Below are 67928 nucleotides of genomic sequence, written 5' to 3'. Positions count from 1 at the left end.
ATCCTTTTCTCTAGGAACCTCGTCCCCACTTTAGTCTCCAGCAGTGCTTCTTCAGTGCTCTGGAGAGGGGTCGGTGAAGGTCATGCCTCCCTCAACGTCATTGTCTCCAGATCTCCAGATCTACCACCCTCCAGCAAGCATTCAGTGTTTGAGCAAATAAATGAATTCCTTCTAGCCTCACCTCTGCCACTAACTAGCTGTGGGGCCGAAACATCTCAAATCCCCCCTTTCAGCAGCAGCAAGATAATATGATTGTTCTGCATTATATCAATCCGTGTCCCTTCCAGCTCCAGGATCCTTCACTGCGTTTACCGCAGTTTAGGCAATTTTCTAAGTTGTTCATTCAACAGATATTTATCAAGCAACGCTAACTGCCAGATTCCTTGAAGAGCAGACGCCAAACATGCAGATTGCCTCTATTGGAGGCGTGTACTACGGCGCTGAACCCAAGAGCTAGGCGACATCCTCCAAGGGACGGCAAGGGTGCCTACCAATCTTGGCTTTGCCAACTCCCTAGGTGTGTCCTGGGCAATCACCAAATCTCCCCGAGTCTCGGAGTCCTCTTCTGTTAAACGGACTCAGTAAGGCCTACTTTTTCACATTCTGAAGATTAAATTTTACAAGTGCCTACAATGGTACAGTTTGGGAGAAATATGTTAGTTGCCTTTTTCCTCCAAGGCAACAGTTATAGAAGTTTTAGAACAGTGGATTTGAACTGAATTTTGAACATTCTGCCCGTGCAAAAATTCGAAGCTGCCTGGGGTGGAGGAAAAGACGTCATAAGGAATTTTTTTTTGTCTTGTTATGCTTTGTGGCAGAAGACAAATGTATGAAAGACCATTGTCTGTGGAAAAGCTATATAAATACTCTTATCAAACAGAAATAGGTCACAGGGTGGGACACAAAACTGGCAGAACTCCTGCTCGCAAGCTACTTGTAAATAGCAGCAAACCAAATGAGGAGCAAACCATGAAAAGGCGATGAAACCATACTGAAGAGAAGGGGCGACTGTGTGATTGTGATAGACATTGCAGTCTCCGAAGAGGCTAGATTGTAAAGGTTTCAAGGAGGCTGAACTTCAGCTGAACCTAGAAAGCTCAGAATGGTCTTTTCTGAGTACCTCATTTATTCCCATCATTACAACCTTATGAAGTAGGTGTTATTAATATTGTTCCAGTTAATCAAATGAGGATACTGAGGCAGAGAGGTAAGAGGCTGGCCCAAGGTCACCCAGTTGGAGCTGGGAAAGGAAGGTTGGTAGCTCTCCAGGCTGTATGTTCTACTGTCACCAATCCTGCCAATAATTTTAAGGCTTTTTAGAAAGGCTCCTGTGCCCCAAGATTATATGAATATTTTATTATGTATTTTATATAAATGTATAAGTGAACTATATAATTTCCTGTAGATTTTCTACTAAAATTGCATTGGAGTACTTTCTTGGGTTATTTTTCTTATTTTGGTAAAAAATAACATTTACCACTTTAACCACTTTTAAGCTTACAATTCAATGGCATTAGAAACATTCAAAATGTTGAACCCTCAGCACTGTGAGCTCCAGAACTTTTTCATCATCCAAGTAAACTCTGTGCTAATGAAACAATGATTGCCTTTACCCCTTAATAAACATATAACTTTATGTATTGTCATAAAACTCAGAAGTGCCCTTAGCCTGATACCATAAAAAGGCATTTGATGCTTACTCTAATACTCTTGAATAATCTGGGTTAATTTAATTCTGATTTGTATTTTCTGATATTATTATCGCATTTCATTGATTCTAAGATACCATTTTTCCCCCACAGCTTAACATTTCTGAAATTCAGTCCCATGTTACAATTAATGAAACCTTAAGATTCAATCAAATCCTGCCCTGGCTGGCATAGCTCAGTGGATTGAGCTTGGGCTGCGAACCGAAGCATCACAGGTTCGATTCCCAGTCAGGGCAAATGCCTGGATTGCAGGCCATGATCCCCAGCAACCGCTCATTGATGTTTCTCTCTTTCTCCCTCCCTTCCTTCTCTAAAAAAAGTAAATAAATAAAATCTTTTAAAAAATTATTTAAAAAAACATTCAATCAAATCCCATTAGAATGAGAGTTTATAAGCCAAAGTACTATCTTCAAGCTACTTAAAAGTTTTGGTCTCTCCCCACCCTTCAGTTTAGTGTGTGATGATGGTATTCCTTTAATAGTTAATTTTATTTCTGCCTGCATGTAGTTTAAGTAACTCCCACTCTTATTAATTTGTTCTTGATATGTGAAACATTACCCAAGCTTCCAAAAGTAAAATTTATCCAAAAATGTGAACTCAGAAAAATGTCAGTTTCCCTTATCCACTTCACATCAACTTCATTGTTTTGTTTTCCTGTGTTCTTTTATGCAAATGTATGCATATATATTTCCTCTTACTTCTCATGTAAAAGTAACATATGTACTTTTTTTTGCAGATTTTCAGGAAACTTCTTTTAGAAAGTAAGAAAGTAAGTCTTTAAGATTAAAGTAAGACATTTAGAAAGTAAGTCTTTAAGATAACTAACCCACATGATATTGGTTCAAACTGTTCAGCTAGTAAAAGTAATAATAGCCATGTATTTATTAAATATTTATTGAACATCTACTTTGTGTTACTTACTACACCAGGCTGAGTATATGGTAGTTTTTAAAAATGTTATTTTTTTAATATATCTTTTATTGATTACGCTATTGGAGTTGTCCCATTTTTTTATCCCTTTTATCCCCTTCCACACTGTACCCTCCCACCTGCATTCCCCCACCTTAGTTCATGTCTGTGGGTCGTACATATAAGTTCTTTCACTTCTCCATTTTCCATACTATTGTTAACTGCCCCCAATCTATTTTGTACCTACCATTTATGCTGCTTATTCCCTGCACCTTAACGCCCCCTGCTGATAACCCTCCATGTCATCTACATTTCTGTGACTCTGTTCCTATTCTAGTTGTTTGCTTAGTGCATTTTTGTTTTTGTTTTTTTTAGGTTTGATTGTTGATAGTTGTGACTTTGCTGTCATTTTGCTGTTCATATTTTTGGTCTTCTTCATTTTCTTAGATAAGTCCCTTTAACATTTCATATAATAAGGGTTTGGTGATGATGAAGTCCTTTAACATGAACTTATCTGGTAAGAATTTTACCTGCCCTTCTATTTGAAATGATTCCTTTGCTGGATAGAGTAATCTTGGATGTAGATTCTTGCCTTTCATGACTTCAAATACTTCTTTCCAGGCCCTCTTGCCTGCAAGGTTTCTTTTGAGAAATCAGCTGATAGTCTTATGGGAACTCCTTGTAGGTAACTGTTTCCTTTTCTCTTGCTGTTTTTAAGATTCTCTCCTTTTTAATCTTGGATAATGTGATTATGATGTGCCTTGGGTCCAACTTCTTTGGGACTCTCTGAACTTCCTGGACTTCCTGGAAGTCTATTTCCTTTGCCAGGTTGGGGAAGTTCTCCTTATGTTTTCAAATAAGTTTCCAATTTCTTACTCTTTCTCTTCTCCTTCTGACAACCCCATGATTCAGATGTTGGAATGTTTAAAGATGTCCCAGAGGTTCTTGTTTCTTCATTCTAGTTGAATGTTTACTTCTTCCTTCTGGTCAAAATCATTGATTCGAGTCCTGGTTTCCTTCCTGTCAGTGTTGGTTCTCTGTGCATTTTTATTTCACTTTTCATAGCTTTCACTTTTTCCTCTATTTTGCAACCATACTCAACCATTTCTGTGAGCATCCTGATTACCAATGTTTTGAACTCTGCATCTCATAGATTGGCTATCTCTTCATTGCTTAGTTCTATTTTTGGAGCTTTGATCTTTTCTTTCATTTGAGCCATATTTTCTTTGTCTCAGCTCACCTGTTAGTATTAAGGAAAGGAGCCTTAGGTATTCGCCAGAGCAGGGCAACCCAAGGGGCCGTGTCATGGTGCTGTATGGAAGGGAGGAGTCTGAGAGGGAACAATGCCACTTGCTCAGCTCTGGGCTGGATTCCAGTCACTTCCTCCCCTACCCACAAGCAAATTGGGCCCTTTGGGTGCTGATTCCCATGTGGGTGGGTTTGTGTACATTCTAGGACCTTATGGGTCTCTCCAACAAACTCTCCTGTGAGGCTGGGAGTTTCTCCCACCACCACAACCCCCACAGGTGTTTTCAGTCAGCGGTTTTGAGCCTTTATTTCCCCTCACTGGAACCCTGGTTTGTATGGCCTGTCTTGTTCCCCAGTTGTTCCTCCCAGTCTATCCACATGCAAATATGGGTCCACCTGCCCCGGTCTGCTCCACCTAGCTGCCAGTCTCTGCCCCTCCTCCAAGTCTGGATGAATGTTTGCTCTTTAACTCCCTGATCATCAGACTTCCACACAGTTCAATTTTCTGGCAGTTCTGGTTGTTTTTCGTTTTTAAATTTGTTGTTGCCCTTCTTTTGGTTGTGCGAGGAGGCAAAATGTATCTACCTATGCCTCCGTCTTGGCCAGAAGTCCTAGTATTTGACTTTAAACTAAGTAGTTTCTAACTATCCTCTGTTGAAAAACAAAATTCAACTAAGTAAATTTGAAGATCTAATTGCCTTTATTAAGCAATTCATAAATTGGGCAACATCCCATATGGAAACTAGAAGGACACTTCGAGGGGTTGCACAAAATGGAAGATTTTTATAGGAAGATAGAGCAAGGGAGCTGTTAACAAAGGGATTATTTTGGGTCCAGGACACCTTTTCTTTGAGGGAAGAGAGCGGGAAGTTTTTGTTTGTTTGTTTTAATAATGGAGATTGTCTCTTCTTTCTATAGGAGTGGGAGAGAATCCACAGCAATGAATTACCTCACTGGTTGATTCAGACTCCATTTCTGGGAGAGGTTGAATCTGCAAGTAGATCAGGTATTAAATCTAGTTTTGGTATCATGGGCTTCTGATGTTTTTTTCTATAATGCTCTAATGTATTTCACTGTATGAATTCACTATGTTTTATCCATTTTCCTAATGATATTACCTGATATTTTGTTGTTCTGAAGAGTGTAAAGTGGTATTTCATTATAATTTTCATTACCCCTTTCCTAGTTAGTTTGAACATTTCATTATACATTTGTTGACCATTTGGGCTTCCTTTTCTGTGATTTGCCTATTAAAATCACAGGATGCTCGATATTCTCTTTGTTAATTTCAGGGAGTATGTTCTATATATTAATCCCTAGGGGTTTTTTTGGTGAATAGAAATTTTTGTTGTCAAATCCATTTTATCTTCCTTTTTGTGCTTTTGGGGTCTTAAATCATTTCCTACCCCTGGGGTCTGCATTTTAGTTTTATTAGCTCTTGGCATACATCTGTTCACTGTATAAAGGGGCCCAGCCAAAGACACAATCATTAGGAAACCTCACACACCTGAAATAAGGAACACTGTATAAATTCACTTAACAATTTTCAAAAATGTCAAAGTATAAAAGTCAAGAAAAGATAGAATATTCCAGACTAAAGGGGTTTTGCAATGAAATATGACATGTAATTCTACCTTGGATCCTTTTGTTACAAGGACCATTGGGACAAATGGTGAAAATTATACGGGGTCCCAGGATTAGATGTTAATAATATATTGCTGTTAATTTCCTGATTTTGATGATTATATTGTTATGTAGAATTTCCTTCTTTGTAGGAAACACTAATGTTTTTAGGAGTAATGTCATCAACTCAGCAACTTACTCTGAAATGGTTCAGAGTAAAAATTTTTCCAGATTTTTTGTAAGTTTGTGACTATTTCAAAAATAAGTCTTCAGATCCAAATAGAAGTAAAAATCAGTAACCCTTTCCTGAAAACTAGTCATTCTGCAGGAACGGGAGTCCACTTCCCAATTATTTTTAAATAGGAAAAATTATAATGCACATGCCAACCCCAAATTTCCAACCAATTTCCTAAAATGTAACAAAAACGTAAGTTATCCATGTATAACAAGGTATCATGTTTGAATATAAAATGCTTAAATCATTGCTTTCAGACCACTAGACAATATGGTTTTAATAAATAGTACCTTCATGTATAGTATCATCCTCTTGCCTATCATAATCACTGTCTTGTTTTCTTTCTCCACGACCTTCTTCAAAGTGTTCTCATCTGGTATGGGACTCATAACATAGCAGGCAAAACCAGGGGCTACACGTGAAAGGCTGAATGTGGAAAAAAGCCTTTAGCACATGCAGTAGCTGAGAGAGTTCACACTGAGTATTTGCTGTGATATCAAACACCTGTTTTTGACACTCAGGACACTTTAAAAAATGTCTGTGATTGTAACGTTCTATGTATTTGGAAAGTAACAAGACCTCCTATACATCATGTTGTGAAAATGTTACATCAAGTTTGGGGGACATAAATATTTTTTTTGATACTGAAGTGACTTAAAATATATAAAGGGATATATATTATATGAACTTTGGGGTTTAAAAGTCAAGAATCATTAGAGAAATGAAAATCCAAACCACAGTGATATATCTCAGATGTCAGAATGCCTACTGTTTGCAAAAAGCAGTAACCAGTGTTGTTGAGGATGTGGAGCCAGTGGAACCCTTGAGCACTGTTTTTGGGAATGTAAAATAGTGGAACTGCTGTGGGAAATAGTATGGTAGTTCCTCAAAAAAATGGAATTATATAATTCAGCAATATCGCCTTTGGATGTATTTCTCACGCATCCAAAAGAATTGAAAACAAGGTCTTGAAAAGATACTTTTGCACCAGTATTCACAGCAGCATTATTCAAGAGGTGGAAGCAAGCCAAGTGTCCATCAAGGGACGACTGGATAAACAAAATGTGGTTGATATATACACACAACGTGGTATTAAGACTTATAAAGGAATGCTACAACATGGATGAAACTTGAGGCTATTATTCTAAATGAAATAAGCCAGATATATATAAAAAAATACTGTATTACTTCACTTATGTGGCATGTACAGTAGTCAAAATCATGGAGACAGAAAATAGAATGGTAGGTGCTAGGGACTGGGGGCAGTGGGAAAAGGAGGTTGTTTAGTGGATTCAGAGTTTCATTTTGCAAAATGTAGAAGTTGTGGGCAATGGTGGCACGATAGTGTGACCATGCTTAATGCACCTGAACTGTGCACTTAAAATAGTTAAGATGGTAGATTTTGTTACGTATATTTCACCAGAAAGAAATAAAAATGTTTCATCAGGAATATGTTCAGTGGAATGTGCCCATAGAATTGGCTCTCTGTAGATTCCACATCCGTGGATCCAACCAACAATTGAAACTATTTGGTCAAAAGCAGATCCATTTTTAATTTTTTGAGGTAACTCCACCCTGCTTTCCACAGTGGCTGCACCAGTCTGCATTCCCACCAACAGTGCAAAAGGGTTCTCTTTGCTCCACATCCTTGCCAGCACTTATAGATGTAGCCATTTTGACAGGTGTGAGATATCACATTGTGGTTTTAACTTGCATCTCTCTCATGGCTAGTGACGTTGAGCATCTTTTCATGTCTACTGGCCATCTGTATGCCCTCTTTAGAAAACAATCTATTCAAGTCCTTTGCCTATTTTTTTAGTTGGGTAGTGTTTTTGTTGAGTTTTGTAAATTCTTTATAAATTTTGGATATTAACCCCTTATCAGATGTATCAGTGAATATATCTCCCATTCCATGGGTTGGCTTTTTGTTGTTTTCCTTTGCTGTGCAAAAACTTTTTAGTTTGATGCGGCCCCATTTGTTTACTTTTTCTTTTGGTTCCCTTGTCTGGGGAGATATATCCAATAAGATATTGCTATGAGCAATGTCCAAGATTTTGCTGCCTATGTTTTCTTCTATGATTTTTATGGTTTTGCATCTAACATGTTTTTATCCATTGTGAATTTATTCTTGTGTGTGGTGTAAGAAGATGGTCATTTCATTTTTCTGCATCTGTTCAATTTTCCCAACACTATTTACTGAATAAACTATTTTTAGCCCAATGTATGTGCTTGCTTCCCGTTAAATATTGACTATGAAGGTGTGATTTTATTTCTGGGCTCTATTCTGTCCCATTGATCTGTTTCTGTTTCTATGCCAGTACCGTGCTGTTTTGATTACTATGGTCTTATAGTGTCATAATAGGTAGTGTGATCTCACTTCTGAGAATATATCCAAAGGAACCCAAAACACTAATTCAAAACAACATAAGCACTCCTGTGTTCATTACAATGTTATTTACAATCACCAAGATTTGGTAGCAGCCCAAATGTTCATCAGTAGGGGAGTGGATAAAACCACCAAAGGACATTTGCACAATGGACGACTACTTGGCCATAAAGAAGAAAATTTTACCCTTTGCGACAGTATGGACGGACCTGGAGAGCATTTTGCTAAGTGAAATAAGTCAGTCAAAGACAAATACTATATGATTTCACTTTGATGTGGAATCTAATGAACAAACTGAACTAACAAGCAAAATAGACACAGACTCACAGAGAGCAGGATGACAGCTAAGGTGGGGGAGGCTAGGGGGTGGAGGGGTTGAGCAAAAGGGAAAAGGACCCATGGACACAGACAATAGTGTGGTGATTGAGAGGGGGTAGGGGGTGTAAGCAGATTAAATGGTAATGGAAAAAAAATAAACTTTCAGAAACAAATCATTTACCAAATCAGTGTTAAAAGTACATTTGGGAAAAAAAAAAGTTTTTGCTAGCATGTACTTAGGCCTAGGATGTTTGTGTCTGTACTGAACATGTACAGACTTTTTTCTTGTCATCATTCGCTAAACAACTCATTGTTAACAGCTACTGACATAGCATTTACATTGCATTAGGCTATTTTTTTTTTCAAAAGACTTTATTTTTAGAGAAAGGGGAAGGGAGGGAGAAAGGTAGAAAACATTAATGTATGAGAGACACACTGATTAGTTGCCTCTCACATTCCCCCAACTGGAGACCTGGCCCAAAACCCAGGCATGTGCCCAGACTGGGAATCAAACAGGTGACCTTTTAGTTCTTGGGCCAGCACTCAATCCACGGAGCCACACCAGCCAGGGCACATTTTATTAGGTATTATAGTAAAATGATCCAGAGATGATTTAAAGTATGGGGAAGATGTGCATAGGTTACATGCAAAGTCAACATTTTATATAAAGGACTTGAGCATCTGTGGATGTTGGTATCCATGGGGGATCCTGGAACCAGTTCCCCGTGAATGCTGACAGATGACTGGACTTCTTTTCACTTCTGTGGCAAACCCAGAGTTGAGCCAAAAGAAAATCCAGTGCCAAGTACTAAGATTGATATCTTGTCAAGAATACGAAAGATATTTTTCTTTATCAACTTAAATCATTCCATGGAAGATGGAATTATACTTTCCCATAATACATTCACCCATACATAGTGTCAGTGGAATGTTTGAAGGTATAATATATTCATGTGTCTCTTCCACCTAAAGACCTTACTCTCACCTTTTGACCATGTGTAACTCAGATTGTTCAACACTTGACTTAGGGTTGTCTTACTCTTCTAAGTATTCCTAAATCCAGCAGGATTTAAGAGGAAAATGTATTTTTAAAATTTTATTTTAATCATTGTTCGAGTACAGTTTTCTGTCCTTTACTCCCATCCCAGCCCACCCACCCACCCCTCCCCACCTCCCTCCCATTTCCACGCCCCCCCGTTTTTGTCCATGTGTCCTTTATACTTGTTCCTGTATACCCTTCCCCTTTTCCCTTGAAATTCCCCTGAAGATTTTCTTCTTAAGACCTATAACATAACACCAAGCACAGAATCTATCACACTATTTACTTCACTTTAATGGTTGGTTTTTTGCATACTCTCTCACTCCACACAGAATATAAACTCCTTCGTAGCCAGAAATGCCTCATGGGTTTTTTCAGTCTCAAATGTCCATCATACTGCCGAGTACGGCAACAGAAGGTGCTCAAACACACTTGTGCATAACTGGGTAGTGTCTTTACATTGAATGGAATAGATCAATGGATTTTAATGGTCTCTATAAAAACAAACGGATGATGATCACTCCTAATTTCTAATCATTTTTGGATTTTTGTACTCTGTCAAAAAGAAACCCTCTTGAGGTCTTTATTCGCTCATAGGTTATTTCTACTTTACTCTTTGAATGAGAACCATCAAGATTACAGAGGAAAAACTTTGTTACTGCATGTTTCTGGTCAAGAACCTAGAAAGCAGGGTAAGAAAATTAGTTTCAGTCTGTTCTAATGTTTTGCCCTGAAAATTTATTGGAAGAACACAACGGTAACATAGCTGGCTCAGCAGGTTCTATGTGCTCATATGCAATACATGGCGTATTTTGAAATACTCTTTTACTTTGGTATAGTTGAGTGTAAGAAAGGTTAAGGGTGTGGTTGTAGGAAACTGTCACAGAAGTTAATGGTCTTGGGATAGTTCTCAAAATAATGAGGAGGAATGGAAGAGAGAGAGCATGCCTCTCATAGGTGATACAGAACAGAATAAGCTTCAGGATAGTCCTTGAAGAGACACCGTAGAGACAGAGTCCATTTTGAGGAAAGTGATGTTAATAGTCAGGCATGGTATCAAAAACACCTTGATTGGGAATCAGTGGATTAGGAGTCATGAGTGATTTAATTTAGCTAACTCCCAATATGAAAAACACATGCACTTCTTAACGTAACTAAAATAATCATAGCCAAGAGCAGGATGACAGCTAAGGGATGTGGGGAGGTTGGGGTGGAGGGATTGAGGAAATGCAAAAAAAGACTCATGGACATGGACAACAGTATAATGACTGTGTTGGATGGTGGGTATACCATATAGTATATGGTAATGGAAAAATATAATAAAAAAGTAAAATAAAATGAATGCAAAAAATAAACTTAGCCAAAGAACTAGAAAAATTTGTATGCACATGTGAGGGGGTACCCAAAAAACCCTAGAATTATCTTCAGGAGGGTAGGCCATTTGTAGTACAGGCTTCCCACAGTAGGTGAGCATTCTAGGAGCCCATCTTACCAGTGTACCGGCTGGTGGTGGTGTGAGAGGCTGCATTTGGCTTCAGTGAAATTTTTTTCAAAGACTCTTTCAATGCATTTGCCTATTTCATGATGGGTGATTTATGCGTGCACCCACCCACACTGTGCTGTCCAGCAGTTTTTCATAAAAATATAATCTTTGTTATATTTTTCCCATTACCACGTAGTCCCCTTTTACCCCCCTCCCCTAGCAATCACCACACAAAAATATGGAACACTTCACGATTTGCGTGGCATCCTTGCACAGGGTCCATGCTACTCTTCCCTGTATCTTTCCAATTTTAGTGTATGTGCTGCTAAAGTGAGCACTGCTCAACAGTTTCTGACCAAAAGCAGCATGACCCCTGTGCCCTACTGGTGTGACTTTTTTTTGCTTCCCCGAATGAAAAAAGTCCTCAAAGGGAAACGTTTTGCTCATGCGGAAAAGGTGAAATAAAAAAAATGGTCAGATGCACTAAAAGGCATCAGAGTCGACTGTTCAAAACTGTCTAGAGCAGTGGAAAAAATGTCTCGGTAAGTACGCATCAAATAGAGAGTACTTTAAAGGTGACTGAAGTCTAAACATGTAAGGATACACAATTTTTTATAAATAAATTCTGGGTTTTTTTTGGGTCCCACCTCATAGAGCAATTCAAATCAAATATGCAAACACGCATGTTTGTTAACCAAACATGCCAAAATCTCAAACTACTTTACTGCTCTTTGCACATTCTAATTTTAAAAGAAGGGATTATATATCAGGTACACAAGTTGTTTGGAATTAAAAAAGGTAACACATCAAAGGAGAGAGATTTAAGACGGATCTTATATTCTTTTCAAACAAACAATACTGGAAACTATTAACTGATCTTCACAAAAATGACTTATGCAAAAATATCTTAAAGAGCCTTCTGAATGAGTGCATTTATAAAGTAAGCAAATACTTCCCTTTACAGGCATGGTGTATCAAGATTAGTTGGTGCACACACATAAATAAATAAAATAGCATACTTTCAGCACAAGTCAGATGTTCAATAATTGCTGACTGAATGTAAATACAATCTTTAATCAAACGGTAACCAATTGACTAGACTGCCTTTCTCAAAACAAATTCTAACATTTTGTAGAGAGAAATGACTCTGTCATAGACCTAAATTATTCTTACCAAATAAAAAAACAGACTATAAAATAAAAGGAGTTACAAATCCTAAGATAAATGCAGTTTCCTGTGATGACAAATTGGAATGCAGTGTAATTTGAGACAAACTGTTCCACAGGGTAGTTCAAAGGAGACTTCTAACAAATACCAGAGGGATTCTGTAATGATTCAGTAAAGATTCAGAAATAAGATAACAACAAAGGGGACAGTAGAGCTTACATCCCAAGAAATAAAAAGGATTTATATCCTTACAAAATGTTCCTGTCTTAATCTCTATTGAATTCTTTTAAATCTTATTTCCACACTGCATTACTAATCAACCCCTTACCTTCTCAGTTTCTTTTCATTAGCAGCTGTATCTGCCGTCATTGCTCTTAGAATTGCACTTATTAGAACAAATTTAAAACTGTCTCATAAAAATATTTTTTCCTCCACAATCTGTTTTTCAAATTGCATGAATTGGGGGCTTATCATGTACTCAGAAAATATTAATATTATATGAATTAAAATCAAGCTAAGCCCATAAAAAAGATTTAATATGCCTGAATACAAATTTTTTCCCCCCCACTTAAAGTTACCCCCACTGAAAAGGACATGGAGTCTTATTCTCTTTGGAAGACTTAAAATCAAAAGTAATTCTGAATGTGTGTTCAGACTTTACAAGTATGTACCTCAAACAACTAAGAAGTTGATATGATATGCTTTGGTAAACTCTGTCAGAAGGCTCAGAAAGGACGTAATGATGACAAATGTTGGTGTCAAAGATGTATGAGAGGACACGGAAACTGTTCTACAACTTAAAATTTAAGAAGTATTTTAGTGTAACATACAATTGACATTTAAAACTTTCACATGTATCTCTAAAAGCTTATATATTTTTTACTAAAAACCTTTTATTTGGGGAATCGTCATTGGGAAAGTGAGGGCATAGCCTTATATTTTTGGCTAGATTCAGAACTCAAGTTTTAGAGACATTTTTATGTTATACATATGAATGGAAGGTAGAGTAATATAATCAAAATATAAGAATATGAAAATTAGGTTGATTACCTCCTCAAAGAGACCTTCCAGGAACACCTCAGCTTATGTATCACCCATTCTTTCTTTAAAGTGTATTTTATTGATTATGCTATTACAGTTGTCCCAATTTTTCCCCCTTAGGCCCCCTCTGCCTGATATCCCCTTCCTTACAGAAATGTACCCCCGTCCCCAGCAGTTCATGTCCAATGGGTTGTGCATCAAACTTCTTTGGCTTTTCCATTTCCTGTACTACTATTAACATCCCTCTGTCTATTTTGTACCTACCAATTTTTATGCTTTTTTAATCCCTGTACCTTTTCCCCCATTCGCCCTCCCCCCCCTCAGCTGATAACACTTCAAATGATCTCCATACCTATGATTCTGTTCCTGTTCTAGTTTGCTTAGATTGTTTTTTTAGACTCAGTTGTTCACAGTTGTGAATTTATTCCACTACTTTGTTTTTCACATATCACTTATGGTGTGAAATGAATTATTTACCTGCTTATTATGTCTCTGTTGACTAGAATGAGAACTGCACCAGGCAGAGACTTTGTTTTGTCCTATGAAACTGAAGGCAGTAATGAAGTTTGTGAGCATGAGGGGAAAGGAGGAGGCAATGAAAGCAAAAGCAGGTGGAGTGGAGGGGGGGCTCCAGCAGTTTATTTAGTCTCTAAGTCAGGTCTCTGTGGGTTGGGTTGGTGTTCCTGTAATGGCTATATCTAAACCTAGGGCCATCCACATATTTACTCATTGTTCAAGATACACAAAAGGAACCTCCCCCCACCCCCAAACCAGATAAATCCTGGAATTCAGTTTCTTCAGATAATTCTTCTTCAAGTTCCAAAACAATAATATTTACAACCAACCAGGGATTTTTGGTGTATAATGCTAGTTCAATTTTAAATTTCTTCTATTCTTATTTTTAGAACCAGACACGTGCTCGAGGAGGAAAATACTACATTTTTTCACGGTCCATTTCAAAGTACAGATTACTAAGTATAACTGAATATTCAGATAAGATTGTTTTCATTTTTTGGAAGAAATTCAAACTTATGAAATAAAAATACCATGAAGACAGTATCAGTATCAACAGAATCTGAGAGTAGTTTAAAGAAAGCATCTTTAATTAGAATATTTAACTTTTGGTTTACCTAAAAGAAACATTTTTTAATAAATTTGTAACATATTTTTATAACCAAACACAAATCAAATGGCTGAGGCAATGTCATTTTTTGAATAACAGTTAAGATTATTGCTTTAATACCTGTTGAAGTGTTTTGATTTTTACACACTATTTTCAAATAAAACAACTATATGGACAAAAATATATGTGATCTTGATCTTGATATTGCTTTAGTTCTATAGCATTTTTTCAAATTCCTTTCTTTTGATTGCAGTTCTTTGCTTGACCTTTCTCTTTTAAAGATCTGTTTGTTAGAGAAGAACCCTAAGTATTCTGAATTCTATGCCGTTCAGTTAATGTGGCTAAAGAAACTTATCCTGGGGGTTATTAGTGCTTTCTAAATTCAAAATTCACTCTACAGTAGATATAGCTGAATTACTCTCTGTTTGGAGACCTGTGGTAGATAACAGTTTGCTAACTTAAAAAAGTTGGAGAGAACAATGAAAGTTAGCTATCTGTGCAAATTTATTACCACATTTTAGGGCCTGCTAGCACATGAGAAAATGCTATCTAGTTGTGAGGAATCAGTTTGACTGAAATCTCACAGCAAACAGGAATAGCTGTTGGTGGTCAGAGAGGTTTCTGAAGATCACAGTTATACACTATACCCTGTTGTTCTACAATGGTTATCATTAAGGCATTTTTTACTTTTGTGCATTATTGAAAAGGAAAAAAAAATTGTGACCCCAGCACTAAAAACTTGTATTTATGCTACATTATTTAAATAACTAACACAAAACTAGTAGCATAAGCTAAAGACATTGTTCCATATTATTTGCCACAAAATCATCAAAAACTGTTTAAATTATGAAATACAAATACAAAAGATAATATTGTAGAAAAGGCTGTTATAAAAAAGATGTGAAATGTGCTTTAATTTCAATATAATGAAATAAAACTGCTTCAAACAAATATTTTAAAAATTTCTACTCAACAACACTGAAAATATGTAAAAACTATTACAATATAATTTTATAAATAAAAATCAGAAAATATTGATTTAAAGCAATTTGCCATGCTGGACATAGTAAAATTGTAAACTACATAAATAAAATATCAAGAATTATAAAATTATTGTCCTGACAACCAATACAAGTAAAAAGAATCCTATTTTAATCTAAGTCAAATGGTATAACACTATCATAAACAATGTACCAAAAACATCAGAGACAAATTCTTAAGATTTTAGTACTTTTGCTTAACCTTAATCACAGTAAATGTCACATTTAACTCTCCTCATTCTATTAGAATAATCTCAAAGAAAATATATAACTGTAATAGCTGTGATAAGAACATTTCAAAAACAAATTTCAAAAAATCATGTTTCCAATGGCTAGGTGGATACTGAAAATAGCCTAGTTCCGAGTTCACTAAAATAAGTGCATGGGAATACTTATGGTATTTTAGATGTCAGAAACTGATTTCCCACTGCATTATATGATATGCTTTGTTGCAGTTAAAAACTGTATAAAATGTTATATGATTTATATTTCCTACCACACTTACATGTATTTAAAATGTTAACATAAAAGTATACAAGTAAAAATACTTGAAAAAACTTGTAAATCTCTCCTTTATTTCAGTGGACAGAAAACTGTTTCACCGTCCTAGATGAAAGAGCTCTTGATGTTGCCATGGAACTGGAAGAAAAAAACAAAACACAAAGATTTGAGAAAGTTAAAGACGCAAACTAATGGCACATAATAGTACAGTGGAGAGGAGAGGCCTGAGTTAAGTTAAAGCCAAAGAGATCAAAGTTTTAATCACACATCTGCCCTTCACTTGCCATGGGATCCTGAGAAAGTGATTTAAGCTTCCCTAAGAAGTTTCTTCATCTGCAAAAGAACAATGGTTTCTAATCTCTCTCGGGCATCTTATGAGAAATAAATGGAATCAAGGACACAATGTGTCTGGAACACAGGGCTCACTCAGTCCCTTCCTTTAGTTCCATTTATGGTGTTGAGCAGGAGCATCATGACCCACCCAGCAGGTAGTCACAGGGATTTTCACACCAAGAATATAGTTCCTGTAAGTATGTGAGGTAATCTCCACAGATTATTTGCACTCATGAAAACTAAATGATGTACTTATATTGCCTCCTAATTTTTTTAGAGTCATTTTTGGATACTATAATAAATAATCATTTCTCCTTTTTTTTCTCCTTTTATTTTCACTCAACTAATATAACCAAAGAGGTAACAATTAAAAATTTTAATTTGATTCGAGATATCCTTTTTAGCATCACAACAATTTAAGAACATTATTTTAAAAAAGATTTTATTTATTTATTTTTACACAAAGGGGAAGGGAGGAAGAGAGGGAGAGAAACGTCAGTGTGTGGTTGCCTCTCGTGTGCCCCCTACTGGGGGACCTGGCCCACAACCCAAGCATGTGTCCTAAACTGGGAGTCAAACCAGCTACCCTCTGATTTGAAGGCCAGCACTCAAACACTGAGCCACAGCAGCCAGGGCTAAGAACACTATTAAGAACACTAGAAAGTTCAAACTACAAGAATCTTTATGAAAACAGTTACATTCAAGATGTCTGCTTTAATTCATAGGTTTGCCACATCTATGCTTGGTGTATTCATCATTATAGCACATGGAGCAGCAGCAGTAATGTATCAGATTAACCAAAAAGGATTATATACTCCCCAGACCTTCCTTTAGAGTTTTTTCCAGATTTTTTTTGGTGAAAAATTCCCAGTCCTGTTTAAATTCATTTGGTGGGGCAGAGAAGGAAGGAAAGATACACAGATAACTGCAACATCACACAACATTCAGATGCCTTATCATGTTGAGAAGTGCACACAAAAAGTACTGTGGGAGAACAGTTCCAAATTCAATGTGGCTTGCGTACAGAAGTGAAAGCGGTGGGAAAGGAGGCTATATACACAGGATTGTGAAGGGCCCTGCATTCCAACCTAATTTGAATTTTATCCTATAGGTGTTAGATGCCAGTGTCAGCTCCAATGCAAAGGTGCCACTGTGACAAATTTCTTTTTTTTTTTCCCCTTCCTTGTTTGTGAAGCTCTTTTAGGTCAGGGGTTATTCCTTTTTTCTCTTTTAAAATTCATTTTTAAATTATAGTTGACATACAATACAGTATTAGTTTCAGGTGTACAATATAGTATTTATAAATTTATATACCTCAGGAAGTGATCACAGTGAGTCTAGTAACCATCTGTTACTATACACAGTTAATATGATATTGACAATATTCCCTATGCCGTCCTGATTAGGCTTTTTCCTTAGAAATAGATCTATGTTAATAGGCTGCTGAATTCAATTAATTTTTCTACTTAATAATTTGTAAGAAAGTGCAGGACTGAGACACAATCCTTGAATTTAAAAGAAATTCTCCTACATTTCTCTGGTTAAGACATGAAGAGATTAACTTCATTGACAGTATATTTTATTTCTAATGGTAGAATGCTTGGATGTTAGTGAATAGTTTCTGCAGAATTAATAACTGCTTTAAAATTATGCTTTAACTGGTAAATATACATTTCAATTTAATTTAAAAATCTATACTATAATCATTATATTTTACAAATAGAATTTATGTTCAAGGAAAAAATTTTCAAGTTCCAGTGGCAAACTACCAAGTTGTTCTATCAACACATCTTAACTCCATTTTCACTTCTGCCAAGGTGGTATATTAAAATACAGAAGAACAGTAACTGCTTTATCTGATTGAAGCTTCTTTTTCCACTTGTTATTTTTAACTCTATTTTTCTCCATTTATTAAAAAATGTATATGTTCCCAGTAGAAAAATACAGAAAAACACTTCCTACGTACCCCAAACTTTATCACTCAGAGGCAGACAGGTTGAAATGTTGGTGTACTTCAATTCAGTATTTCTATGCATTTCTTTGATTACATAGGTAAATTTATATGACATAGTTTTAAAAACTGTCATTAAAAACTTTAATAAACCCCTTAATTGTCAAAGTATATTTCATGGTACGAATTATAATTTTCTTAATGATTCCTGAAATTGAGTTTTGTTGAACACAGTAGTGATAAGAATTCTTTTTTCCCCTTCTTTAACAACATACCTGACAACATAATTTAACTCTACCTAATATTTGAACAAGTCTACATATCTGCACAGAAATATGACTGTTATGTATCATCACTTATAAATTCTATTTACATAAATATATGAATATGAAAGTAAAAACTCAATGCAAGCAAGCATTAAGACTTGTGGAACTCACCATAAGTCCAAAGAACTTGTGGAAGCACACCTAAATCAGGAGGGTAAGGGTATGCAGCTTGTGGAAGCAGCTGATAGGAAGCACACTGGGAAAAAGCTGGCTGCTGAACATTGGAAGAAACAGGCATCTGAGATGGAAAATACCTATTTGCTGGCATAAGGCCATATGCTCGTGGCTCCCCAGGGAAGTAACCAAAATATTGAGAGAGTAAAAGATTAGAATGTACATTTTGGACAGTGCTTGGAACTGCAGTCAAGATCTCAGAAGGTGGCTGTACTTCAAATGATGTTATGCCTTGGTAAGTCTGGGTAATGAAACTGCCATTGCTACTGCTGTAATGATAAACATACCAAGCACAGGAAGGAGAGAGTGTTCCAAATGAGTGTTCAGAAGAATTATATATTGGGGTACATGCAGCCTGTGGAAGCTCATTCCAATGTGTGGCAGCATTATGAGTTAGGAGTTTAGAATTTTTATTCTTCTTTTGTTCAGAAGAAGAATTTTTATTATTCTTTTGTTCTGCTGTTTGATTGACATTAAGGGTCATGTTCTCAGATGTTTCAACAGGTACAGTGCTGGGATTCAATGTATCCTTCACATATTTTTCTTTTGACTCAGTTTTTGCAGGTTGTGTTTCACTTATTTGTTGAAGAGGTATTTTGTTCTGGATAAATATGGGTTCTGGAGATTTAGTGCCTGTAGAATTTTTAACAGATGAGTTTACTATTTCATTATCTTGAAGTTCAAAGACAGTGCCATTCATTTCTAAATTGGCATGGATATCACTCACAAGACAGAAAATAGGCTTTGAGGGCACTAATGCATTAGACAGAAAAGTAGCATCAGTTCCTGATTTTATGTCTGAGGGATCTGGGGAATTGTTAAGAAGTTTCTTCTGTGAAGGTGTTTCATGGTCTTTTGAAAAGGTTCCATGTACACTTTTTTGGTCACAAAATGCAAAAGAAGAACAATCTTTCTTATCACTTTTTGTTTCAGCAGTACTAAAATTCACATTTCTTTTCTTCATGCTATTTACCTTTTCCTGATGTCCAGTGAATTCTTCTGAAGTATTAGATGAAATATTGGTTAAATCAATTTTTCCCTCTGACTTCAACACGCAAGTGTCTTTTAGGTTCTTTAAAGGTAAAGGTGAGACAGGCAGTGATCTTTGCATTTCAACCTTTTTTGGAGATCCATAGTTTCTTTTCAGATTGCCAGATGAACTTGGTCCTATTTCGCTTTCATTTTCAGGATGAGATCTTGTGGTCCTATTAAGTGTAATATGCAATAAAAGCCATTTTAAATATATAGTTGCAAAATTTTAATGTAAATATATTTGAAATTTTTATTCAAGAAAAGAGTTCTTAAGATTAGCACTTCTCTCTCTGTTGGCTGTGTACAAGTAACATATTTCCCCAGCTTTACTACCTTGGTTTGAATCTAGATACTTTTCCTGCAGAAGGTGGTATACTCCACATTTCAAATATATATTTTAAATATATACAGAGCTTCCAATCTTGTAAAAACTTATTTTATGCTTTGGATATTTCCTGATAGAGACCTTTAGAAATAGAAAAGCATCATCATTCGATTCTTTTAGTGTAGATTCTAGTTCATATGCCTCCAACCCACTGACAAGATTCTTTACTTAACACATGGCTACACATCTAACTGGTAAACTACCGAACATGCCCTGCCCCTCCAAGGTCTTCTGTTATCATCAACAACTAAGATGTTTTGTCTGTTCAAAGTCGAGAGCAGAAGAAGCAAACCTCCAAAATTCCTTGCTAATTTAATATTCCTGTCATTCCTACATAAATGCGGACAGTTTCAAGAAGGCTGAAGGAAGCATCCATTATGGGAATGTACAGAACGAAACACTTAATACAGGTCCCCAAGGTAAATGTATCTTTTGGTGTCTCATCAAATTCTTTTAATTACATCTGGAAAAGAACATGCTGAAAAGAAAAAGTAACTCCTCCTCTACAGTCAAGCGAAATTAATCTTAGGCCTTGAATTTGTATTTTCCACTTGCGAAATTAAAAGTTCCACATTTTACTTAATCCAGTTTCCCTCAGAAGCACTTTAATGACAACTAGATTGCCATCTAACACCATATAACACTTTGACACAGTTTCCAGAAAGTACAATTTTGACTTTATCACACTTCCAATGATGGTTCAGTGATGCCCCACCTGACTGACACCTGCCTGTGTCGTCTGTCCTTCTATGCATTTTCTCAGAGGATATTCTTCCATGAAGATAACACCCTTTATTAACCTTATTATTAATTTTTCTGCTGGGTGAAACCAAATTTGCTTCTTTGAGTGGCAAATACCACCTATACTTAGTTACCCAAACCAAGATGATTATAGAACTTGTTTGTATGTTGTTCTTCTACCAGCCTATTATTTTTTATACCACTACATAACCATTCAAAGTTATATGTGCCAGGAAATAAAATGCTGCATTTAAAGGAGTAAAACCAAGTAAAACATAAATGAGGGTGTAGTTTTTGTATTTTATATTATTTTCCTCTATAAAATGAAAAGATGAAAGAAAATGAAACTTATCATAAACTGAAAATCTTAGCGAGCTGAGTAAGACAAGTGATGGTCAACAAGTCCAGTGGCGGCATTCATGTCCAAGTAAGAAAAATATCAACAATATAGTGAGATTTTCCTAAAAATAATTCAGTTTAAAGAGTTAACGCTTTCTTTTGAAATCACGACCTGTGTATATTATAGTGTTAAACATCGTTTAATGAAACACTAGTGTGTTTATGTGTGTCTATGACTAAGCTCCCACTTAGTAATATTAAGTTGGCAATTTATATCTTTTTAGCCCATTTTGAAATGTGATGGTCTCTAAAGTTCACAAGTTTAAAAAAATCTAATCACTTGTCCTATTCTTTTAAGCCATTTTTAGTAAAATTCATCACTAAGCACCATCAGTTCTTTAAGTAATGTCTGTCAAATATGACTTTTACTCTTTTATTATTAAAATGTTACTCTTCTAAGTCCTGGCTGACTTACAACTTCTAACTGTACTCAGAATCTCTTTTCCCTTTGCATCTTTTTAAAAATACATTTCACAGGACACTATCCTTCAATACTTACAGAATAAAGTTCATTATCATTAGGTCTTACTCAATAAACTGCATAATCTCAAACAACCTCCTTCCTCTTTAGATTACTCTTGTCCCCTAAATGACATGTATGATCCAGCACAGGTATACATAAATAAATGGTTTAGTCTTTCTCCTTAGTATGTGCTCAGTTTTGTTTAGTTTTTCTTCAGATACGGCAGACAGCAACAACTCCTACCTTGGATGCTTGAACACTGCCTTTTCTCTGTTGATTTTTGTGACTCCTTTTTCGTTAACCTAAGTTTAAAAGATACAAAGTAAAGCTGCATTGGTGATGGTTTAAAATATAGTATAACTATTTATTATCTTAATAGCAGATATTTGCAATAACTAGTTCTGTCGTCATCTAAAATGCACTAACACTACATTCATTAATGATCCTCTCCTTCAAAAAGCAGTGACTCTGCCAGACTTCCCATATTTCATTAATGTTTGGAGACACTTAAAAGAAATTTGCAAAATTATTATTCTCATATTTTATAACAAATCTTGGAGTCCATTTTACCACTGTGCCCCCTCTTTTATACTTTTTAGTAATCTAGTCACTGAGCCCCACTGTAAGTAATATCTGTCAAACATAGATTTTCCTTTCTTATTCTGTAAAACAGCACCCTTTTCTAAGCCCTGGATGACTTACTACTTCTAACTATACTCAGAGTCTCTATCTTTAAATTACTGAAAATCCATGTTTCACAGGATACTATCCTTCAACATTTAGAGAATGAAATTCAAATTCCTTAGGACATTTCATAATCTGAAACAATCTCCATCTGTAGCTTGTCCACTAAGTTAAATTTTTTGTTCCAGGCTTACTTTTAAACTTATTTCTCAAGAAAGGTCATTAAGCATTGAGTCTTTGCTCATGTTACTTTCCAAATTAAGATACCTTCTTCATTTTTACAATCATCTGGCAACATTTTTTACCTTAAGACAAGGCTGTGTGTTATTCCATGAAATCAACACATATACCTTCCACCTTTTTTTTTGTTGTTATTGTTCTTCTCAATACTTACAACACCTTTTCAGTATCACCCTCTTTTTACCCAATGTGAAATACACAACTTGTGTTCTTGTGTTTTGGAAGTATGTTTATAAAGTGGTTGTTTATTATGCATTTTCCTAGAAACACAATGTAATACCTAATGATTAGTTTCCTAGTCTCTACAGCTGATGAATACAGTTAGAGTAAGCTGAGAAAAAAAATCCTACTTTTCATTTTGCATATTGGTTTTTCACCACTTCTGAACTCAGAAATTCTTGAAAATTTCTAAGAGAAGCCTCTGAGAGCACAACAGAGGCACCTGTTAGCAGAGACTGCCTGGCTTTGCATCTGGGCTCTCACATTTAATAACAACCCTGTGACATCAGGAAAGCTATTTAACCTTCTATGTCTCAGTTTCCTTACCTTTTTTAAATTAAAGATTTTATTTATATTTAGAGAGAAGGGAAGGGAGGAAGAAAGAAAGGAAGGAAACATCTATTAGTTGCACCTTGTACGCGCCCAGACCAGAACTGACCCTGCAACCCTGGCGTATGCCCCAACTGGGAATTGAATTGGAGACCTTTCGCTTTGCCAGATGACACCTGATCAATTCAGCCATACTAGTGAGGGCTCAGTTTCCTTAACTATAAGAAAGAAAATAACAGTGCCTATATCATAAGGCTTTTGTGAATAATAAAGAGTTAATACACATTTGTATTAATATTACAACAGTACCAAGAACATAAAAAATTCTGTATAAAATTTGTCACATGAAATATGTTTATGCAGGACTTCTAACACCTTCAAAATAATCTATTTAAAAATATCTGTCCTATTTCTCCATGTGGATAATGGTAAAAAACACAGGCTCTCTTAGGCAGTTTTTAATATTCACTACATTAACCATGTAGGCTTGTTATATAAAAGCTACTCAATAAATACTTGGTCATTCACTTAACTCACATGCATGATGTTGGACTTCCCCTGAAGAAGCAATTAAAATTAACGTAATTCCAAGAAATGTTTTTTCTAAGTTAAATAATCTGTACATTTAAAGGACATTTGCAAGGTCTCATATACACAAATCATTTATATTTTATAGATAATATAAATTATTGAATCCAATGCTTTAGTAAATTCATTCTGCAAGGCAATATGTAAACCATGATCAATTTTTACAATTTGGCTAACTAATTTGCTTAAAGACTAGACTTGTTCTCAAAACTACGTATTTTGTTTTAAAATGTTTGTTACCTTTTGTTTTTTACAACTGGAAACAGTAGTGTTTTTGTCTTGTTCCGGAGAGTCTTGACATTTGTCTACAGTGATACGTCGTTTTCTAGAAGAATTTGAAACATTTTTTATCACGCGCTCTGAAATTGAGGGTACCGTCATACAAGTACTGGATTTGTTGATATTCCTCCTAGGTTTTACATGAACATTCATTTTTTCGTCTCTCTTTACTTGGAAAGTGTTCTCTCTGTTATGCAGCATTTGGCACAGGATGAAGGAAAGGGTTAATTCAGCATTCTTCGCACATATTATCTTCATATGTTCAATAGTTTTCATGACTTTCACAGTATGGGCCATTTTTCCTAAATCTTTCCGTGAGGCAGCCAATAAATTTTTGAGCAGTGTAGAAAACTGATTGTAGTTGTATTCTAACTGTGTCATAGTGCTTCCATAATTTATAGATGCTATACATGGCACAAAGTCAATATATGTGGAAATGGAATACTTAGACTTCTTTAGAAGTTTCTTAATTTCTGAAAGTTCTTCAAGTTCTCTTGAGAACAAATGAAGAGCATATGAGCAATTAACAGCTTCATTATATTTGTAGGTAATATCCAAATCTTTCTTAAGTTCAGAAATAGCAGTCTCTATCACTTTCCAAAGATGATCTGTTGAGTTATCTTTAAGAAATGAGAAAGAAGCCATTTTTTCTTGGCAGTGAACAAGCTCAGGAAGAAGTGACATATCAAACCAAAGCATACCTCGAAATCTTTGTTTATCTAGTTTCTTTGCCATTGAGTTTTTAAGAAAGTGAACTGTTTCTGAGAGCATGGCTATTTCAATATAGGTTTCAGTGGCTGCAGGTTTTAAAATTATTGCCTCACAGTTGTGGTTTTCAATCACATCCAAAACGTTTTCTTCTGTGATAAAAATATCATCCCTGTTATCTTCTTGCAGCATCTGGAAACATTTTTTTAAAACTTCTAAGTGATCAGTACATCTCAAAGTGAGTTCCTGTAACTTTTTTAAGTCTGCAAATTTAGCTTGGTCCAATATTTCACTAATACAACAGATATCTGGGTGTGAAATTGAAGTACTGTTAAGCCTACAGTTGTCTATGTTAATTTTTGCTTTGTTTAGTAGATCATCTGACTTCTTGGAAGTCATCATAGTATTCTCCTCAAACCCAATATTGGAAATTTGTTCACTGCTTAAATCTTTAGACAATGTATCATATATCTCTTGCAATTTAGAAAAAGAATGTTGATTCATCTTGAGTAGTGTTCCTTTGTTCTTCTGTCCTGAGTATTTTTTGCTGAAAGACTGTTTCTTCTCTTTCCAAACAAGACTTTTTGCAGCATCAAAAAAGATATGTTCCAGACCAAAAAGAGATATATTGATACCTACTGCCTCACTGCTCTTGATGAAATTAACTTTTGAGGAGATCATTTCAATGATAATCCACAAATGGTCTCGTTTTCCTGGATAGGAATCAACTTTAGGAGAGTCCCCATACATACTGATTAGCTTTAAAGTACTTTTTCTTAAGGTTTCTAGGTCTCCTAAACTATCTCCAAAGTTAACCCCACAGGTAAATGGAACAGAAAGAGTAAAGTCAAAACAATCTGAACAATGCCTCAATATTGCTTCACACTCTTTAATCTGGCGTTTGCATTTTAAGAATGCATAGTACGAATTGTTTTCCTTTTTGGTATCTCCTAATAATTCAATTAATTGATCGTGATAGTTCTGCAACTCACAGAATGCATTATATTTTAGCCTTCCTTGAAAAGCAGGATAGAAATTGGATTGTTGTTGAAATCCACGTGGCCTGCCAAGCAGCTCACTGTACAATGTCTCATCATACCAAAGCAAGCTTCGGAATGTCGGTTCACCTCCTAAGAGCCTTTTTTTGTTTTCAATGAATTGAATAGTTTCCATCATCATTTGGAGTTCTACCAAGGAGTCAACAGCACATGGTTTTAATTTGTGTTTGCAATTATTCCACAGGTTTTTTTCTACCAAGAGTTCTCTTGAAATCAAGATTTGCTCAAGCGAACATTCTTGTTTTTTTTCAAAAGCTTCAACAAATAACGGGAGAATACTTTGACAAACCTTAGCTTCTTCCTGTAGTTTCTGCAAAGATGATGCTTCATCTGCCCTCCTCAAAATTTGAGCAAGCCTAGCTGTAAGACCTGAATGATCAGCTGAGCAATGTGTTTCTTTTAATTTATTCATGCACGATGTAGGATTCTTCTGAGGAGTAGAGACTTTGGAGGTTTCAGAGTGAGCACGTAAAAAAGGCATATGATTAACTCCTAATATGTCTGGTTTGGAATTACAGGCTAGTTCTGAATGCAAGGTAGAATCAGACTGAGAGTCAACACTAACTTTAACTTGCCCCTCTTTCTTTCGATCATTAAGCTGATTAGAAACTGTGTTATTCAAAGAGATTGCCTCAGTATTCTTAATGCTTCGATGAGAATCAATCAAGTTATTTTTAATTGTTTTCTCGCTTATGTAGGCGTCATCTGCTACAGTTTTATGCTTTTGATTTCTGTACTCATTCTTAACAGTTGATCTTTTGGTCATGCTTTTTTTGTGAACCGAATCTTTGGCTTTTTCAGTTTGTTTAATTTTCCACATTTTTCTGTCCAGAATGTTTTTCTTTGAAGTACATTTTTTTGAAGAACCCTTTATATCATCTTTTAGGAGTAGAGAACTATCACTAAGAAAAAGTCTCTTCATTGTATTTTCCCTGTAACTTTTACTTTCTTCAGTTACTGGTATGAGATCCAACTCAGAATTCTCAATAACATGTGTTTCATTCCTGTCTGTATGGACACAACTACTTGGATACCATTGTTCTGTCTTTAGAAGCTTCTTTCTACTACATTCTTGCTGACAGTGTGGAACATTGGTGCATGTTGAAAAAGAATCTACAGCAAAAGCTCTCTGTTCATCCAAATATGTTTTTTTAGATTCTCTCTCATTATCTGTCACTGGAGCAGCTGCTAATTGAGGAAGAGTATTACACTTTTTGCTTGTTATCAGAGTTTGAGGTAATGGGTCCAAATGGACATTTCTTGTGATAGTGCCTGGTGTGGCGTTTTTACTAGGAGATGTCCATTTTTCTAGAAAACTTACTTCCAGGTTTCTTTTATAACCAGGTGAAATAAGGTTATCTGGTTTGTAGTTATCAACATTCAAAAAGTGCTTCACATCTGATTCTAAGACTGAAATAACTATGTCAGTTTTCACTTTTGTGTGAGCTATACAAGTTGCATCATAATTTTCGTCTGAGTTAAAACTTACATTGTTTTCTTTTATGCAACTTAAAGATACTGAATTAGTTTTATTTATTACTTCAGCAGCCTCAGCACTTTCTATTACTGTATCTTCATTATTATGTGCTAAATGGTTCTCGGGCTTTTCATATTTATTAATGTTAGATAAAGACTTTATGTCAACTTGATGTTCTTTTTTAGTTAGTTTTTTATCTGGGCAATCTGGAAAAAACAGACACCCCATTTTTCCAGAAAAGGGTTGAAGTTCCAAGGATTCTGGATTTTTCATATAGATATTGTTATGAGTTGACTGACTTGTACTTTGGGATGTGGAGCCCGGAGTTAACTGTGATTCAGGATATTCTTGATCACAAAATTCTCCCATGTGAATAGTGCTGTGACTCCTGGAGACACTGTTGGCCACATTTTTCTTAGAAAAGGACTCTCTGGTTTTCTCTTCACTTGTTCTATCAAATTGGCACTTTGATACATGAGTTAATGATTTATTAATTTCAAATCCCAAAGCTCTTTTCTCTCCTGATTTGTCATATTTTCTTTTTGGAAAAAAATGCTTAGTTGAGTAATATCTTCTTTCAGAAACAGAACCATAACCTTGAAGGTCACAAATTTCCCAGAAATTATTGCATATTATTTCATATGATTTTGGTAATGGACCCTTTCTTGTTTCTCCCACTTTAGCTATAAGTTCCAAAGATGTGTTAACTCTTCTGTGAGCTTTTTTTAAGTAAAGAAGAGCACTGTCAAGTTTTTTGGAAAGACATTTGCTTTTGCATAAAGATACTTCACTATTTAGAATGTCCAGGACACTTCGAATGTGTTTTTCCGACTGTGAAAAGGTTTTAATTCGTCCTTCAGATAATGAAGAAAAACATTCAGATGAGTCTCGATTGGTTAGCCTCCGCTTCTTTTCACTAAGTTCATGATGTAGTAAGCTCTGGTCCCTAACAGGTGTACGTAGCTTTCTTTTGCTAATTCTTGATTCTGTGTCTCTTTTACTTCTCGTATCACTGCAAACAGTTTTTGAATTTGTAAGGGAACATCTGGATTCATTGTTTATTGTGACACTTGGAGGTTCACTAGGCGGAGGTCCACTGCTTTGTTCTTTAGACATATGATTCATGTGTATATTATCACTAAAGTCAAAAGAAAGTGAGATTCCAGATTCACTCACTATTCCTGATTCTTGCTTTATATTACCAAATTCATCTGCAAATGAGTAACGTGAATTTTCACAACACTGGGAGTACATTTCAAGTCCAGGAACTTTCCCCTCCTCTTCACTTATTTCTGGTTTTGTGGCTTCAGTCATGTATTTGCAAATACTATCTTTCAATGAAAAGGACTTAAAAGTGGAACTGATTCCTGGCGTAAGTGTATTAGTAATTGTAATTTGTAGATCTGGAAGTAAAATTGGGTTGAAGAGCTCTGCTTTGTTTTTTTGTGTAGAGGCATAATCAGAGTAATGTTGATCACTATGCTCCATTCTTGTGGTGCTTCTCAAAACTTCCTTCTCCCCATTATTGCTTCCTACAAGACTTTCCCAATCAATACGAGATTTCAATTCCTCATATATTGCCCCAAACTCTTCATACAGTGCATTTTCATGGCTATGAGTATCTTGTTGAGATGGAAAAGCATCATCACACTCTTCTGATACTACTTCAATCTCACTTTCCAATTCAATACTTTGAAGAACTACATTATCACCTACTGGCTTATGAAATGAGTTGTGTGATTTATTTTTATCCATATTCATTTCATAATCAGAAACCTTACATTTTACAAACCCCAAATCTGGACTCTCAGAACAAGTTTGTTTAAATTTGTGTCTTTGGTGATCTTCATTTGTTTCTAATGTGGGCACTACTGTATCATCTATCTGTAATATAGCATTTGAGGCTAAATGCTCTGAAGAACCTGAGATTTTGCAAATATTGGGATGCTTTACACTCCTTACAGTATTTCGTGTATCTTTTTGTTTTATGGCAGTGAGAGTATCTTCAGTTTCTAATAATGTAGTTTCTTTTGATACATATTTTTCCCCCTGAGGCAAATTAAATGTAGTAAATTCTTCAGAGTTCAGATTTTCTACATTATCGTAATTTTTATTCTCCCATCTTTCATCTATAATAAAACTTTTGTTTGTATGAAAACCCTGCCTCTCATTTCCACATATATTTTCTATGTTGTTTTCTGTAGATGAAACAATGTCTTTCCCTTTGGCCTCATTTTGGTTTTCTTTATCATCTCTTTGTTCTTCGAAACTAACAGTGAGGTATATATCATTATTCAACTGTGCATTACAAAACAGAGTATGACCTTGACCTTTATTGTCAACTTGAGAAGTTCCAAAGTCTCTCTGAATCGTTTCTAATAACATTGGATCATTTTTATTTTTTCTATTGATACATGTATGTTCTCTTGCCATGCTGCAGTTTGAATTGTCATAAGCTGTTTTAATGTCATGAGATAATATAACTAAATTCATTGGTAGGTCTTTGACCCGGGAAATGTCTTTTGCTTCCTGGAAAGCATCGGTTATAATGCTAACACAGTTCTGATTTGTTCTTTCTAATTTCAGTTCCATTAGTTTTTGAGAAATGGCAAAATTGCTATGAATGTCATCTTCATTCTCCAAACAGTGTTGAGGATGCTTTTGTGAAAGGCTCTCCACTCTTGGAGTAAGATTATTTTGTAATTCCAATGGTAGATAACCTAGCTCATAATTTGTGGTAGGTATGGAAGATTTTGATATTTTTAACTCCTGAGGGATTAATCTTTGATCACATTCCCCCCCCAAATAATTAAGACTTTCATCCTCTTTGTATTCTTGGTGCAAAGAAATGCTATTATCTGTTGGACTGATTTTTGTTTCATTAGTACAATAATTATCAACCTTTCCCCACAAATTTTGCTTTGCTACGTGTTTGGAACCATCTTCTAGGCCAGTGAAGTTTCTCACTTTTCCAATGTTTTGAATGTACTCATGTATACTTTCTTCCTTTTGGAACTGAAAAACTGCAGACATCTGGTAATTAGTCTGACATGTAGTTTTTAAATTAGAAGACTCTGATTCCTGAGAAATGTGATTGTTATATCCTTTTGTACAAGTATTCACTGATTCATAAGAGTTATGTGGCTCACTATTTTGTTCAATTAAAAGTGGGACGTTACTTCTCTGTTGAGATCTCTGGGTTTTTTCCGCACTGTGTTTTTGGTTCTTAACTTCTGGAACTCCATTTGACAAACACATAGGGAAAGAAAAATTGTCTTGGTCCTGACATTGTCCTGCCATAGTAATTTTATTGGGAGTTGCATAATAATCACAGTCCTGAGAGCCCATGTTGTGAGCCTGAGCTTGTGAATCATCAAAAGAAATTTTGAAGCAAGATGCATCCGAACAATTAGTAAGAATAGCATCATCACCAGGCATGACTTTAGATGAGAAGGCAGAATTAGTTGGCATAGTGAGGTTAATTCCTGAATTAACAAAATCTAAACTCTTTTTAAATGGCAAAATGTTATTTAAACCTGTAATATTACTATGTTTTTCCACACTTTCTTCTCTCCTAAGTCTTGGGTCTTTGATGAATTTTGAAGTAATAACTGTGCTTGAGCCAATATTGTTATGAAAAGTAGCAGGATTTTTAAGATGTGTCAAATTTAACAGGTCACCATTAACATTTTCTTTGGTATCACTGGAAATAAATGAAAGACCTGAATCATCTGCTTGTACTTGAGAAGTGTCTTTACATTGTGTTAAATTGTGCTTCATCTGTCCACTGTGTGTTTCAATTACAGAAATGTCTCCATTTTGCACATTTTCATAGGAATTAGCAGTATTTGAGTTGGAAGAATTTATCTCTGAACTTAGTGCACTGCATGAACAATTTTCCTGAACAAACGGATCTATAGGTTTTCTGAAATGCTCAAAGATGATAGTAGCATCTTTTCCTTTTCCAATTCTTTTGGCCACTGTACAGTTATTTAGACAGCATGTCCTTTCTGTGGAAATAAAAAGAAAGTAAGCAAATATAGGAAGAAAAAGTATTTTTACAGACAACCCTATTAAAAATGTTTAATTTAAATTTCATCAAATAACCTAGCGATGATTAAACTATGTTATCACAGTAGAAGCAGCAAGGAGAGCAAAAGATGAATAACAAATGAATAAATTATAAATGATGAAACATGAAATTGGTCCTTAAGACTTTACCAAAGAAAAGTATTTGACATAAAAAAATTGCATTCTGTCAAATACTAAGAAATAGAAAAATTAAATAGGAATAAAAATATGTTATATACCAGGTATTTCTCATATTAATTTCCTATATTCAGGTATTTAATAGTATCTACATATTAATAAGTAAAATTGTCTCCTTCTACCTAGTTACCTTACTTTATCTCCCTCTAACACCAGAGAACAAAAAACAGAAAGGAAAAAGAAATGAGATAGGGAACTAAGGAAGAAGAGATAAAAAAGGTTCCACAAAATCCTTCCCAGGAGCCAAAAGCAAACTACGGCGGCCCCTGCTGCACAGTTAAATAAGTATTTGGGCAAATAATATGTAAATAAAACCTGGAAAATAGAACAAAATTTTTCTTTTATAATTTATAAAAATGTATTTCTAAAATTTCATAAACTTTATGGAATCATAATAACAAAGGAATTTATAAAAGTGTGTATTTAGCAAGTAAAATGTTCAGAGAGCACTCATAGCTAAGTCATACCATAAAAGTATCTTTATTAAAACAAATAAAGTTGAGAAATTAAACATTAATGATGAGAAATTCCTTCTGAGATATATGACATATGTAAGTTTAATCGTATCACTGGGAAGTAACATGAAGTTCTTTTTCACGATATATTAAAAGATTGTTGAAAACTTGTAAATTATACAACCGTTTGTGATTACATTTTTAAAATCAATATATTTTATTGATTATGTATCATTACAGTTATCTCAGTTTTTACTCCTTTGCCCCCCTCCACCTGGCCATCCCCCATTCCCTCTGGCAGTCCCTACCCTTACTTCACCTCCATGGGTCATGCGTGTAAGTTCTTTGGCTACTCCACTTCCTATACTGTTCTTAACATCCCCCTGTCTATATTCTGTAACTACCTATTTGTACTTCTTAATCCCTGTACCTTTCCCCCTTTCTCTTCCTCCTCCCTCCCAACTGACAACCCTCCAAATGATCTTATCTATGATTCTGTTTCTGTTCTGCTTGTTTGCTTAGTTTGTTTTTTATTTACTTTTATTTTTTTCAGAGGAGAGTGTGAATGCAGTCCTCCACTACCAATTATGCCATCGTGTTTCCCATATTTGGGGAAATCGCAAGGGTCAGCACATGGGAGTACAACGGATAAGCTTCACCCTAGGAAAACCACCTTCACAATCGTGGTAATTATGAAAGAATTATTATTTAAATATAATTATTTAAATTATAAACCAGCCCCCCACTTGTTTTTATTGCCAGAAGTTACGGAAACTCAACTTCCTGGCACTGGAACCCTAGGCTGGGTGGTCTGGTGTGAAGGGGGGATCCCTCACTTCTTCTGAGATATCCCTCCAGGTTTTTATCTACCACATGTGAGTGTGAGACTGTCTGTTCCATGTCTCCGCCCCTCCAACCTGTCTGGATGAATATGACTTAATTCCTTGGTTGTGGAATTCCCATACAGCTCGATTTTCTGATGATTCTGGGTGACAGTTTGTAGTTTATTTGTAATTTTTGCTGTGGTTATGCAAGGAGGTGAGCCATGTTTACCTGCACCTCCATCTTGACTAGAAGTCCCGATTATACTTTTTAATTACCCTAGGCTATAGCAGAAATATGCCCTCAACTAGAGATGTAATTCTAAAGACTGGGAACCTTATTAGTGAATAGATAAAAGGAAAGGTACCATAGATTCGCATACCTCCTTACACTGAAATAAAACAACATTCACTGTAAATAAATAAAAACCATAAAATTATTACAAGAAAACATGGGGAACAGCTGTATAATCTTGGTATAGAAAAGTATGTCAGAAGAACAAAAATTTAAAAATGAAGTGAATTATATACAAATGAAACTCAGAAGAATAAACTGGTAAAAGGTATATTATGAATGAGACAACATAGTACACACTTATAAGTTAGAATACATAGAGTATACAGAGGATCTTCAAAAGATTAACAAAAGGAATACAACAGAGAAGTGGGCAAAGTACATTAAAAAATCACAATTTAAATAAAAGTTGTCAATAATCACAAAAAGATGTCCAACCTTGCTAAGTAAACAAGATTCATATTTAAAAACTTTTTAAACTGACAAAGATTTTGAAAGATAATTAATACTCTGCATATGTAAGCACTTTTAAACTGTTTATAAACAGGGAAAGTAAATCTACAGTAGTCATCAAACTTTAATGTAATCTACACCCCAAAAATACACTTTTATAATTGATTCTTCTGACATACCAATACCCAAGATATACATACAAGAAGTTTTAGTGCTGGCCAAACCTTGGTCTGTTTGGGACTCACCCTGATGACTCCCTAAGACCCCTCTCCCCTTCCACAAGGAACTTGGTGGGAGTCATCACAGACCCAGCACTGGCACTGAGTTTGAACCTGCATCATTCTGGTGAACACCACTTGCCCTTACCTTGTGACTCATAGGAACCTACTTCATGCAACATGAGTACTGCCAGAGGCTATTTCAGTGGCTGAGCCTAATAGGCAGAGGCAAATCTCAGAGCACATTGGGACATTTGCTGACCTGTCCCTGGGGCCAGTGACAGTAAATGCCATCCTTGGTGTGCAGCTCGGTCCTTCCAATGCACACACAGGCCCAGAAGAGGCAGCCACAAAATGTGGATTTGTAGCTCCAAAGAGGTTTTCTGACATCTACCTGCACCAGAGTCACTCCCAAGAGTCCCCAGAAGCAACACACACAGTGGCCAGCTTTAGGCAATATCAGAGCAGGATCCAATTAGCTTCACAAGAGTCATAGCCCAAGAAAGATTGTGGCAGGCATCACACCCTGCTGAGGTCAATTCTACTTCATGTGGTCAGCACCTGCACAGCACTGTGGTCAAGCTCAATTTTCAAAGTCAGGCAGCCTAGAGGTCTACCCTACACAAAAATGGGCCAATAACAATCAAGACTCAATTATAACAGGAGGGCCCACATAACACACACAAGGGACATTCCTGGAGCACCCAGATCAGAGGATCGAGGAAACTGTGCTAGTGGGTCCCACAGGACACCTACTACGCAAGGCCTCCTTACCAAGACTGGGAGTCATTGCAGGTCTACCTAATACACAGAAACAAACACAAACAGGCAGTCAAAATTAGGAGACAAACATGCCCTAAATTAAAACAGGAGAAATCTCCAAAATAAGGGCTAAATAAAATGGAGGGCTAAATGAAATGGAATCAGATACAAAGCTCAAAAAAACAATTATAAGAATGCTCAAAAAACTAGTGAGAACTTCAACACAGAGATACAGAAAAAGACACAGAAACCATAAAAAAGAACCAGTCAAAAAAGAAAGATACAATACCTGAAATGAAGCATACGCTAGAAGGAATAACAATAGGCTGGATGAAGCAGAGGACTGAATCTGCAATCCAAAAGACAATGTGGGAGAAAACACACAATTAAGAACAACAAAAAGAAAAAAGAACTGAAAAAATGAGTATCATTTAAGAGAACTTTGGGACATTAAGTGTAACAACATCCACATCATAGGGGTACAAGAAGGAGAGAGAGAGCGAGAGATCGAGAACCTATATGACTAATAACTGGAAACTTCACTAACCTTGTGGAAGGAAAAGACACACAAGTTCAGGAAGTGCAGACAGTCCCAAAGAGTATGAACCCCAAAAGACCCACATCAAGACACATCATAATTAACATGGCAAAGGTTAAGGACAAAAAATTTTAAACCAGCAAGAGAAAAAAGCTGACAAGGGAGCTCACATAAAACTGTCAACTGATTTCTCAATAGAACCATTTCAGGCCACAAGGAACTGGTATGAGATATTCAAAGTGATGAAGAGCAAGGATCAGGAGCCAAGATTACCCAGCAAAGCTATGATTTAAAATTGAAGGAGAAATACAGAGCTTCCCAGAGGGAAAAAAAAAGGAAAAGAGTTCATTACCACCAAACCATTATTACAGAAATGTTAAAGGGTTTTAAGAAGAAGTAAAAGACAAAAAGAGAAACACAGTTATAAAAAATAAAATGTATATAAATATGCACTTATCAATAATCACTTTAAATGTAAATGGCTTAAATACTCCTTACAAAAGACTCTGGGAAGATGGCAGGATAGATAAAGGCAGTACTTGCTTCCTCGCACAATCACATCAAAATTACAACTAAGCTATAAAAACACCATCATTAAAACCCCCTGAAATCTAGCTGAATGGAAGTACTACAACTAAGGATATAAAGAAGCCACATCAAGACTGGTAGGAGGGGCAGAGATGAGGAATAGGCTGGTCTCACCTCTACATGTGATGGATGAAAATAGGGAGAGATATTTCAGTTGCAGGACCCCCAGAGAGGAGTGAGGAGTCCCAGCCCCCAAACAGGCTCTCCAGTGCAGAGTTCCAAATGCCAGGAAGATAAGTCTTCGTAACTTTTGGCTGTATAAACCAGCGGAGACTGTGGCTGAGAGAAATAGAGGACTTCGGGAGTCTGATGCAGTTTCCTCTTAAAGGAATCATGCACAGACTGACTTAGACTCACTCACTCTGACCTCTAGCACTGGGGCATCAGCTTGAAAGGCACCAGGGACATATGGGAAAGAGCTGAACAGTCTAGCATCAGGGTGAGAGTTGGAGGGGCAGCTTTCTCCTAGATAAAAGTGCTGACCAAAGCCGCTGTTCCTTTTCTGAGATGCCCCGTCCTCCTAACTGAGATGGCAGGGGAGCACTACATCTGAGTCTCCAATAAACTGGCTATCACTGTTTGTCCCTCCCTGGTGATTTCCTGAGACCCCACCCCACCCAACTAATGGACCCATCCAGGTCATTTCCTGTGGCTTTTCCATATGAATGGCCTGTCCTGGTTCATGCTTTAGACTTTCAAAAACTTTCTCAAACAAGAAGCATCTGGCCTCAGCAAGCCCCATACCTCTCATTAAATGTCCCCATGCATGCCTGGCATTAGCAGAAGGTGGCCTTGGTTTGCAGCTTGGCCTCTTCTGGGCACCTCCAAGTCCAGCACAAGAGGCAGCCATCTGTAGATTCACTTTGTAGATCACTTTGTAGCTCATGCTGGGCAGCCCCAGGGGCAAAACACAGGCATCGGCTGACCCTCATCTGCACCTCCGGGAAGGACCCAGAGCCGGACTAACCAGTGGACAAGTTCAGACCACATCAGAGTACCACCCAATCACCTCCACAAGAGACACATTCAAGTGGTGGACTAAAAGGGCACCGGAGCCCTGCTGAAGTAATTCCTGCTTGGTGGGGTGGGCCCCTGTCAGCTGATCTACGGTGGTCACAGCTAATCCTTGCTGCTGATCAACCTAAAGTTAATTTCCTCCTATTGACATGCCAACAGCAATCAAGGTTCTACTACAACAGGAGGGTGTAATGCAGCCTACACCGAGAAGGGGGCTACTCCTGGAGTTCCCAGCTCCAGGGTGAAGGAGAAAGCTGTTGAATTGGACACTAAGGACACCTACTACATTAAGCAACTGTACTACGCCTGGAAGATGCGGCAGTTCTGATACATAGAAACAAACACAGAGAGGCTGCCAAAATGAGAGAAAAAGAAACATATTGAAAATGAAAGAACAGAAGAGAACTCCAGATTTAATAAAACAAGACTCAACAAAATGGAGATAAGAAAATCTACTAGATGCAGAATTCAAAACACTGGTTATAAGGACGCCCAGTGAACTTAGGGGGAGAGTGGATGGACTAACTTCAACAGCATAAAAAAGGACATGGAAACCATACAAAAGGAACCAGTAAGAAATGCAGGCTATATTTACTGAAATGAAAAAATTATATACTGGGAATCAACAGGAGAGTATATAAAACCAAGAATCAAAACAGCAATTTGAAATATAAGGAAGCCAAAAAAAAAAAATCAATTGAAAGAGCAAAAAGAAAGGGAATAAAAAAAATGAGGATAAGATAGGAGCCTCTGGGACAACTTCAAGTAAACCAACATTTACATCATGGAGCAGCTAGAAGAAGAAAGCAAGATATTGAAAACCTATTTGAAAAACTAATGAGGAAAACTTCCCTAACCTAGTGAAGAAAATAGATATACAAGTCCAGGAGGCACACAAGCACAGAGTGTCCCAAACAAGAACCTACAGAAGCCCACACAAAGACACATCAAAATTAAATATTTCCATGCAACTGAAAAAAAAATGCTAGGGTAGTAATGCTTAAATCAGAAAAAAACCACTTCAAAATAAAGGCCATAATAAGAGACAAAGAAGGATAATATGTAATGCTAAAGGAATAAATTGAACAAGAGGATATAATCCTTGTAAATATTTATGTACTCAACACAGGAGCACCTAAATATATAAAGCAAATCTTGATGAACAGAAAGGGAGAGATTGACAGTAATAGTTACAGTCAGCGATTTTAACACATTACTGAAAGCAATGGATAGTTCTTCCAGACAGAAAATCAACAAGGAAACAGAGACCTTAAATGAGACACTAGATCACATGGATTTAATTGATATATTCAGAGCATTTCACCTAAAAGCAACAGAATATACATTCTTTTCAAGTGTACATGAAACATTTTCTAGGACAGACCACATATTAGGACACAAAACAAGAGTCAATAAATTTAAGAAGACTTAACTCATATCAAGCGTCTTCTCTTGAAGATACCATTGACCTTAATGGTATGAAACTAGAAGTCAATTACAATAAACCCCCCCCTGAAAAACATACAAAGACATGATGAATGGGTTAATGAGGTCAAGGACGAAATCAAAAGATACCTTGAAAAAAAACAAAAATGAACACATAACAACCCAAAATTTATGGGATGCAGTGAAAGCACTCCTAATGGGAAATTCATAGCATTAGAGGACTACTTCAAGAAACAAGAAAAATCTCTTAAGATACAATCTAACTTTACACTTAAAGGAATTACAAAACAACAACAAAGCCCAAAGCAGAAGAAAAAATAATGATGAGAGTAGAAATAAATGATGTACAATAAAAAAATAATACAAAAGATCAGTGAAATCAAGAGCTGCTTCTTTGAAAAGATAAACAGGATCGACAAACCTTTAACCAGACTTATCAAGAAAGAAAAAAGGACTTAAATAAGAAATGTATGAAGAGAACAACTGACTCCACAGGAATACAAAGAATTGTAAGAAAATATTACAAACAACTATATGCCAGAAAATTCAAAAACCTGGACAAAATGGATAAAATTCTAGAAACAATCATAGAAAGCTGAATCAGGAAGAATGAGGAAATCTGAATAGACCAATTACAATTAAGGAAATTGAAGCAGTAATTAAAAAACTTCCAGCATATGAAAGTCCTGGAACAGATGGCTTCATAGGTGAATTTTACCAAACATTCAAAGAAAAACTAACACTTACCTTCTTAAACAATTCCAAAAACTTCAAGAGGAGGAAGACACTCAAGCTCATTTTACAGGGAGCATTATCCTAATTCTAAAACCAAAAAAAATTTTTTGTACATAAGGACACTACACAAAAAATTACAGAGCAATATCCCTGATGAACAAAGATGCTAAAATTCTCAACAAAGTATTAGCAAACCAGATCCACCAATACATTAAAAAGGTAATACACTACAAGCAAGTGGGATTTAGTCCAGGGATGCAAGGCTGATACAATAATCACAAATCAATAAATGTGATACACCACATAAACAAAATGAAGAATAAAAACCACATGACCATATCAATAGATGCAGAGAAAGCATTTGATAAAATCCAGTACCCATTTATGACAAAATCCTCAGCAAAGGGGGAACAGAGGGAACATACCTAAACATAATAAAAGCCATTATGACAACCCCATAGCCAACATTATATTCAATGGGCAAAATCTAAAACTGTTTCCCTTAAGATCTGGAACAAGACAGGGATGTCCTCTATCTCCTCTTATTCAACATAGTACTGGAAGTCCTAGCCACAGCAATCAGACAAGAAGAAATAAAAAGCATCCAAATTGGATAGAAAGAAGTAAAACTATCATTACTTGAAGATGACATGTTACTGTACATAGAGAACCCTAAAGATTCAGCCAAAAAAAAAAACCTACTAGAATTGATAAATGAATTCGATAATACAGCAGGATACAAAATAAATATCCATAAATGAGTTCCATTTTTATACATCAATAATGAACTAGCAAAAAGGAAAACGAAGAAAATCCCATTCGCAATTACATAAAAAAAAAAAACAACCACCTTGGAATAAATTTAACCAAAGATATAAAAGACCTACACCCCCCAAATTATAAGACACTGAAGACAGAAATGGAAGAAGATACTAATAACTGAAAGCATATACTATGCTCATGGATAGGAAGAATTAATATCATTAGAATGTCCATACTATCCCAAGCAATGTACAGACTTAATACCTATCAAGATACCAATGTTCTACTTCACAGAAGTAGAACAACTATTATAAAAATTTATATGGTAGCACAAAAGACCCTGAATGGCCTCAGCAATCTTGAGGAAAAAAATAACAAAGTTGGAGGTATCACAATACCTGATATATCCAACGATACCACAAGGTCACTGTAATCAAAGTAGCCTGATACTGGCGTAAGAAGAGGTATATAGATCAATGGAACAGAATGAATGCCCAGAAATCAACCCACACCTTTATGGTCAATTAATATTTGACAAGGAAAGCAAGAACATACCATTGAGTCAAGATAGTCTCTTCAATAAATGTTGGGAAAATTAAGCAGGTACGTGCAAAAAAATGAAACTAGACTACCAACTTATACTATACACAAGGATAAACTCAAAATGAATAAAAGACTTAAATGTAACTTGCAAACCCATAAAAATCCTAGAAGGAAACACAGGCAGTAAAATCTCAGAGGTCTCTCTCGTAGCAGTATTTTTACCAATACATCTTGTAGGGCAAGGGAAATAAAGGAAAAAAATAAACAAACGGGACTACATTAAACTAAAAAGCTTCTGCAGAGTGAAAGAAATCATTAACAGAATGAAAAGGGCACTCACTGTATGGGAGAACATTATTTGCCAATGATACATCTGATAAGGGATTAATTCCCAATATATAGCAAGAACTTAATTCAATATCAGGAAGACAATCCAATTAAAAAATGGGCAAAGGACATAAATAGACACTTCTGAAAAAAGGATGTATAAATGGCCAATAGACATATGAAAAGATGCTCAACATCACTAATTATCAGACAGATGCAAATTAAAGCCACAATGAGACATCCCTCATAGCTGCCATAGTGGCTACCATCAAGAAATCAACAAGTACTGGCAAGAATGTGGAGAAAAGGCGACCTCTAGAGCACTGTTGGTGGGAATGCAGGCTGATGCAGCCACTATGAAAAACTGTATGGAGATACCTCAACGAATTAAAAAGGGAACTTCCTTTGACCCAGCAATCCCACTTCTGGGAATATATCCTAAGAATCCCAATACACTAATTAGAAGAAATATATGCACCCGTATGTTCACAGCAGCATCATTTACAATAGCCAAGGTCTAGAAACAAACAGCCCAAGTGCCCACTAGTAGATGAGTGGATAAAAAAGCTGTGATATATTGACACAATGGAAAACTACACGGCTGTAAAAAACAAAGGAAATCTTACCTTTGTGACAGCATGGATGGACCTGGACAGCATTATGCTAAGTGAAAGAACCCAGTCAAAAAGGCCAAGTACCATAAGATCTCACTCATATGGGGAATCTAATGAACAAAATAAACTGATAAACAAAATAAAACCAGATGCATGGATACATGGAACAGACTGACAGCTCTCAGAGAGGAGTGGGATGGGGGAACTGGAAGAGATTAGGTAAAGAACATATATGCATAGCCCATGGACAGAGACAACAATAGTTAAGGCTGGGAGTGGGGCTAAGTGGAGGGGTCAAAGGGAAATAAATGGGGGATATCTGTAATAGTGTCAACAACAACAAAAAAATCAACAAGACCAAAAGATGGTTCTTTGATATGTTAAAAAAACCTGACAAACCTTTTGCCAGAGTGATCAAGAAAAAACAGACAGCAGACTCAAATTGTAATACAAATGAGAGGCCATTACTACTGACCTTACAGAAATAAAAAGTGCTATGAAGAAATATAATGAATAGTATGCTAATAAGTTAGATAAAATAGACATATTAAATTAAATGGACAAATTCCTACAAAGACAAAACCACCAAAGCTGATGCAAGAAGAAATATAAAATCTCAATGGGCCCAGCCCACAGTAAGTGAAGAAATTGATCAGTAACATAAAAAAAAAAAAAAAAAACAAACCCACCACCCACAAAGAAAAGTCTCAGCCCAGATAGCTTCACTAAGTAAAGTCTAACACATGTTTTAGGAAGAGTTAATGCCACTTCACAAACTCTTCCCCCTAAAATGGGAAAGGAAAAATATTAGCTCAATCATTCTATGAGACCAGTATTACTCTCATACCAAAACCAGATAAAAATATCACAAGAAAACTCCAGATCAGTGTCTCTTATGAATATGGACACAAAAGTCAACAACTTAGTAAATAGATTCCAGCAACATATAAAGTGAAGACTATACCATGACTACATGGGATTTATCCTAGGAATGAAAAGTTTGCTTAATATCTGAAAATCAATTAGTGTGATATGCTACAGTAAGAGGGTGAAGAATAAAAGCAACATGATCATCTGTAAGATGCAGTAAGAGCATCTGACAAAATCCAACAACCTTTCATGATAAAGAATCAATAACTAGGAATAGAAGGTGACCTGCCCAACATGATAAAGGACATCAAAAAACCTCACAGCTAACATCGTATCAGTGAATGAGGGAAGTTTTCCCTCTAAGTTCAGGAACAAGACAGGAACTTCTATTAAACACTGGAGATCACAATCAGGGCAACTAGGCAAGAAAAAGAAATAAAAGACATCCAGTTAAAAAGGAAGAAGTGAACCAGAAATAATATTGAGATAAGCAAGGTTGCAGGACATGAAAAATCAAAATTATTTCTATATACTTGCAATGAACAAACACAAAAATGAAAGAAAGAAAATAACTCTATTTACAACAGGATAAAAAAGAATACAATACTTAGGAATAAATTCAACAAAAGAGTGTAAAACTTAACGCTGAAAACTTCATTTCATGCCCACTAAATGGCTATAATCAGAAAGTGGTGTGGTAACAAGGAAGTGGAAAAATCCTAACCCGTACACACTGCTGGTGTGAATGTAAATGGTGCAGCCACTTAGGGAAAAACAGTTGTAGCAATTCCTTAAATGGTTAACACAGAGTACCATGTGACTGAGCAATTCCATTCCTTACTATACACACCCAAGGGAAATAGAAACACAGGTCTATACCAAAACTTGTACAAGAACGTTCAGAGCAGAATCATTCACAATCGCCACCAAATATCAGCTGATGAATGGATAAACAGAAGGCAGTATATCTATACAATGAAACCTTACTGCATAAAAAGGAATGAAGTACTGATACCTACAACAACATGCAAGAACTCTGAAAATACTGTTAAGTGAGAGTCGCTAGTCACAAAAGGCCACATACTTGATTTCACTTACATGAAATGCCCAGAATAGACAAATATATAGAGACAGAAAGCAGATTGATTGCTTAGGCGTAGGGGGAATGAAGGGAAAGGGATGTAATAGCTTTTAAAGGTTCAGTGTTTCTTTCAGAGTGATGATAACAACATATCATACTCACTAGGCTGGCAGAAACAAACATTTTTTAAAAAATATTATGTATTGGCAAAGATGTAGAGTAAACATGGAATCTGATGTAATGACTTTTGAAAACTGTTTGACAACATCTTTGAACTGCTTTGCAAATTCCTGATGTGGATATACTGTGTATTCTACAGAAAATCTCTTGCACATATATACTGAGATACTTATATTAATGTTTAAAATAGCAATGTCTGGAATATGAGTAAAGCTGGAAAGTGTCCAAATATCCCCAGAAGAATAGTTCATAGTCAGAAAATGGAATAATATGTGAGTGCATACATATATGTATGAAAATGAAGAAACTACAGTTATACATCAACATGGAAGAATTGCACAAATATATCGAGCAAAAGAAGTCACAAAAATATCAATATCTGCAATATAATTTTAGATATAGAAAACTGAAAATAGGCAAACAACTATTCTGCTTAGAAATTCATAATGTATTAGAAAATTATACCCAGAAGTTGTAAGACCAAAACAAATGCTACTGAGGTAGAATAAGATATGTATCTTACCAGCTCTCTTAGGAAATCCTGTTGAAAGGAATCTCAAAGATGTCATAAGGTGTCCATTGCCTACTTTTTGACCAATAAATTTTACTGTTACTATTGCATATGGAAGACACTGCCTAGGTTTGTCTACTGGGGTTGAAAAAACATCGTATTCATAGAAGTATGCCTGAAAGGTAAAAGAGATAAGAATATTTTTATGCTGATTAATTTTAAGACTTAAGTTAATATTTTTAAAAACTATATTAACTGCATAATGTTATTTATTCATCTGTTTCCATATACTACCCCCTCTTTCTGCCTTCTTCGACCCCCTTTTTTTTTAAGATGTATGAATTTTTTTCCCCCTGCCATGTATTTTTTTCCTTGGTAGGCTACCAATGTCAGTAGAAGCAGACACAATCTGTTTTTAAATTTAGAAGTATTTTTCCATTAAAGGTTTAATGTTTTGCATATGCTGTGAATGCACTCCACTATATTTTATATGGTTGAAAAAGTTAATTAGGAACAGAACCAAAACAATGCATTTTACATGTAGTGGCATATATATATCTCTAGAAGGTTTAGCTTCATTTAATTATATATATGGTTATATATAATGTGTATTATATATAATTTAATCTTTTATAGAAGACTAAAGTAAAGGTCTACTGTCTCACCAACATATGACAGAAAATTATCATTTTACATGCAATGACCAGGATAAAAGTCATTGCTCCTTCTGCAAAGCACAAAGGATCAAGAACACTATTTCAAAATAGCCTTGTTTACTAAAAGGTGGCGTGCTTTGCAAAACATAAATTTACCTATGGAACATTTAAATAAAAGCAGACACTCTATTTTAAACAAAGGTAAATATAAATTTGAAAACCCTTCTAACATTCTCAGATAAGTATTAAAACATCTTTCACTGCTTATTTTTTTAAGGTAATATTATATTGAGTGAACTAAGAGCTGTTGCTTTAATATTTTGGGAAGTTCTTTTAAGTTTTATACCATACAGTGTGAACCATATGACATTCAAGTAGTCAGATGAACTAAAATATTAACATACTGCTGAATTGTAGGCTTGTAGCTCAATGGTATCTTTTGGAGAAGGTGTATTTCTTGACATATGGCAATCAAAGTTAGGAGAAGGATCCAAAGAAACTTTGTTTTTATCCACCGAAGGCTGAATTTTCTTCACTTTTCCAAAGAGAACCTTTAAAAGAAGGTAAAAAGGAGGTCTGTAAAAATACAGCAAAACACTTTAAACTGTCATAACACAGAGAGTTGTGAAACTTACTCTTTTTAAAAGGAAGATCTATGAATGGAGATAATCCATGTTACAGATAAATAGATGACTCATTGTAATTAAGTCATCTATTCCATTAAAAGTTTATACAAAATTTGACAAAAATTTGTAATTATGTCAATTTTCACCAACTTAAACTCTAAGACTAAAGTAATCCCAATAAAAATTTCAGAAAATCTATTTATAAGAATGAGCTGTAGTCTAAAAATTTATCTGGAAGACTAAACAAACAAGAATACCCAAGACAATTAAAAATTTTTTTTTGTAAAACTGGTGAGTCAGAGATAGAGAATGATGGCATGGAACAGGTGACTTGCACTTCCAGATATTAAATACTTTTTAAAAGGATGGAACTACCGTAAGAAAAAGCAGAAACTACCATAAGAAAAGTTTTTCCCCCTGTTGGGGAGGGTAAGAGTAAGGGGGAGGGGAAACTGGGGGGGGGGGGGGAAGCCCAGGTAAGTCCAAGCAACTAAAATTATACAACTAAAAATACTGTATAATATTAAAAGTACTATTTGAAGTAAAGCAAAAACAGATTTAATAAATAGTGTACAACTGGAAAATTAAATTCACTTCTTAATCTATAAACCAAAATAATTACCAAGTTATATATTTATATAACACAAATATTATAGAAATAACAGCAAATCTTTATCTCATCTTAAAGTGAGAAAGTGAGAATTCTTCTCTAAGCATGTGTGCTAAGAAACCATGAACCAAAAACATAGACTTCACTGTAAAATATTTGAAAACTGTACATCAAAAAAAAAATGTGTAAGCCTAATGGACTAGGTGCTGGCCTATAAACCAAAAGGTCATTGGTTCAATTCTTAGTCAGGGCACATGCCTAAGCTGCGGGCTGAGAGGCAACCCATCAATGTTTCTCTCTTTGATGTTTCTCTAACACTCTTTCTTTCTCCCTTCCACTCTCTCTAAAAATAAATACATTCTTTAAAAAATTTGTAAAATTCAGAAAATGAACATAAGTGATAGAAGACAATGAAAAAGAAAATGGAATTAATGTGAAAACAAGTTCACATTTTATTTAATGGCAACAATTCTATTAGTTACTTTTAACATGCTAATACTTTCATTCAAAATTAAAAACAATAGTAAATGTAATGTGGAATCCTACATTTGGATATTGGAAGAGAAAAAACATTAGTAGAAAACTGGCAAAAACCAAATACAGTCTGTAGTTTAGTTAATGGTACTGTACTACTACTACTTTCTTTTCATTTTATTATATTTTATTGAGATGTAATTGTTGTACACATCATTGGTTTCTTAGTTTTGACAAATGTGCCATAGTTATGTGAAATATTAACATTAGGGGAAGCTGGGTGAATTGTATAAAGGAATGCTCTGTACTATTTTTGTAACTTTTCTGTAAGTTTAAATTTATTCCAAAATAAAGTTTATTTGAAAAAAATCACATTGATAAAACATTATACCAAGAAAAGCCGAGGTCTATGCTTTAATAAACTGATAATGCTCACAAATAACTAGGAAGAGAAGAAAATGGCAAAGGATATTATCAAGCAATTATCTAAGTATTGTTAATGAATATATACAGAATGTTTAAACAGCAATAACTATGAAAAAGAAAAAGCTGAACCAATGAGAAACTATCACATATTAAAACTGGTAAAGAGATTTTTTTAAAGTATAATATACAGAGTTAGTGAGACTGTGAGGTAATAGATATTCCTACATAAAGTAGATAGAAATGTCAACCTTTCCAAGGACAATTGGGCATTGCATATCAACAGTTGTAAAAGTGTATATACCTTCAACTCCTAATTTGACACCTAAAAATTAACCAATTAACTCTTAACAAATAATCATAGGCACGTGTAAAAATGTACCTAATAGGATGATCAAAGTAGTATTTAAAAATACAAAGACAAAGCAAAACAAACAACTTATACCCTAACGTTAAAAAATCGTTACACGAATTTATGGTACAGTTGTATGGTGGAATACTATGCAGTCATTCAAAAGGATATTTCAGAAGAATACTTATTTAAGGACATGGAAATATTCATTTTATAGTCAATGAAAAAAGTTACATAGTAAGTAAAAACATTTTAATTACACTTATATATGCATATCCATATACATGAACAGAAGATTAAATAATAAGATTAAGTACTTGTTGTTAAGTATTGTAAAAGTAACTGTAGTTATTTATTAATGGGCTTTTTGGAGCTTTTCAGTATGTCCCAACTTTTCTAAATTAAGTATGTACGACTTTTAATGTAAAAATAAATTATGCTTTATGAATTTGCTAGTATTTGAGGTCTAAAAATAAAAGAAATTATACCAAATGAATCAATGATTTTACACTCCTAGTTACACAACTCAGCATCCTGCATAGCTTCTGTGATTTTAGTATTCCTGGCAAAGCTGCAATTAACCAAAAAGTGTATCTTAACCAATTTGTTAATGCTTAAGATTTGAGTATAAGACTTACTGTTTTCAATTTTGAATAACTTTGGACTTTCAGGAAAGTTCCAAAAATAGTTTGGAAATCCTGTATACCTGTACGCAGCTTTTCCTAATGTTAACTTCTTACATAAACATAACAACATTATCAAAACTAAGAAATTAGCATTGTATAATACTATTAACAAAAATAAACAATACGAATTTAGTAACTTTAGCTCAAGCCAGAATAATTATAACCAATGTTTTGAAGGACACTTAAAATCCTCTGGCATTAATTATGGTCTGAACAAGAGAAAGAGGGTCAATTAAGACAGAAAAAATTATACACTGACAAGACAAAGATGATAGGTCTGCCTTTGTTTACTTGGACTTCTGGTTTATGTTGCACACCCAACTAACACCAGAAATAGGAGGAAATTCTGAATGATAATGATGATGACAGTAATAAATATAATTATTTATTTTATGTAACTTAAAAACACTAATAATTCACATGTTCAGGTCAACTTAAAATAAACTGAATATAATAGTTAATATTTGTTTTAGGCTACCTACCTTAAAAACTATAATACTTTCTACATTAATGCTTCTACTGTGAGCATAATTCAATGCAACATCAACATGTCTAAATATATAAATTCCAAGAAGAGGATTTCCTAATATCTTCAATGTAGATGCTTTGCTACTTATCCCATTGTAATATATCTCAGCCACATCACTCTGAGGAAGTGCTAAAAAGCAGAAATGTTCTTCAAGTTCTCTGCCATGTCTTCCATTTTCACGCATCTCTGACCTAAAGCAAAACAAATATGCAGTGAAATGAGAATATCAACATAATTTTTAACAGAAAACAAGTATTTCAACTTACTATAGTTAGAAAACAAGACTATTGAGAAAATGCACAGGGGACAGTGTCCTATGGAAACAAGCTGGGCTGAAAATCATCTAAGGAAGAAATGCAAATAGCAGCTAGATAACTACTTGTCCAGAATTATGGTAAGGGCTAACATTTCCTGAATGCTGCTAACATGCCCAACACTGTTAGGACTTAACCTTTACATGCATTTTGTCATTTTGTTCTCAACTCTCCCAAATTGAGTTGTTGTTATTATATTATTGTTATACACGTTTTTAAAATAACAAATACGATGTTTAAAGAGTTAAAACTTGCCAAAGTAGCAAAGTACATCATTTGAATTGTATATGCCAACCATTAAGTTCCAGAGATCAAATTCTTACTTATTTGTGTTATAGAGGAAAGAATATGCATTTCTTAAATACATACATATAGAGACACATACACACATACACATATATATGGTCAATTATTAGGGCGCTCCATTCTTCAAGGATCTAGATAAGAGCTGGAAGAAATAAGTGAGAGTTTGATTACCAACTCCTATTTTAGTAGTAAAATAAATCATCCTCAGAAAGGATTATAATCTAAACTACAGATACTCTTGAAATTTTTTACTACAATCAAGAACCACTTAAAAATACAAAATATCTATCATCTCCTTTCAACTGGCAGATTGGATGGGGAGTTCTCTGTGGCTTGCTCAGTGCTCGTTATCACTAGCAACTTGTCGGACAGCAGTTCAATCACTGGGACAGAAATGTGATGCCCAGTGACTATCAACAATGGAGAACCTAGATAATGTGTGAGCCACAAAAGAAAATTTGTTATTTCCTCCAGTACCACTCACAGAATTTATAAAAGTATACTGTGCATATTAGCATATTTATATTTTTTTCATTAGCAAGAATGACTCACCATTAATTGTAGACAGGGCTACAAAACACATGGCAACAGTTACAATCAAGACTAACTGATTAGATCATGGCCACTTCTCTCTCAGTTCCTGCAGATGTCAACATTAACTTTCTACTTCACGTGTCATCATTTCCTGCTCTTGCTTTCAAGTTGACATCAGTAGGTTCTGTGAAACACTAAGATCTCTATGTTGATTGTTAAAGTTTAAATCTCACAGAAGCATAATAATACTTTTTGTTTTCCCAATTTCTCAATTGGTTTTTCTTAGGATCTGAAAAAAATATTAACTCTCTGAGCAGTGCCTAGAAGGATTTCCTAGTAGGGCCCAAGTATTTGCTCAGGAAGTTAGTTTTCCCACATGGAAACACAAGAGCACAAAGGATGGGAGGGGGGTAGAAAAATCAAAGTACATTGTCAGGTTTTTACCTATGCATAAATATAACATTATGTGAAAATGCAGTTATAAATTAAAGATGTATAATGAACAACAGAGCAGGGTTTCTCAACAGTGGCACCACTGGTATTTTAGGCCAAGTAATTCTTTGTGTTTCTTACTGGTCCTCTCTAAGGGATTAAGTAGAAATAAAAAAAAATCAACAAAGATCACTCCCAGGAATCCCAAAACCTATATAACTAAAGTAGAACATATTCTCTGGAGTTTTGTATTGGTAATATACTAATAAATACTATGTAGTTTTCAGAATTATATTGGAAATTTAGGGTTAAATATGACATATAAAAATGAACAATAAAAAATTACCCATGACAACTCTTTGTAGGTTTAAAAATTTTTATAAAAGATTACTTTTTGAAGTTACTCAGAACTAGAATCTGTCCGCTTGTCAAATGACAGAAGCTCTGAGTCTCAAAACCTTCGTTTCAGAGACGATAGGTAAAATGAATCTGAGTAGTCTTTTGTGTTTACAGTACCACGTAACTGGGAAAGAACAAGAACAACTACTACATGCAAAGTGCTCTATTACCAAAAGATAGTAATATCTATCAGAGTGTATGCTACCAGGATATTTATATTGTCTTAAATATAAAAAATAAGAGCTAAGAATAATTTTCCAGAAATGTTTTCTCATGTTTTTATAAAGCAATACTAATGAGGAGTAAGTGTCACAATTTGTCAGTTCCTGAAACTTTCGAATACTTTAAGCTCTGGAGTGGAAAGTTCGAAATCAACAGAGCACTCAAATGTTAATTTTGTGGATATACTCTTGGTTGTGGGCTGTCATTATTTTAAACCACTATTTTATTAAACATTAAGTGAATTAATATAAAACTTATATCGATAAAGAAGTTACATATAAGTTAACATAAGACAACAAATGAGTGATAGAAACAGGATTAGATATCTTGGATATCTTTTGAAACACCACGAACTTAAAATTCACTGTGCTACCATGTCTATCTACTGAAACCAACAACAGACTACAAGGTTTAAATGCCTCAAATAGAATGCCTATGTCACAATTAATTACATTACACAAAGATTCCAAAGATAACTTGTACAGTAGGTAATGGATACTTTGTTTTAGTACATGAAACATGGAAAGGATCATTATTTTCAAGTTTAACTGGAATCAAAGCAGTGCTATTTAGCTACTACTACTGGTTATGTAGCTACTGGTGGTGCTTAGACTACAGAATGAATATAATGAATTATGTTTTCTTAGGATATGAAGAAAATGAAGTAAGTGGCTTTGGAAAGCTTGAAAGGGAAATTAATTGTTTTCAAATCCATCAACTACCTGTGATAAGTGATAATTGTACAGCTGGAATAAGGTGCAATATGTAAATGAAGCACAGAGAGCTAAGAGAAATTGGGATTTAACAAAGTTTAAATAAGAAATAGAAGTTTGATTCAAGAGTATTGGTATCACAAAGATGGTGAAGTAGAAGACCTGTCTCCAGCTCCATTAGACCTATCCACGAAGAAAAGCAACTCTAGGAGAGCTCTAGAGTCAACTTAAGAAACTTCGGCAACACAGTGGCACAAAAACTTGAGAATAACTGCACAAAACGGGTAAGATGAACAGCTTTGCCTGCATCACTGCCCCACACCCCGTGCTAGCATTGTCCAGTGCCAAGAAGGAATTCCCTAGGTAATTTCCCCTTGTTGGGAAGGTGAGAGCAGGGTGAGTGACCAGCTTCCCCAGCCTTCTGGAGTACCACATGAAGGACCTGCTTTGGTTGCCTCAACCAGAGACCCACAGGAGTATGAAAATAGAAATCAGTAACAGGAGGAAGATTTAGAAATTCACAAATAAGAGAAAATTAAACAATACATTCCTGAACAATGAGTCAAAGATGAAATCACAAGTGAAATAAAAAGATATTGAAAGGAAAATGGAAATACCATATACCAAACTTTACGAGATGCGCAAAAGCAGTGTTAAGAGGAAATTTTATAGTAATAATTGCCTACATTAGGGGAAAAATCTCAAATAAACCTAACTTTACACTGTCTAGAAACCAGTAAAAGAAGAGTACAAAAACAACTAAGCCCTGGCTGATGTGGCTCAGTGGACTCAGTGCTGGCCTGCAAACCCAAGGGTCGCTGGTTCGATTTCCAGTCAGAGTACCTGCCTGGGTTGTGGGCCAGATCCCAGGCAGGGGACACACAAGAGGCAACCACACATTAATGTTTCCTTCTCCTTCTCCTTCCCTTCCCCTCCTCTAAAAGACAAATAAATAAAAAAAATTGTTTTTAAGAAGTAAGCCAAAGTTAGCCATTAACATCATATTCAATGGTGAAAAGCAGAAAGCTCCTGGGTCAGGAATAAACAAGGATGCCCACTCTCACTACTTTTATCCCACAGAGTACTAAAAATCCTAGCTAGAGCAATTGGGCAAGAAAAAGAAAGGGATGGAATTCAAATCCAAATGGAAGAATTAAAATGGTCTCCTTTTTAATTTTAGATGACATGCTGTTATATACAGAGAAAGACCTAAAGACTCTACCAAAAAAATGTTAGACCTAAGAAACAAATTCAGTAGTTTCAAGATACAAAAATCAATGTAAAAAGCACTGCATTTTATATAACAGTGAACTATCTGAAAAAAAAAATAAAAGTAATTTCATTTACAGTAACACCAAAACCAATAAAACACTTAGGAATAAATTTAACCAAGGAGGTGAAAGATCTATAAACCAAAACTGTAAGACCCCTATGAAAGAAATAGAAACACAAAAAATGGAAAGATATCCCATATTCATCAGTGGTAAGAGTTAATATTGATAAAATGTCAATACTACTCAAAGCCATATAAAGATTAAATGCCATCTCTATTGACATCCCAATGGAATTTTTAATAGAAACAGAACAAACAATCCTGAAATTTTTATGGAACTACAAATGAACCTGAACAACCAAAGAATTTTGAAGAAAGAAAGGAGCTTAAGGCATCGCACTTCCTAATTTCAAAATATATTACAGGGACTTCTAGTCAAGATGACAGCATAGGCAAACATAGCTTGCCTCTTTCTATAACCACATCAAATTTACAACTGCAATATAGAACAACCATCACTCAGAACCATCAGAAATCGAGTTGAATGGAAGTATGACAACTATGGAATTAAAGAAACCACATCCATCCAGACTGGTAGGAGGAGTACAGATATGGCACATGCTAGTCCCACACCCACATGTGGTGGATGAAAATTCAGAAGGGATCTCTGGAGAGTGAGGAGCCTCAGCCCCACAGCCCAGAGTTCCACAACTTCTGGCTACAAAACCCAGCAATGATTGAATTGGCAGAAGAAACTGCTGGAGCCCCAAGCAGTTCCTCTTAAAGAACCCACACATTGATTCACTCACTCAGAATCACTCCCTCTGAGCTCCAGCACTGGGGTAGCAGCTTGAAAGGCATGAGTGGTATACAGGGAGAAACTGAAGTGTCTGGCATCAAGATGAGCAAAGGCCATTGTCCCTTTTCTGACCCCCCCTCCCAGGATGGTATAAGCAGCCTCTGAGACAACTGCACACGGTCCAACATTGGTGTCACAGGGGTGCCTTAAAAAGATGAGAAAAAGCAATACATTGGAAATCTATTTGAAAATATAATGAAAGAAAAGTTCCCTAGTTCAGTGAAGGAAATAGACTTGCAAGTCCAGGAAACACAGACAGTCCCAAACAAGATGGATGCAAAGAGGTTCACTCCAAGACACACCATAATTAAAATGCCAAAGGTTAAAGATAAAGAAACTTAAAAGCAACAAGTTAATGACAGGGGAGTTCCCATAAGGCTGTCAGCTGATTTCTCAGAAGAAACTTCGCAGGTTACAAGGGATTGGCAAGAAATATGCATAGTCATGAAAAGCAGAGACCTGCAGCCAAGATTGCTCTATGCAGCAAAGCTATTATTTAGAATTGAAGGGCAGAGAAAGAGCTTCCCAGGTACGAAAAAACTAAAGGAGTTCATCATCGCTAAGACATATTATATGAAGTGTTAAAGGAATTTATTTAAGAAAAAGAAGATCAAAACAATAAAACAATAAAACAGAAATAAATACATATCTATCAACAACTGAATCTAAAAAAACAGACCAAGTAAACAAGAACAGAAACAGAACCATGAATACAGACTGCATTTTGATGGTTGTCAGACTGGAGGGGGCTGTGGGGGAATGGGCAAAGAGGTGAGAGTATTAAGAGGTACAAACAGGTAGTCACAGAGTAGCCATGGGGATATAAAGTACACAGAGGAAATGGAGTAGCCAAAGAACTTATGTATGACCCATGGACATGAACAATGATAAGGAGATTGACTGGGGGGGGGTAGGTGGAATGGGTATGGGGAATAAAGGTCAACTGCAATAGTGTAATTAATAAAATAAAATATATTACAAAGGTACATTAATTAAAACAGTATGGTAGAACCATAGAAACACACATAGACCAATGGGCCAGAATCAGGAACGCAGAAATAAACCCATGCATATACTGTCAACTAATATTTGACAAGAGAGCCACAAATGTGCAATGAGGAAGGACAGTCTCTTCAGCAAAGGAATATCCATATGCAAAAGAATGAGATTGTATCCCTATCTTATACCACTCACAAAAACTTAACTCTAAATGGATTGAAGACTTAAAGGTTAGACCCAAGGCCATAAAACTCCTAGAAGAAAACAGAGGAAAATCTCCTTGACAATGGTCTTGGCAAAAATTCTTTGGATATGACAGCAAAAGCACAAACAAAAGCAAGTACAACAAATGGGACTACCTCAAACTAAAATGCAATTTTGCATAGCATACAGAAACAATTGATAAAAGGAAAAGACGAAATGGGGGAAAATATTTGCAAACTATATATCTGATAAAGGGATAATATCCAAAATACATAAGGAATCCATACAACTCAATGGTAAAAACAAACAATCTGATTAAAAAATGAGTGGAGTACTTGAATAAATATTTTTCCAAAGAAAATGTGCATATGACCAATAAGCACATGAAAAAGTACTCAACACCACTAATCATCAGTGAAATACAAATCAGATCACAAGATATCATCTCTCACCTGTCTGCATGGCTATTCTCAAAAAGACAAGATAAGTGCTAGTGAACCCTCACTCGTTGATGGGATATAAATTGGTACAGTCACTACAGAAAACAGTATAGGGATTCCTCAAAAAAAAAAAAAAAAGCGCAAAAATAGAACTACTATATGACCCAGAAATCCCACTTGTGAGTATGTATATGAAGGAGATGAAATCACTATCTTAAAGAGATATCTGCATTTCCATACTCATTTCCACATTATTAACAGCCAAAACATTAAAATAGCCTACATGCCCGTTGACAGATGAATTGATAGAGAAAATGTGTATATATACAATGAAATATTACCCACCATAAAAAAGGAAATCCTTCCACTTTCAACAACACAGATGGACCTTGAGGGTATTGTTTTAAGTGAAATAAGTCAGAAAGAGAAAAGACAAGTATACTTATGATCTCACTTACAGGCGGAAAGTAAAAACATAAAACTCATAAAAACAGACAGCAGAATGATGGTTGTGAGGGCCTGGAGAGTGGGGGCCATGGAGGACGTGTCGGTGAAGGTACAGACTTTCAGTTGTAAGTTCTAAGGATCTAAGGTACAAAATGGTGACTCCAGTTAATGCTGTATTGTAAATTTGAAAGCTGCTTAAGAATATAGCTTTTTTTTTTTAAAGATTTTATTTTTAGGGAGGGAAGGGAGAGAGATAGATACAGAGAGAAAGAGAGAGAGAGAGAGAGAGAGAGAGGGAGAGAAACACCAATGTGCGGTTGCTGGGGGTTATGGCCTGCAACCCAGGAATGTACCCTGGCTGGGAATCGAACCTGGGACACTTTGGTTCCCAGCCCATGCTCAATCCACTGAGCTACGCCAGCCAGGGCCTAAGAATATAGCTTTAATATTCTTATTATACGAACAAATAGTAATCAGGTGAGGTAAAGGATGTGTTACCTAACCTTACTATGGTAAACATTTTGCAATACATATACATGTATCAAATCATCACACCGTATACCATGAACTTATACAATGTTATGTCAATTATATTTTAATAAAGTTGCAAAAAGGGGGAAATTTCTCACATAAGAAGTTTAGATATAAGGTAGTATTTTAGTTTTCTATTGCTACTGTAAAAAATTACCAGAAACATAGTGGATTTAAATCAAGTTTCTTATCCTACAGTTATGTAGGTCATAAGCCCAATATGGGTCTCATTAGGCTAAAATCAAAGTATCATCTGGACTTAATGCTCCTTCCTCAGGCTCTTGGAGGGTGGGGGGCGTCTATCTCCTTGCTGGAAGAATTCAGTTAGAGCTGGAAGACTGACATCCGGTTTGCTTGCTGGCTGTTAGCTGAAGGCTGTTCCAAAATTCTAGAAGTTAACTGCTTACCTTAGCTCATAACACCTTTCCTTCATCTATATAGACAACAAAGTCAGGCTGAATCCCTCTTATACTTATTCTGTCTCCCTTCTCTGACCCACTCTTCTCTGCCTTTCTCTTACATTCTGAGAGCTCAAGTAGGGTGTGAGATAACAGAGGATAATCACCCATCTGAAGGTCCTTGACCTCAATCACATTTAGAGTCCTTTTCCTTAAGTAAAGTAACACATTCAGAGGTTCTAGAAATCAAGATGTGGACATCTTTGGTGGAGCCCTATGCTGCCCACCACAAGCAAGTTCAGAAACTTATTTAGTCCCTCAACAATATCAGGAAGTCCAACAATATCAGGCTGCTGTCCACAATTTGATCATCTTTACCTCTGTCATGGCTCCTCTTATGGCCCTAAGAGGGCTGCCAGCAGCAGCTAGGTCTACTAGCTTCCTCGCTCACACCTATGGCGACAATGACTTCAGCATCTCAGGATTTCCAAGCAAGTCTCACACTGTTTGACTGAACTGGAAAAGGAGAAAATTCTGAGATATCCTAAATTAAATTATAATGGGCTGGAGCATGAAGAAACGGTACTTTAATCAGTTAACAACTGCAGGGCAAAACAAACAAGACTGCTTACATTCCTCAATGTATGTTGAAACTTAATGAATTAACTTCCAGGTGGCTATTTCCTCAATTATCTAAAAAGAATAGCTGTGTAGCCAACCACCAGGTGCACTTCTCCATCTTACTTGGCATGAAGTTTCCAGACTTTTGCTCACAACCATCCTGAAGAGCAAACCCTTACTTCTTACAGACTATGCACTTATCTCCCTCCCTTTCACCCCTTTTATCTATATAGCCAATGTAAATTCTTTCAGAAGAGCTTGTATCTTTCTTCTGCCTACGTGACATAGTAAAAAGCCCATCAACTCCAGGACAGTGGACATGTTTTCTCCATCTAGCCCTGTTGTTTGACAGTTTAGACTTAGCCCCAGGCTTGGTCCTTTTTGGCTAGCAATGACTCACTCAATAAAACCCTTTCCTCTTAAGAAAACTTCAACAGTGAAAGTTTTTGTTTAATATATGAATAATGACTAGGTTTGGATGTCAATGAACTAATAAAGGTAAGGGGGATGGGACAGAGAATAGTTTAATCTAATTATATAAGATGACTTACAATTATTAGGGAGATTATAGTCTACTCATTGGTTACTTATATGCACCCTTCTTTCAAAACACAGATCTTCAAAAATGCTCATGCTCACACCAAACACCTTCAATCCACTTCACAAAAGAAAATAACCCAAAGTCTCATCCAGTTATTGCATCTAACTTTAGATCCATCACGTGAGTAATATGCTTTCATTTCCAAAATGTGTGGATATAGATCCATATAGTCAACATTAGGAAATACATGGCTACAAACTTATCTACACTCAAAATCCACTGGTGGAGAGAAAATGACTACAATTAAATTCAGAATAGTGAAGAATGACACAAAAATGTTCAGTGTTAATTGGCCCTTACTGAGCACAAAGTATATCCTTTTAAAATGTAGTGGCCAGGAATTCTTTGCCCCCCACCCCCACCCCTCCTCAAAATTCCAAAAGCTAGTAACCATAGCAAGACCTTGTTTGGACAATGGTAGTGATTCGCAATTTGTCTCCTGGCTACAAGCCTCTCAAAACTTCCATCCTCCAAGGCCCTGAATTTGGAGTGGCCCTTACCTATTGCAATCTAATGTGATGCAGTTTCTTCCCTGAGACTACATTTAAAATATATCTTTACTCTAAAAACTTTTGTAATTCCATTTACCAGGAGGAAAGTGCTCAATGTATCTGAGAAAGGTAGAAGGCAATGTATTTGTGCTTTGTGGCATATTTATCTCCCACTAAATTTCCTTCCTTTTAAATCCATATTCACATTAACTCCAGAAAAGATTAATTTTTTCCTTCAAGCTAATTTTGCAAAGCTGATCTGTGAAACTAGGCTATAAGCAGAAAGGTTCTTTCTAACTCTGAATTTTAAAGGCTTCTTGGATCGAAGCAGAAAATGGGCAAAGCACTTCAATATTCTGAAGTTTTTTTTGTAAAGTTCCTCCACAAACCACAGCCTATGAAGCATATGGTGTATGCCCCAAAGTATAAGGGAATACCACTACCTTCCCATCTGGGAACAGTGGGGTTCTTCATTGCCCTCCTTCCAGGTTAAATCTGTATTTTAGAATCTCTTCCAAAAGTATGTCTTACCCAGTACCAAATTGAGTATCAGTTGGAATGCTACTGACTTCAAATATAGAATCCCATTCAAACTGGCTTAAAAATAAGTTAACCTCTTATGACAAGAAATTCAGAAATCAGGCAGCCTTTATCAGGGTTGATTCCATGGCTCCAAGTGTTAAGAATTCAGGTTTCAGCCCTGGCTGGCGTAACTCAGTGGATTGAGTGCAGGCTGCGAACCAAAGCATCGCAGGTTCAACTCCCAGTCAGGGCACATGCCTGGGTTGCAGGCCAAGGCCCCCAGCAACCGTACACTGATGTCTCTCTCTCTCTCTCTCTATCTCCCCCTCCCTTCCCCCGCTAAAAATAAATAAATAAAATTGTAAAAAATAAATAAATAAACAAAACAAAACAAAAAAGAATTCAGGTTTCCCTGAATTCAGTTTTCCCCATTTCTTTGTTCTGTTATTCTCAGCTTTAGGGTATACAAACACTAGTGTCATTATTCCAAGAGTGCTATGAGTAGCTTGAGCAACAATCTTCCTTGTTCGCATCAAACTGGCCCTAACGAGTTCCCCCCTACTCAACACCCCAGACAATCTGTCTCAGAGCATCACTGGCCCAAATAGATTTAGTTCTGCCCACTCTTGAAATCATAAGTAAAGTGAATGAAATTAACCATGCTCAGACTACTCACTTGAGTGCAATGCAAACTGAGATGTCAAGTACAAATTCAACCACAGCATCAAGCTGGGTACTGATAGTCTTTAAAATATCCTTTCATATATATATAAAATGTTTAAAGGTTAGTAAGTTATCTTAAAACAAAAAAGGATCAAACTGACACAAATAAGGCAATGGACTTAAGATTTCAGTCTCTCTTTTACCTATTAAGATCAGCTCAAGTTTCTTAACTCTTCAAAACATCTCTAATACTCTCAGGAAGAATATTCCACCCATCATCTGTACATCTATATCTTTATTATAACATTTTATATTTAGCTGGACATCCTTTCCACTAGGATGCAAATTCTTTAAGGCTGAGAAGAAAACATTTTTCTCTGTTTTCTCTGGCTTTCAACTACAGTATTTTCAAACTGCAATTGGGAATCTGTGTATGAGGGTGGTCGACTGTAGTTTATGTGGATTTTCGGCTGCAGAGGTGGTCAGTGTCCCTAACTCCAACACTGTTCAAGGATCAACTATAATATCTGACACAGTAGACACTCAAATGTATAATGAATACACAGATATTTGGATTAATGTGTTTTTGCTGGTTTCACACTTAAGAAGTTATAGATGGAATAAAGATTAGAAGTGGAGACTGGTATCTTTTTGGAGCTACTTTCTTTAGCTGAGACCACAGAGTTATAAGTTTTTCTAAGGGGAGTGATAAAAAGAAAAGCCAGAGGCAATCAATGTCTTTAATACTTTCTCTTTTCATCCTGTTACTCCATTATTTTTCTAACCATTATTATTTATTTTTCCTTTTATTTTCCTTTTCTACCTGTGGTTTAAGAATAATTAAGGTACTTCCTACCATCATTCATATTTAAAAACATAAAATTAGGTTAAATAAAAATTCAACCTAATTAAATGATTAAGTGTTCACTGTTTTGCCAGACTCAGTTCCATACTATGGACATGAAAACAAGATAAAACTCACAGTGTAGTAGGGAAATCAGACAAAACCAATATATTGTGATTGGTTCTATTAAACTAGTATAAAGTTCTATGGGAAAACAAATTTGTCCTATTTGTCTAAATGGGCAAAAACTATAGACTTGTTGGTCATTTGGAATGTCTAACATATATTGCTGGGTGGTAGTTCTAATATTTCTGTAACATTAACAAGAACAAATAACTGGATGAAAACTAACTTACAGAGTGCGGGGGGCGCAGTGTTAAAAAGGACAAAATTTTTAAATGCCTAAGAGAACTGGAATCAAAGAACAATGCTAAGAATTCATTTTTGTTCAAACCTATTTCAATCTGGAAGGGGCAGGATATATTCAGTTCATTCTACTTTGCTCAAAACTGGGGTTTTTAGATGAAAGAATATACCATATACTAATTCTGTCATTTCCTTAAGTTCTCCCAAAATAACACCAAGTGGGACAGCGTGTATGAATGGAGAATTGATTCTAAAACAAAACAACCCCTGAACATTTAAAAATGAGTTCTAAGGGTGGGTCCATCAGCTTTTAAGATAAATGCAAACTGGTGAAGGAGCCAAGTTCAGATAGTGAAAAAGCTACACTAAATTTTGTTCACATAAAATCACCTATAAATACAAAATGTTTACTATGAGAACTTTGCATGTGGTCTAATTCTTATCAAAATAACATAAATGAATGTATCTTCTGGAAAAGGAGAAGATATACTTTTTAAAAAATTAAGTGTCAAAAATAGTGCTTCTAGTGGAATAGCTGGAAATAGCCAGATACAATCCTGCCTAATAAAAACATCAATTCAGTCTCTGAAGGGTGGATTCAAGGGAAAAAAAGTTACTTTCTAAATACTTTAACTGCTGTTATATAGTGCACAAGGTACCAAGGGATTTACAAAATTGCTACTTAATGAACGTGTTGCTGTATGCTTCTGAAAATTTTATCAATTAAAAAAATAAGAATGCCTAAAATCTGGCTAGTTAATGTATAAAACTTACTAAACAAATATCACACTTATCTTTTCACTATTACAAAAGGCTTATAAGAAGGTCAACAAAATAATGAATAAACAATATACATTTATTTTCTAAGTAATATTTATCAAACCTCAAATGATAGAAATAACAAATACGTGTAAAACTTCAGAGTAAAAACAAAACGAAATCTCACATTTCTTTAGGTCATAGTAACTTACCTCTTAGAAGTAAAATTTTTTTCCAGATCTTCATTGTGAATCAGTTTTGTATCCCCAAACTGCCATGAGGACTGCAGATCACAACTTACATCAAGCCGGCACTGGTTAAGAGTATCGTGTATGAAACTGTACTCTCTAGTATTGGTGAAACAAGGTGATAAGTAAACTAAAGACAAAGAAAAGGGCAAATGGTTGGCATTTAAAATGACATCTTTGTACAATGACAATTTGTATCAGAATAAGACACAAAATAACCAAGTACTTGAAATTTTCTTTAACATCTGGAGGCAATAATTTATATTTAAGGTTTTATAACAGTAATATAGACTTCCTACACCTGTTATAAATGAAAATATGAATGCTGTTCTTCTCCACATACCTCTTGGAGTTCCTGAAAGTTGACAAATGGTACTAGAATTCAGGTGACTCATTTTCAATTTAAGACGTGCACTGACTCTACAAATATTATTACACACATACCTGGGAGCTACTGTTAGCATGTATTTCTTGTATTTTCCCCAAATTAAATAAAACCCTATATAGTAGTAAACTATTTGGTTACTCTGACTTGCAAAAACATCAGAACATATTTATAAACTGCTGACTGACACTGTGGCATGAAAAAGAGGTAAAAATTTTTTCAGGACAAATAAGCAATGTTTTACGCATGTCTGTATTATTAAGTATACACACAAAAGGATTAAAACTCTTAAGGAAGAGGATTCAGAGGAAAGGAAGGAACAGATACAGATGACTATTATTAAAGTTGCGGTCAACACTGAATTAGTGAACATAAGCATACCTCATATTTAGTGCAGGTTCAGTTCCAGACTGTGGCAGTAAAGCCAATGTCCTACTAACTCAAGCCATACAATTTTTTTTGGTTCCACAGTGCATACAAAAGTTATGTCTACACTATACTGTAGTCTAGCAAGTGACTAATATATTGCATTATGTCTAAAAATGTACATTCCTTAATTAAAAATACTCTATTGCTAAAAAATTCTAGCCATTATTTGAGTCTTAAGCAATTCATAATCTCTTTCTTGGTGGAGGGTTGCTGGTGGCTCATGACTGGTCAGGGTGGTAGTTGGTGAAGGCTGCAGTGGCTGTGGCAATTTCTTAAAAAAAAGGCAACAATGAAGTTTGCTATATTGATGTGACTCATCCTTCTAGAAAGGATTTCTCTATAGCATGTGTGGCTGTTTGATAATATTCTACCCACAGCAGAACTTTCAAAATTGGAGTCAATCCTCTCAAACCCTACTGTTGCTTTATCAATTAAGTTTATGTAATATTCCACATCCTTTGCTGTTATTTCAGCAATCTCCGCAACAGCTTCACCAGTTGATTCCATTTCAAAACAAAAACAAAAACAAACAAAAAAAACCCCCACTTTGCTCATCCACATAAAGCAACTCCTCATCCACTGAAGTTTTATTTTGAGATTGCTGCAATCCAGTCACATCTTCAGGATTCATTTCTAATTCTAGCTCTCTTGTGATGTCCATCACATCTGCAGTTGGTTCCCCCACTGATGTCTTGAACCCCCCTAATCCGTGAGCATTGAAACCAATTTATTCCAAACTCCTGTTAATGCTGGTATTTTGATTCCTTCTTTTGAATTACAAATATTCTTAATGGCATCTGAAAATAAAATCCTCCCCAGAAGGTTTTCAATTTATGGATGTTGGGTTAGCAGGCATGAAAATAACATTAGCCTCATTGTTCATCCCCATCAGAACTTTTGTGTGACCAAAGGCACTGTCAACGAGTGATAGTATTTTGAAAAAAACCTTTTTTTAGTGGGTTTCAACAGTGGGCTTAAAGTATTCAGCTAACTATATCATAAACAGATGTGCTGTTATACAGGCGTTGTTTCATTTATGAAGCACAGGCAGAACAGATTTAGCATAATTCTTAAGGGCTGTAGGAATTTTGGGATTGTAAATGAGCACTGGCTTCAACCTAAAGCCAGCTGCATTAGCCCCTAACAAGATAGTCAGCCTGTCCTTTGAAGTCTTGAACCCAGGCACTGACTTCTCCTCTCCAGCTATGACAATCCTAGATGGTATCTTTATCTAATATAAGGCTATTTTGCCTACAATGAAAATCTGTTGTTTAGTGTTGCCCCCATCATTAATTATCTTAATTAGATCCTTTGGATAACCTGCTGCAGCTTCTACATCAGCACTTGCTATTTCACCTTGTATTTTCATGGGATGGAGCAAGCTTCTTTCCTCAAATCCGTGAACCGACCTCTGCTAGCTTCAAACTTTTCTTTGTAGCTTCCTCATCTCTCTCAGCCTTCAAAGAATGGAACAGTTAGCCTCTTGCTCTGGATTAGGCTTTGGCTTAAGGGAATGTTGTGGCTGACTTGATCTAACCAGACCACTTTCCTTTCTCCATATCAGCAATAAGGCTATTTTACTTTCTTACCATTGTGCGTTCACTTTTAATTTCCTCCAAGAACTCTTCCTTTGCATTCACAACTTGGCTAACTGGTGCCACAGGCTTAGCTTTCAACCTAGCTTGGCTTTCAACATGCTTCTCTAAGCCTTATGGTTTCTAGCTTTTGATTTAAAGGAAGAGGCATGTGACTCTCCCTTTCATTTGAATAGTCAGAGGTTGTTGTAGGGTTATTACTGGACTAATTTCAATATTGTTGTGTCTCAGGGAACACAGAGGCCTGAGAATAAGAAGAGAGATGAAGGGAAAGCCATATGAGTGGTCAGAACAGAAAACACACATTTATCAATTAATCTGTCTCACATAAGCATGGTTTGTGGTACCTCAAAATGATTACAATACTAATATCAAAGATCACTGATAACAGATTTCCATAACAAATATAATAAAGTCTCAGTATTTTAATAATTATAAAAATGTGATATTGAGACATGAAATGAGAAATGCTGTGGGAAAAATGGTTCCAACAGAGTTGATAATAACACCCATTTCATTCCTGACGGGGGTAATTTGTGGCTTGTGTTTTTTTTTGTCAGTTTTGCTAGAGGCTTGCCATTTTAAAAAATGTTTTCAATCAAACAGCTTTTTGTTTCATTGATTTTCTTCTGCTTGATTTGGGCTTATCATGTTCTTTTTATAATTTCTTCAGGTAAAAGCTTGGATTGATTTGAAACCCTTCCTACTCTCTAATGTATTTAGTGCTATAAATTTGTGAGCAATACTCTTCCCTCAAATTTTGATATGCTGCATTTTCATTTTTATTCAGTCCAATGTTATTTTTAATTTCTCTTGAAATCTCATGAATATTCAGAAATGTGTTGTTTACTTTCCATGTGCTTGGAAACATTCATTTCCAGTTTGCATGTGGTCAGAAAACACATTCATGACTTCAATTCATTTAAATATGTTGCAATATGTTTCATGGCCCAACATACTATCTTGAGTATCAAATAAGAGCTTAAAAAAGTCTACTCTGCTGTTGATGGGTAATGTAAAAATGTCAGAGCCTGTGGGCTTATGCTGTTTACTTCTATGTCTTTGCTGACTATCAATTGTTGAGAGAAGCAAGCTAGTCTTTAACTATAATTCTGGATTTGTCCATTTCTCCTTTCAGTTTTACCAAATATGCTTCTGTATCTGAAGCTTTGTTGTTTGGTGAATACACACATAGGATTGTTATTATTAGTGGACACACCTTTTCATCATTATGTAATATCCCTCTTTGTTCCTAATAATTTTCTTCCCTCTGAAGTTTACTTTATGTGATGTTAATATAGCCATTCCTGCTTTATTTTGATTGTTTGCATAGCCTGTATTTCACCATGTGTTTACTGTCAACCAACCTGTAGTACTGTATGTGAAAGGAATTTATTGACAGTACATAGTTATGTCAACCTCTTTTAATTAATATATTTAGATCATTTACATTTAATGTAATTGATATGTTAAGGCTTAAATCTGCCATTGGTTTATTTTTTTCCTTAGCTGTTTCTCTATTTCATTTTTCTGTATTCCTGTGGGTTACTTGGATTTTTAAAATTCAACTTTCATTTATCTATGGTTTTTATTCAGAAGTTTTAATTCTGAGATAGATTCACATGAAGTCCAATGGTAACATCGGGCTTTATAATTGTCTTAAATACTTCCTCTGTATGCCCTGAGATCAGTCACAGAATGTTACACTTTTTGCTCCAACTGTCCAACATAATTATAAACCTCAAGAAGAGAATAACTTACTGTATTTCTCTTTATTTTTACTCTATTGTTCTTCCTTTATTCTTAATGTTTGCAGCTTCATTCTCTTGTCATTTTCTGTTTGGAGAACCTTGTTTACATTCTTTTAGGGTGGATCTGCTGATGAAAAATTCTGTTTTACTTTATCTGAGAATGTCTATTTCACTTCTATTTCTGAAGGATATTTTTGCTGGTGACAGAATACTGGGTTGACAGTTTTTTTTCTTCTACACTTGAAAAATATTGTGCCATTTCCTCTGGGCTCCATGGCTTCTAATGAGTCTACTGTCAATTTGTCTCCTATACACAACACTGATTTCTCTCAAATGTTAAGATTTTTTCCATCTTTAGTTTTCAGAAGTTTGATTATAATGTGCCTTGGCATGGACTTCTTTGGGTTTACCCTATTTAGGGTTTATTCAGCCTTTTGAATGTACAAGTTTATGCCTTTTGCCAACTTTGGAATATTTTCAGCCAATATTTCAAGTACATTTTCAGCTCCACATTCTTTCTCTCTTCTACTTCTGAGACTCCAAGGACAAAGATGTTAGATCTTTTATTACTGTTCCGTAGTTCCCTATGGCTCTGTTATTTTTTTCTGTATTGTTCAGGCTGGTCATTTCTATTGTTATACCTTTAAATTTGCTGGTTCTTTCCAACGTTTTCTTGATTCTTCTCTGGATACCATCCAAATAAGTTTTTATTTAAATTACTGTATTTTTCAGTTCCAAAACTTATACATGGTTCTTTATTATACTTGTCATGTCTTTGCTTTTGTATTTTTGGATTTCGAGATTTTGTATTTTTTCATCTGCGCAAGAGTGTTCATAGCTGTTGAAACATGATGGCCACTTTAAAAGCCTTGTCAGATAATTCCAACATTTGTTTCATCACTGTGTTGGCATCTATTGATTACCTTTTCTCATTTAAGTTGAGATTTTCCTGGGTGGTGGTAACATGAGTAAGTTTTTAATTACAGTTGGTCATTTAGGTATTGTCAAGAGCCTCTGGATCAAGTGTTATCTTGTGCTTTAACAAGCCTCTACTAAAATCTGAGCTGGTAGAGTAAGTGCCAGTAGGGAAAAGGGGGTGGCGATACGGACTCTTCACCACCAGGCAAGGTTTAAGTCCTGGCTTTCCAAAGGGTCTCCACTGACACCTGGGGGGATGCCTTGTTACCATGGAAAAGGGGTAGAAGTCCACTTTCATACTCAGGCTCCCCTGATGCTGTTGAAGGGGGATGAATACCTTGTTACTAGTGGGTATATAGGTTTCCATGCTCCCCATTTCATCTTCACTGACTCTACTCTCAGTGAAAAGGATGATTCATCACCACAGGGCAGGGGAGGAAATCCATTGACACTGCAATGTCAGGGGGTGGCAGGGAGGAGAACTTTAAGGGAAAAGACATAGGTGGAAGTCTATGCCTATACTACTTACCTTTGCTGACAAAGGTATAGGAACTATGTTTTTTTTTCCCCCTAGTGTTTTGCAAGAGTGGGGTGTTTATTGTCAAAACAGGCTTCTATCTTTTTAGAATGTCCCTTTCCCAGTCCTTGGCAAAAGAGAACAGACTTTTTCTGGTTTTTTTTGTTTGTTTGTTTGTTTGTTTTTGTGGCTGACAACTGGCATTCCTGAGCTGTGGGCATACCATCTGAGACACAGAGGAAACACAAAGAAAATCCAGAGAACTTACTGCTATGTCATTTCTTGAGTCTCAGGGTCCCTAGCCAGTCCATCATCATCTCTCCACCTTTCAAAGTCTTCTTATGTTTGTTTTATCTATGATGTCCAGAGTTTTTAGGTGTACTTAGTGAGAGGGACAGAAGACATGTCTATTCCATTTTGTGTGGAACCAAAAGTACATGTGTATTTAAGGCATTAAAGGCCTGACTTAAGTTAATTTTATAGTCAAAATAGAAGATAAATATAAAGAATCAGATAAATGCAGTAATAGTTATGAAATAACCCCATCTTCCATAAAAATATTACCTTTCCTAGACGTCCTCCTGATCTTGGGAATGGTAAATTTTTTCAAAGAATGGTCTTCTACACCAGTAATTAGTAAAGGTTCACTGGTTGAGTTCATTTTCCGCAGTGTCTTGTGTTTAGCAATCTTTTTCATGTCCATATTTTTGGTGTCCTAAAATCAACCCAAAGTTATTAAGCAAAATATCAATAAGTATATACGAGGCAATGGCAGTAAAATAATTTAGAAGTTCTTACATGGAATTAAATATTTATTCTTGGTCACACTTGCAACAGGTTTCAATCTCAATTTGCCAGGTAAAATACTTATTTTGTAGTTTGTAACAGACTTTTTCCTTGTAATTCCTGTAATTGTAATTGGGTAACGAAGCCTCTTTGTTCCTGAAAGGCTTAACTTCCAAACACCAATTTTTTGTTTTACTAACATTTGGTAAAATTCTTGCCAATTACTCTACCTCTTACAGTATTTTCCCTAGACACTTTTGTGAGTAGACAATATTCTCTATATTAGAATTTCTGACTTTGGAAGACACTTA

At 35.5% G+C, this 67928-nt stretch overlaps 1 protein-coding gene and 2 non-coding genes across 4 annotated transcripts; all 3 read right to left on the bottom strand.

Moving 5' to 3' along the window:
- Window positions 1-11182: 11182 nt before the first annotated feature.
- LOC114508983 lies at window positions 11183-11288 on the bottom strand. Its single transcript, XR_003685560.1, has one exon. It is a non-coding gene; the product is annotated as a U6 spliceosomal RNA (small nuclear RNA).
- A 2307-nt stretch (window positions 11289-13595) lies between these two features.
- TEX15 (testis expressed 15, meiosis and synapsis associated) lies at window positions 13596-67555 on the bottom strand. 2 transcript variants are annotated; one of them, XM_028526689.2, is made up of 9 exons: window positions 67396-67555; window positions 61201-61366; window positions 48004-48241; window positions 44755-44901; window positions 43707-43869; window positions 23928-31219; window positions 21870-21928; window positions 18544-19811; window positions 13596-15960 (listed from the first exon to the last, which is right to left on the bottom strand). In XM_028526689.2, the coding sequence occupies exons 1-9, from the start codon at window positions 67532-67534 to the stop codon at window positions 15920-15922; spliced, it is 9513 nt and encodes a 3170-aa protein (XP_028382490.1). In that variant the 5' UTR covers window positions 67535-67555; the 3' UTR covers window positions 13596-15919. The 2 variants fall into 2 exon arrangements, with proteins under 2 accessions (XP_028382490.1, XP_035867538.1); XM_036011645.1 differs by having other exon boundaries at window positions 19580-19811.
- LOC114509035 lies at window positions 32484-32641 on the bottom strand. Its single transcript, XR_003685601.1, has one exon. It is a non-coding gene; the product is annotated as a U1 spliceosomal RNA (small nuclear RNA).
- Window positions 67556-67928: the final 373 nt, after the last annotated feature.

Source organism: Phyllostomus discolor, chromosome 11 (genome assembly GCF_004126475.2).
Source record: "Phyllostomus discolor isolate MPI-MPIP mPhyDis1 chromosome 11, mPhyDis1.pri.v3, whole genome shotgun sequence".
Classification (NCBI taxonomy): domain Eukaryota; kingdom Metazoa; phylum Chordata; class Mammalia; order Chiroptera; family Phyllostomidae; genus Phyllostomus; species Phyllostomus discolor.
The sequence above is the reverse complement of the archived record's forward strand: the minus strand, read 5'-3'. Positions and strand labels throughout refer to the sequence as shown.

Bases quoted from the DNA above. Each gene is read 5' to 3' on its own strand.
- TEX15 (XM_028526689.2), bottom strand. From the start codon at position 67,534: ATGGACATGAAAAAGATTGCTAAACACAAGACACTGCGGAAAATGAAC. The intron at 44,902-48,003 runs GTAGGTAGCCTA...CTTCTTTTAAAG, and splicing joins AAAGTATTATAGTTTTTAAG to GTTCTCTTTGGAAAAGTGAA. The intron at 15,961-18,543 runs GTGAGTTCCACA...TTTTTCTTCCAG, and splicing joins ACAAGTTCTTTGGACTTATG to TTCCATGGCAACATCAAGAG.